Source organism: Lissotriton helveticus, chromosome 1_1, assembly GCF_964261635.1.
Source record: "Lissotriton helveticus chromosome 1_1, aLisHel1.1, whole genome shotgun sequence".
In the NCBI taxonomy this organism is placed as follows: Eukaryota; Metazoa; Chordata; class Amphibia; order Caudata; family Salamandridae; genus Lissotriton; species Lissotriton helveticus.
This window is the reverse complement of record NC_136057.1, coordinates 1,566,319,737-1,566,391,825: the sequence shown is the minus strand read 5'-3', so window position 1 is coordinate 1,566,391,825 and position 72,089 is coordinate 1,566,319,737.

The window sequence follows — 72,089 nt, the reverse complement described above, 5'->3', positions numbered from 1 at the left end:
TTATCTTCCGTCCAGGAAGCCAGTCTATTCAGTATAACCCCTCCCACAACCTTTACTACGGAATTAATAAGGGAAATCGCCCTGTAGTTCAATGTACTATTACGATCACCTTTTTTGAGCACTGGTACAATAGTGGAGGTGCCCCAGGACTTTGGACACCCGACCTTAGCCGCCGCATTTAGCACACCCAGCAAGACCGGGGCCCAAAGTGAAGGATTTGATTTAAATCGGTCCATAGGAATACCGTCCGGACCTGGCGCCTTGTTACACGACAAGCCAGCAATGCCTTTCTCCATTTCACTCTGAGAAAATACAACCAAGGCATTATTTTGAACACTAGCTTGCAGTTGGACTAGGGATATATCACTCTTAAAAATACAACTAAAATAAGACACCCATTCTTCTTCCGTTATGTTAGTGCAAAGACCTTCATCCATAACCCTTTCAAAAAGAGGTCTACTGATAATGGCCCATAATCTTGCGCTACTGCCTAGCGTGCTAGGGTCTACTAATTCCCGCCTGGTTGCTTCCTTCAGTTCCGCCTTGCAGCTTGCCAGTATCTTTTTCTAGTTAAGTCGAAGTACACGAACCTGAGGAAGATCCGGCGGGTTAACTTTCAGAGCATCCTTTAATTCTCTGGCTGCTTTAGAGCATGCAGAATTAAACCATTTAGGATCACTAGAAGGTATTTTGCATGTGGGGCAGAAATTAAGGCACCCACCTTAACAACAATCGCTGAAAAAGAGCTAACGACGCCTGCTGCTGAGGTGTCAGGGACACACAAGATGCAAGTTCTGCAACACAAGACTCATGGACCTTTTCATAGAAAAGATGTGGGGTTACCTGGGACCATTTAAGGCGATGCCTACCGTCCTTCAGTTTAAGCACGCCTGGCACTGTCTCCCTGGCCCTCCTATTCAATATACCACCCACCAACTGCACACACACTGGATTGTGGTCACTAAATGAGCTCTCCGTGATTTTAAAACCCTAAAGCATAGTCTGTAAGCTAACAGAAATCAGAATATGATCTATAAAGAACCCTCCACTGTGTCCTTTAAAAGACGGCACAGGCTGTTTACTGGATGGTGCAGCGAAAGACATGGATTAAAACAGATCATATTCATTAGGCAGATCATTAAGTACATTTCCCTACACTGAGTGCTCAAAGTGGAGACCCCTTACCTTAGCACATCCCATATTACCCATCCTAGTTGATTCAGGATCACCACACGGATGGACATTAAAATCCCCCACTATCATAAGGCTATGAGAAACATGAGCACAGTGCTGCCTGACAAGACCATTCAGCAGTGTTATCTGACAAACCCCCTGACTATTCAATGCAGTCTAGAAATTAATTAGACACAAACTAACATTTCCATACTTTAATAGAATAGCTTGGCAGTTACATTGAGCATCCTACACTTCAGAGCAAGAGATGTAAAAATAACTAAACCACCCCTAGCTCTTCCACTAGCTGAAGGGGCGGCGGGGACATAAAAAGCTTTCTACCCCTCCAGATGTAGGTTGCAGTTCACCAGCCAAGTCTCCTGTAAACATATCAGGGAGAATTGCCTGATAAACTGCACCCACATCGGATCTGCGATCTTCTCTGCCAACCCGGCAATGTTCCAGGACAGAACATTATAGTCCACTGCCCTGGGCGAATTACTCGATGGTACAATGGGCAAAACCTCCGGTGGCTCGGGAGTAGGGAGCTCAGACGATGACTGTACTAAAGACCCAGCACCTATAGGAAGTGAATGAGCTGGCTCTAAGGCCTAAACGATCGATGCTAGGGGCTCTAAACCACCAGACAGTCAATCACAGTCATCCAGCCTTGAAAGTGCTGCAAATCTGTTTGGACCCTGCGGAATGGAAGAAAAATGACAGCACCCCGGCAATTTAAACCCATCACAGCCAAATCTATCACTAAAATTTCCAGGTAGAGATCTCTCTTCGCGGCTCAATCCCTGTTGATCAGGGTTCTCCCTACTCGTTGCGGTAGTATAATAGGAATTAAGATCAAAACGTTGGATATCAGATCTCACATTCTGATTAACCCCACCGCAAATATGATGCACTGGCCTGCTGTCCCTAAAATTAATAATGATACAGTTCCCCTCTATATCCTTTGTTCTGTGTCCTATCCAGCTTACCCTACGGACAATCAGAATTTTACTGTGTACATTCAAAGGGAGGTTATTAGTATTCAACCAATACACGGTTTTGTTCTTTAACTCACTATAAGCCTCCACCCTACCCATAGCTAAATCTGGTACTCCTGTCAACACAACAACATAGGGTACAGACTCCGGGGGTAAATCAATGTGTGGCAACAAGTTCTTTTGATGATCAATAGAGTGTTGTAGTCCCATCAGACCTCCCTGCTGTTTATTGTCATTCCCCCTCCTAATAGATGTTGATTAATGCTCTTTCCTTGGGGACAGCCTTTAATTCCCTGGGTATTGTCTCCAGCCATAATGCCGGCCCCAGCTACAATGTTCCTGGCCGAGTTACCTGGTATTAGGTCAGAAGCGAGTATATGAGATAAAGGGAAAGAGCTCGAACTGTGCCTCACACCATTCCTCTGAAGATCTTTGACCTCGGGACACTTTGCCGAAATATTCTTAATAAGAGAGGAATTTGTTGTAGAAAGCTCAGTCTATCCTCAATTGTCAGCAGCTTATCATATAAGGGCTTTATAGAGTCTGATATGAGCTCATCTAGTTTCCTCCAAAATCCACCATCAATCGAAGGCAAAGGACCATATTGTAAAACCAGAGGAAGGCTGTTTAGAGACGGATCAGTCTTGCCCATTTTCCCTGGGCTTGCGGGATCCACATCCACATTTACCAAGTTAACCATATTGTTTGATTCCGGCTTCTTAGAATTTTTCCCTTCTCTGCTCCCCCCCTTGCCTCTTCTTAGAGGCTTCTCCCAAAGAAGTTTTTGCTGAAATAGGGAGGCCTTTTGGGATTGCCCCTAAGGAAGGACGGGGGGCTACCCTACAGTCCCCAGTATTCAAGTCAGACGGCAGAACCTGAGGGGACTGGACACAAATTTCACTGGTAGCCGCGGAGTGGACAGCTGCAGGGTTATGCGGCCCCGGGCTACGAGCCAGCGGCAAGTCCCCCAGAGAAGAACGTTTGGCAAATATCGGGTCCCGAGAGAGTCGGTGCTCAGTAATTGCTATTTCCTTAGCTAGAACAGAGGTAGTCTTGGTAATAAACTGATCTAATGTCCCGGCTACATATCCATCCGTAGCTGCTTTCCTTGTCTCCCCTTCACGGCCAGCCATTTCAACCACAGATAGTTCTCAATGGTAACAGAAGGATGGTATCAAGAATTTACACTTGTGACCAGGTCATAAACTGGGAGAATTACCTTTGCAGGATAACGATGTTAGAGGCGGGACCCGGCCCGACCTCTTCCGTCCTCTAACGGGCTCAAACGGGCCCGCCCTTGGCCCAGGCTTCGCCCAGCGCACGCCCGCGCGCGTGCTGCGCAGCGATGGCAATAGGTCGCTTTAATAGCCCACGGGTGATGCAGGGCAGGTGCGGCGTCTCCCAAGGCCTCCTGGGACCTGGACTCCCTTTGATGTGTAGTCTTTGGTGGCACACAAACAGCGCCGCAGCTCCCTTGTAGCGGGAGCGGCAAGCTCCTTTTACTGCTGCTGCGGGTGATGCAGGGCAGGTGCGGCGTCTCCCAAGGCCCCCTGGAATCTGGAGTCCCTTTAATGTGCAGTCTCTGGTGGCAAACAAACAGTGCCACGGGAGCCGCGAAGCTGGAGCAGCAGGCACCTTTTACCGCTGGTGCAGGGCAGGTGCGGCATCTCCCAAGGGCCCCTGGGACCTGGAGTTCCTTTGATGTGCAGTCTCTGGTGGCAAACAAACAGCGCCGCGGCTCCCGCGAAGCGGGAGCAGCAAGCTCCTTTTTCCGCTGGTGCGGGTAATGCAGGGCAGATGCGGCATCTCCCAAGGCCCCCTGGGACCTGGAGTCCCTTTGATGTGTAGTCTCTGGTGGCAAACAAACAGCGCCGCGGCTCCCGCGAAGCGGGAGCGCCAAGCTCCTTTTACGGCTGGTGCGGGTTATGCAGGGCAGGTGCCGCATCTCCCAAGGCCCCCTGGGACCTGGAGTCCCTTTGATGTGCAATCTCTGGTGGCAAACAAACAGCGCTGCAACATTGATACTTTTTGGGGAAAGGTTTCACCTCATTATTAGAAAGTCTGACACCCAAGTATAGCAACAAGCAACAGAAAGGTGACCAAACATCTTTTGTGTAGGGGCTTACACTGGGCAACAACATCTGAAGATTATGCAGTTGAGAATGGATTATGTGGGAACTGCAGCAAGTCCATAATAATGTGGAAAATGCGGCTGCATAAAATTGGATAATTGCAGGGGCCCTGAATATAGCATATACTGTCAATACAATAACTTTAACTTTTAAATACATTTAAAAACATGGTAGTTGTTTCTATGCATGTCAGGAATACATTATTCATTCAGTCCCCAAGAAAATATACCATCTAAAACACTGCATTCACTTCATCCAGATCTGGATGTCCAACATGCACCTGAAGCTCAACTCCACCACAACAGAAGTCCCACTATTTCAATCAATCAATCAATCAATCACCGCATTTGTATAGCGCACTACTCACCCGGAGGGTCTCAAGGCGCTGGGGGGAGGGGGGTCCGCTACTGCTCGATCAGCCAGGTCTTGAGCTGTTTCCTGAAGGCGAGGTGGTCCTGGGTCAGGCGGAGGTGGATCGGAAGGGAGTTCCAAGTCTTGGCGGCCAGGTAGGAGAAGGACCTTCCTCCAGTGGTGGCTCTTCGGATGCGGGGGACGGTGGCGAGGGCGTGGCTGGTCGATCGAAGCTGGCGTTTGGGGGCGTAGAAGTTGAGGCGGCTGTTGAGGTATCCTGGTCCTTGGTTGTGTAGGGCTTTGTGTGCGTGGGTGAGGAGCCGGAAGGTGATTCTCTTGTTGACCGGGAGCCAGTGCAGGTCTCTCAGGTGTCCGGAGATGTGGCTGCGGCGGGGGATGTCCAGGATGAGTCGTGCTGATGTGTTCTGGATCCGCTGGAGTCTTTTCTGGAGTTTGGCGGTGGTTCCGGCGTAGAGGGAGTTGCCGTAGTCCAGTCGGCTGGTGACGAGGGCCTGGGTGACCGTCTTCCTGGTCTCGGTGGGGATCCATCGGAATATCTTGCGTAGCATGCGCAGGATGTTGAAGCACGACGAGGAGACGGCGTTGACTTGTCTGGTCATGGAGAGGGAGGAGTCCAGGATGAAGCCCAGGTTGCGTGCGTGGTCAGTTGGTTTGGGTGCGCTGCCCAGGGCGGGGGGCCACCAGGAGTCATCCCAGGCGGAGGGTGAGGATCCCAGGATGAGGACTTCCGTCTTGTCTGAGTTCAGTTTCAGGCGGCTGTTCGACATCCATTTGGCTACGTCTGTCATCCCTTCGTGCAGGTTGGCTCTGGCGGTGGCGGGGTTGTTAGTGAGGGAGAGGATCAGCTGGGTGTCGTCGGCGTAGGAGATGATGTTCAGGTTGTGCTGGCGTGCGATGGCTGCGAGGGGGCTCATGTAGACGTTGAAGAGTGTTGGGCTGAGCGAGGAGCCTTGAGGGATGCCGCAGATGACTTCGGTGGCTTCCGATCTGAACGGAGGGAGGCGGACTCTCTGTGTCCTTCCGGCGAGGAAGGAGGTGATCCACTCCAGTGCCTTCTCCTGGATTCCGACGTTGCTGAGGCGCTGTACTAGGGTACGGTGGCAGACAGTGTCGAAGCCCGCGGAGAGGTCCAGGAGGATGAGGGCCGCTGTTTCTCCGTTGTCAAGCAGGGCTCGGATGTCATCTGTAGCTGCGATCAAGGCGGTCTCGGTGCTGTGGTTGGCCCGGAAGCCAGATTGCGAGAGGTCGAGGGAGCCGTTCGTCTCGAGGAAGGCGGCCAGTTGCTTGTTGACGGTCTTCTCGATGACTTTAGCCGGGAACGGGAGCAGCGAGATGGGGCGGTAGTTCTTGAGGTCGGTGGGGTCGGCGATGGTTTCTTGAGTAGAGCGCTGAGTTCGGCATGCTTCCAGCTCTCCGGGAAGGTAGCGGTGTCGAAGGAGGTGTTGATGATGTCCCGCAGGTGGGGTGCGATGACAGCGTCGGCCTTGTTGAAGACGTGGTGGGGGCAGGGGTCGGTCGGAGATCCAGAGTGGATGGAGTTCATCATGCGGATGGTGTCTTCGGTGCTGATCGGGGTCCAGGCGCGGAGGGTGGTGGTGGGGGGCGGTGGTTCCGTCGTGGCGTGCGTCGGGTGAGTGCTGAAGCTGTTGTGTATGTCCACGATCTTGTTGTGGAAGTAGGAGGCGAGGGAGTTGCAGAGGTCTTGCGAAGGGGTGATGTCGTTGTTTCCGGCGTTGGGGTTGGAGAGCTCTTTCACGATGTTGAAGAGTTCCTTGCTGTTGTGTGCGTTGTTGTCCAGTCGTTCCTTGAATGCGGTTTTCTTGGTGGCGTGGATCATCTGGTGGTGTTTGCGGGTGGCGAGCTTGAGGGCAGTCATGTTGTCCGGTGTTGGGTCTCTGCGCCAGGTTTTCTCGAGTGCTCTGCAGTTCTTCTTGGAGCTCTTGAGTTCGTCGTTGAACCATGGGGCTTTTTTGCTTCCGGGTCTACTCGGCGGGGTCTTCAGCGGGGCGAGGTCGTCTGCGCAGTCGCTGATCCATTTCGTGAGGTTGGTGGCCGCTTGGCTGGGGTTCGTTGTGCTGGTGGGAGGGTTTTTGTTCAGGGAAGTGGCGAGCTGGTCTGCAGTGATCTTGTTCCAGCTTCTGCGGGGAGCCTGTTGCTGGTGATGGTGGAGCGTGTTTTTTCTGTAGCTGAAGTGGACGCAGCTGTGGTCCATCCAGTTGAGTTCCGTGGCGTGGCTGAAGGCGATGTCTTTGCTGGAAGAGAAGATCGGGTCGAGTGTGTGTCCGGCGTAGTGGGTGGGGGTGGTCATTTGGCCAAAACAAAGCATTCCACAAGTAGTGCCAACCTGGCACAGTGACATGAACATGTTTGAAACCCATCATTCACCATGACAAGTCATTCAGATTCACTCTGGACACTGACCTTACCCTGAAGAGACTCATCCTTAACCCCTTCGCTGCTAGGCCTTTTCCCCTCCTGTGCTAAGCCTTTTTTGGGCGATTTGGGGTAGTGCGTGCTTAGGCCCCTGTAACTTTTTGACCACATAAGGTATACACGCCAAATTTGCGTCCTTTTCTTCCAACATCATGTGGATTCTAAAGGTGCCCAGGGTTTGGGATTCCCTTGGAGGGGTCCCAGAAATTAACCAAAATATAGTGACATTTTAGTTTTTTTCAGAAAAATTGGAAAAACGGGCTGCAAATGAAAGCCTCTGAGTTTTTCCCTGAAAATGTTATCAAAAAAGGGTTTGTGGGGCTGAAATTTCCATTTTCTCAGCTTTTAGGGAATGACAGTCTTTTGTCAGAGAACCAACATTTTTCACACAGTTTTGGCATTTTTCTGGTACATAGCCTATTTTTGCTATTTTTAGAGCTTTCCGACTCCTTCCAGTTAATGGTAGAAATGAGTTTGAAAGCAATAATGGATCCTGGAAAGCTATACATTTTGATAAAGTAGACAAAATTTTGAATTCAGAAAGGGGTCATTTTTCTAAATCCATGAAGGTTTCTTTATATAAACTAACAGTTAAATATTGGAATAATTGAAAATTTGTTGAAAAAAACAGCCTTTTGTCTTAGAAAGCAATATACCGTTACATCCGTTAGACCTTCCTGGTTGTGGGGATATATAGGACTTGTAGTTTCACCAAGAACCCGATGAACCCAGATCCAAAAACTGAGCAGCAACTTGCAATGTTATTTTTTTATTTACTGGGTATAGAGCACTTTTTCTTGGAAAATGTATACATGGAAAAATCTGTATGAAAGACACATATGTATTTCTGAATTGGGTACAAATTATAGAGTTTAGAAACAGTATATAATTGCACATTTTCAAAATTGGGAATACTCATACTAGCATGAGAATTATTGGTCATTTTTTAAAAAGATTTTTTTTTTACACAATGTCTTTCATTGGGAAGGGAGAAATGCATGAAAACTCAATTGGTAATAACAGTTGATTTACAAATCTGAATTACCCTAAGTCTCCCGATAAAAACGGTACCTCACTTGTGCCTGCGACAGGAAACGGTGCAAAATGCAACGTGGTCACACCTCAATTTTGCAGTTACAAATTAACCCTTTTATGGCAAAGTGCCTAGCTGTAGTTTTTGCACCCTAGCTCTGCCGGCACCTAGGAAACCTAGCAAACCTATACATTTTTGAAAACTAGACACCCAGGGGAATTCAGGATGGGGTGACTCGACTGCCTACCACCAGGTTCTGTTACCCAGAATTCCTTGCAAAGCTAAGAAATTGACAAAAAAAATGCATTTTCCTCACATTTCTGTGGTGGAAAGTTCTGGAATCTGCGTGGATCAACAAATTTCCATGCACCCAGCGTTCCCCCGGGTCTCCCAAAAAAAATGGTACCTCACTTGCCTGGGTCTGCCTAGTGCCTGTGACAGGAAACAGCGCAAAACGCAACGTGGTCGCACCTCAATTTCCCAGTGAAATGGTGCCCTTGTTGGGCAAAGAGACTACCTTTTGTTTTTTAACCCTAGCTCTGTCGGCACCTAGGGAAACCTAGCAAACCTATACATTTTTAAAAACTAGACACCCAGGGGAATTTAGGATGGGGTGACTCGACTGCCGACCACCAGGTTCTCTTACCCAGAATCCCTTGCAAAGCTAAGAAATTCACAAAAAACCCACATTTTCCTCATATTTCTGTGGTGGAAAGTTCTGGAATCTGCGTGGATCAACAAATTTCCACCCACCCAGCGTTCCCCCCGGGTCTCCCGAAAAAAATGGTACCTCACTTGCCTGGGTCTGCCTAGTGCCTGCGACAGGAAACAGCGCAAAACGCAACATGGTCGCACCTCAATTTCCCAGTGAAATCGTGCCCTTTTGGACAAAAAGACCACCTTTTGTTTTTTAACCCTAGCTCTGCCGGCAACTAGGGAAACCTAGCAAACCTATACATTTTTGAAAAGTAGACACTCAGGGAAATTCATGATGGGGTGACTCGACTGCCTACCACCAGGTTCTGTTACCCAGAATCCCTTGCAAAGCTAAGAAATTGACAAAAAAATGCATTTTCCTCACATTTCTGTGGTGGAAAGTTCTGGAATCTGCGTGGATCAACAAATTTCCACCCACCCAGCGTTCCCCCGGGTCTCCCAAAAAAATGGTACCTCACTTGCCTGGGTCTGCCTAGTGCCTGCGACAGGAAACAGCGCAAAACGCAACGTGGTCGCACCTCAATTTCCCAGTGAAATCGTGCCCTTGGTGGGCAAAGAGACTACCTTTTGTTTTTGAACCCTAGCTCTGCCGGCACCTAGGTAAACCTAGCAAACCTATACATTTTTTAAAACTAGACATCCAGGGGAATTCAGGATGGGGTGACTTGACTGCCTACCCCTAGGTTCTGTTACCCAGAATCCCTTGCAAAGCTGAGAAATTCACAAAAAAACGCATTTTCCTCACATTTCTGTGGTGGAAAGTTCTGGAATCTGCGTGGATCAACAAATTTCCACCCACCCAGCGTTTTCCCGAGTCTCCTAAAAAAATGGTACCTCACTTGCCTGGGTCTGCCTAGTGCCTGCGACAGGAAACAGCGCAAAACGCAACGTGGTCGCACCTCAATTTCGCAGTGAAATCGTGCCCTTTTTGGGCAAAGAGACTACCTTTAGTTCTTGAACCTTAGCTCTGCCGGCACCTAGGGAAACCTAGCAAACCTATACATTTTTGAAAAGTAAACACCCAGGGGAATTCAGGATGGGGTGACTCGTCTGCCTACCACCAGGTTCTGTTACCCAGAATCCCTTGCAAATCTAAGAAATTGACAAAAAAACGCATTTTCCTCACATTTCTGTGGTGGAAAAATCTGGAATCTGCGTGGATCAACAAATTTCCACCCACCCAGCGTTCCCCCGGGTCTCCCGAAAAAAATGGTACCTCACTTGCCTGGGTCTGCCTAGTGCCTGCGACAGGAAACAGCGCAAAACGCAACGTGGTCGCACCTCAATTTCCCAGTGAAATCCTGCCCTTTTTGGACAAAGAGACTAACTTTTGTTTTTGAACCCTAGCTCTGCCGGCACCTAGGGAAACCTAGCAAACCTATACATTTTTGAAAACTAGACACCCAGGGGAATTCAGGATGGGGTGACTCGACTGCCTACCACCAGGTTCTGTGACCCAGAATACCTTGCAAAGCTAAAAAAATTGTGAAAAAAATGAATTTTCGTCACGTTTCTGTGGTGGAAAGTTCTGGAATCTGCGTGGATCAACAAATTTGTTCTCCCAGGTCTCCCGAAAAAAATGGTACCTCACTTGCATGGGTAGGTATAGTGGCTACAACAGGAAAAGGTCCAAATCGTACGGTGGAGAATTTAAAATAACCTATCGCAAAACTACCTTGATTTTTGGGGGGTGCATCTGAGTTTTTGGCCCAGGGCTCGGCCGACATCTTTGGAAACTACCAAACCCAAACAGTTCTGAAAACTAGACACCCGGGGGAGTCCAGGGAGGTATGGCATGCGTGGGTCCCCCAATGTTTTCCTACCCAGAATTCCTTGCAAACCTTAACATTAGGTAAAAAAATCACTTTTCCAAACTTTTTTGCGTGGGATCCACACAATCACAATAAGGGACAAGGTACACCCTACTTCAGAAAGAGAAAAAAGACAAATATTACTGCACAGCCATCTAATCCGCAAGCACACACACATACTGGTTGGATTTGGCATGAGGGTGAGTGATGATTCAGTACATACAATTGTATTCGCAAGTAATTTCACAAAAATGAAATACACTGCGTATAATTGAAAGTATGATAAACTGAACCACTGACTCACAGCTCGTGAGCTGTAAAGCCACGTCAAGGCACCAACCTCTTTACAGGACATTCATACACCTTTTGTACGCGTGACACATACAAAACATTCACACCGCCAGCCGCGGACCCATCACATTTCAACACTCACACCAGCAGACAGCGCCATTCAAGGGCCCATCACTTTCACACGCCCACATTTCTGACACTGCAACTACACAAAATGATGGACTGCGTGGAGTGTCACTCAACTAGCAGTGTGTGTAGTGAGCAACAGAAAGTAACTACTCACACACCGCCAGCCGAGCACCAGTCCACCCACACCACCATCCAAGCACCAGACCATGCACATCGCCAGCCAAACACCACTCAGCGCGCACCGACAGCCAAGTACCACTCCACACACACCACCAGCCAAGCACCACTCCACACACACCGCAAGCCAAGCGCCACTCCACACACACCGCCAGCCAAGCACCACTCCGTGCACAGACAGCCAAGTACCACTCCATGCACACCATCCAGCCAAGCGCCACTCCACACACACCACCAGCCAAGCGCCACTCCACACACACCACCATCCAAGCACCAGACCATGCACACCGCCAGCCAAACAGCACTCAGCGCACACCGACAGCCATGTACCATTCCACACACACCACCAGCCAAGCATCACTCCACGCACACCGCAAGCCAAGCGCCACTCCACAAACACAACACCAGCCAAGCACCACTCCATGCACAGACAGCCAAGTACCACTCCACGCACACCATCCAGCCAAGCGCCACTCCACACACACCGCCAGCCAAGCACCACTCAGTGCACAGCAGCCAAGTACCACTTCACGCACACCATCCAGCCAAGCACCACTCCACACACACCGCCAGCCCAGCACCACTCCGTGCACAGACAGCCAAGTATCACTCCACGCACACCACCAGCCAAGCGCCACTCCACACACACCGGCAGGCAAGCGCCACTCCACGCACACCACCAGCCAAGGACAAATCCAAACACAACACCAGGCAAGTGCAAGAGCACGCACACCGCCAACCAAAGACCAGACCACGCACACTGCCAGCCAAGCACCAGTCCACAGACACCGCCAGACAAGCACCAGTCCACAGACACCGGCAGCCAAGTGCCAAACCATGCACACCGTCAGACAATGGACACTGCACGCAAACCAACATCATACTTTAGATGTTTTTGAAAATAAAAGAGAAACAAAAACAAATTGCAAATTGATACAAATCTACAAACTCAACAACTAAATCTAAAAAGACTACACAAATGCCAACTTTGAAACTGAACAATAAGTTTTAAAGAATAAAGACCAACCAGTTCACTTTACCACTCATGGATGCTCCCAAAAATTCTTTTGTGTGTGGTACAATCTAAAACAAGCAGGTACACACAGCCCGGGGTTTGAAGGGCAGTCGGGGCAGAACATACGAACCTCCTTCCGCAAACCTCTTCGCCAACAGACTCTACATCTCCGACTGGGAAAGTCTTTTGAGGTTGTAGGAGGAATTTGATCAGCAAAGTGGCGATCTTTCAATCTGGCAACATCCGCCACCACTCCAACTCTAGGAACACTTGGCTATTCCACTAAAACAAGGCTGCCTATTACAGACTCCTGAAACTTTAGAAAAGTCATCTTTGACTGGGGACAAGATTTCTGGAACACAACAAAAGCATTAAAGATTGCCAAGTGGAAAAGAGGGATAACCAACTTCTTGTACCAAATGTAAGCCTTACGAAAAGCAGCATACGGTTCCAACCTGTGATCTACTCTGTCAACACCACCCATGTACTTATTGTAGTGCATTATGCACACAGGTTTGCGTACTTCTGCAACCTGACCCCAAACAGTCACCGGTTCAGTGCTTTCATCATGTATTGTAGTCAACATGTAGGCATCTCTCCTGTCTGAAAACTTCACAGCTAGAAGCTCCTCACAACGCAATGCACTGCACTATCCCCGAGCAAGCTTTCGACAAACAAGTTCTTTTGGGAAACCTTTACGGTTGGAGCGGATTGTGCCACAAGCAACAGTGTCCACTTTGGCCAATTCCCTGAACAACCGCACACCAGTGTAGAAGTTATCGACATACAAATGATGGCCTTTGTTAAAAAATCCACGACCAAGTTCCCACACAATTTTCTCAGTCACTCCAAAAGTCGACGGACAACCAGGGGGGTTAATCCTGGATTCCTTACCAGTGTACACCCTGAAATTAGAGACATATCCAGTCTCACTGTCACACAGCATATACAGTTTGATTCCATAGTGTGCCCTCTTACTAGGAATGTATTGCCGAAATACCAAGCGGCCCTTGAACAACAGCAAAGACTCATCCACTGCAATTCCTTTCCCAGGATAAAAGATCTCAGGAAATCGATCAACAAAATGATCAATGACAGGCCGAATCTTGAAAAGACGGTCACAATCAGGGTGATCACGTGGCAAAGCAAGACTATTGTCAACAAAATGCATCATCCGAAGCAGAAGCAAATACCTATCACGACTCATGACTGCCGGAAATATAGCTGTTGCCATCAAGGGACTAGTAGACCAATAAGAAGCCATTGATGGTTTGCCCATCAAAAAAGTTAAACCCAAAAACTTTTTCATCTCTTCCAAATTTGTGGGAGTCCACCGGGTAGCTCTAGCGTGGGGCTTAAGGCTGGCACTGTTCACCCTCAAAAAATTTTCAGCATACAAATTAGTCTGCTCTACAGTATCTGCCAAAAACACATCATCCATAAACAACTTGAAAAAATCAATAGGCAAAAAGTTCAGTGTTCACCCTACACCCTGGAACACCAGTAAATTCAGGCAATGCCGGCTGCACCATGCCTGGTGCAACCCAGAGGTCAGAACTTTCAACGTCAAGTCTTGCAGCCGCAGGCTGCCACCCAGCTGCCTCTTGTCTCACTACACCAACTGGAAGTCTAGCAGCCCCAGGCTGCAGCCCAGATGTCTCTTGCCGCTCTATTGGCACAGCAATGTCCTCCGCAACCACAGGCACTTCATCCACACCAAAAGTAGCTTCATCAGCACTCAGAGTGTCTTCATCATCAGATGAAGCCATGTGTAGAGAAAACTCACTACCTGAATCTTCACCTCCCACCTCTGGCTCAGAATCAGAGTCAGTCCCTGGACCATGGTCAGAGGAAGAATCAAAAAGCATTCCAACAACTTGCTGAGCAGTAATCCGGCGGCTAGCCATTATCCTTACAAATAAAGGAGTCTGCACAAACAACTCAACAACCCCAACACTGTGCAAAGTAAGATAAAAAATGTAAGCCTTTTTCACAAAAATCTATATTTAGAAAAAATATACAATTCACTTACAAGACACAACTACACTCACCAGCACCTACTCTGCAAAGACACAGCAAATAGGCAACGATATCCCACTAGAAAGAAGAAAAAAAAACTTACATCTACAGAAGGACACATCAAAAACAAATGCAAAACATGTTTTACAATCACAAAAAACACAAACCAAACATACTCGTATTACTACACACTTTGCAAATTACAATTAATTACATTACAATTGAACAAAAAAGAGGTCTCTTACCAAACACATGCAACTACAGAAACAGCAGAACAACAGAACCACCAGTAACGGAACCACACCCTGCAACAATCTAAAGAGAAAAAAAAACAATACACAGAAGAAGAAACAAAAACAACACACATTACAACAGGCTATGTCACAGGGTATGTCACAAATGGGGTGTCTGTCCCCAAGGGGGGAAGATTATAAATCATTATAAACGTGGGCCCCCTGGAAGCAACCCTACGGAGGGCAGAGAGGCCAAATAAAGACAAGGCAGAACATACTTTTGAAAACAAATGGGCCCAAGGAAGCAACCCTTGGCCAAGGGGTCGCTCCCTATAAAAAACAACAACCCTGGAGTCTAGTGGGCTTTTCTATCCCCCCCTGGGTCCAGAAACGTTAAAAAAAAACACCCGATCTGCCCCCAGGGGGGGGGCAGAACAGTCTACAATATTTATAATGCCCCCTGGAAGCGACCCTTGCCCAAGGGGTTCCTTTCTTTATAAATATAATAAAATCCCTGGTGTCTAGTGGGCTTTTCTGCCCCCCCTGGGTCCAGATGCGGCCCACAAAACGGCTGATCTGCCCCCAGGGGGGGCAGACAAGTCTAAAAAAATTATGGGCCACTAGGAAGCGACCCTTCCCCAAGGGGTCGCTTCCTTTATAATTATAAACAAATCCCTGGTGTCTAGTGGGCTTTTCTGCCCCCCCTGGGTGCAGATCGGCCAACAAAACGGCCGATCTGCCCCAGGGGGAGCAGAAAAGTCTGAAAAATAATTTATCCCCCTAAGGAAACGACCCTTGCCCAAGGGGTCGCTTTCTTTACAATTATAATAAAATCCCTGGTGTCTAGCGGGCTTTTCTGCCCCCCCTGGGTGCAGATCGGCCAAAAAAACTGCCTATCTGCCCCAGGGGGGGCAGAAAAGTCTGAAAATTTATTTGGCCCCCAAAGAAAGAGACCCTTGCCCAAGGAGTCGCTTCCTACACACAAACAAACACACACATGCAATCCCTGGTGTCTAGTGGGGCATTCCTGGTGCACGACCGCGACGCTGTGCGCGATCGTGCACCAGGAATGCCCTGCATTGGGACATCAGGGGAGAGGAAACACAGTTTCCTCCCCCCGATGCCTCAAGGCACCGAAAAACGCCCTCCCCCGCCCCACCGGAGCAACAAACACTCACCTAGCTGCTGGACGCGCTGGAAACAAATGGCTTCCAGCGCTTCCTGTGACGTCGGCGCGCGCTGTGCGTGCTGACGTCACCAGGAAGCATGGGGAGGCCAGGGGGTGGCAGCGGAAAGTCTTCCGCTGCCACCCCTCCTAAAATGACCAGGATCGATGCCCCAGGGGGGAAGCACCAGCGCTCCCCCCCAGGGCTGTACTGATGACGGAACGGTTCCGTCATCAACACAGCCCAACCGATGCTGATGACAGAACCGTTCCGTCATCAGCATCGAAGGGGTTAAGAAAACCAAGATAGTTGGGTACCGTCTCTCTGTACTGAAGAAAGGGAAACCATTCTTCAGGGGAATTGACTTCAGAACTGCCGTCCCAGTCCATGTACTCTCACATCCAAATGGCTGTAAAGCCCTACTCATTGGCCTTCCAGTCTCCGCACTGTCCACAACAGCACCCCTCCCCCACCAGGGATCTTCTATGTTTCATATGCATCAAGAAATATTACCACATCACCTCTTTCCTTAACAGAACTCAATTAGTTCTCCTTACTAGCATGGACCATCTTCAAAGTCAGCTGATCCATATACTAGGTAATCACCCACTATATGACTGACATGCTCACTATCTACAAATATTCTCTGCACACATGCACTCAAGATACCATAAGACTGGACATAAAATTGTGTAAAATAAACAAAATACCTCATGCCTTCAACATTTAACCACCCAGTACCTAGAATGACATCCCAGAGCCACCAGACGTACTCCAACCATGATTTAATTTAGAAGGTGATGAAGACAAGACACTACATCATAACAATAACAGTCCACCTTTACTGCAAGAAGCCAGGTTACCTTCCAATACAACCTTCTGACTGTATTTTTGCATTTCATCTGTTTGCGCTATACAAACACTATATATATATATATATATATATATATATATATATATATATATATATATATATATATATATATATTACCTACTGGCGGTCGCCAGTAGGTATATATAGTTAGGATTTTTTCCCTATGGGATTTTTGAAAATTCTATGTCTAATAACTTTGGCGTTTGTGGACGGAATTGGCTGAAATTTTCAGGAAAATGGCACATTTTGTTTCTGAGCAGCCCCTGAAAATTTTGGGGGGGTTCGTCAAGGGGGGGCCGAGAAAAAAGGGGGGTCCCAAAACGCGTTTTCCCATGTTAATTTCCATAGGGCGGTTGGCCTCACTTTTAGCCCGAACGGCTGAATGGATTTGCACGAAACTTGGCAAAATTGTAGGGACTGGTAGCCCGATGTGCCTTTTGTAGGTCTCAATATATGTGCTCCAGTGGATTTTGAGAAATTAACGTTTAAAAAAAGATATATATCTGTAACAGCGGACCGGGCAGCGACCCAGGACGCGTACTTTTCGCGCAACGGAGGTTTGTGAAGCGAAGCTGATTGGTTCTCCGGCGTCTGTCAACATTCCAAACAGTTCGTAGCGGCCGCCATCTTGTCTCTCGGTAGGATCGAGAGACAAGAGGAGGCCAAAGCGAAGGGGCAAATGACCATAAGGGGGCATAGTACATTGTCGCTCACCCCCTAGGTTTGATGTGGAGGTTTTAAAAGGGCCCCGCGGGGCAAAAAAAAATAAAAATAATAATAATCGAACAGCTGAATGGATTTGCACGAAACTTGGCAAAATTGTAGGGACTGGTAGCCCGATGTGCCTTTGCTAGATCTCAATATATGTGCTCCAGTGGATTTTGAGAAATTAACGTTCAAAAAAAGATATATATCTGTAACAGCGCACCGCTTCGCGTACTTTTCGCGTTACGGAGCTTTGCGAAGCGAAGCTGATTGGCTCTCCGGTGTCTGTAAACATTCCAAACAGTCCGTAGCGGCCGCCATCTTGTCTCTCGGTAGGATCGAACAGCTGAATGGATTTGCACGAAACTTGGCAAAATTGTAGGGACTGGTAGCCCGATGTGCCTTTGCTAGGTCTCAATATATGTGCTTCAGTGCATTTTGAGAAATTAACGTTCAGAAAGAAGATATATATCTGTAACAGCGCTCCGCTTCGCGGAGATAAAATTATATGTGGATTACCTAGCTGTTGCTAACACCAGTTAGCGACGGCTAGTAGAAGATAGCGACCATCTTGGGCCCCACTTTGCATGTGAGTGATATTTATCACTAATGACATGCAAAGTGGGCATGCCAAGATGTTAGCGACTGGAAACAGTCGCTAACATCGCTATCTCCTATTATCAACTTTTGGAAATATTCGAGATAAGCGCGAATATCTCCAAAAGCTACCACCTGCCCTGAGCAGTTCTTAGCCATGTTATCCAATGGGAGGTGGATAACATGGCTAAGAGCATTAGCTCGGTAATGCATGAATATCGCTGAGTTTTCAGCGATATTAATGCATTGCGGTCGTTTTTTATCGTATTTCCGATAAACCTTGATAATAGCAAGGTTTATCTGCGATAATTTCTGACAGTAAAAAAATCGTTGCTAAGGATCGTTAGGGATAAATATCGCTTAACTTTGGTAATATGCCCCAACGTCTGTTAACGTTCGATTCGAAGGAAATCAGGAAGTGTTGAAAAACATTGTCTGCGCCATCTTGTCTTTTTTCAAATGCCACACTTTTGTCGTGCACGGCAGCCATTTTAGATGCCTTGACCAGACCCACTCTGTGCACGCTGTCGATCCTTAGCATGGCTCCCCACCCTCGCAAGCATCTCCCCCAGGCAGTGGTCACCCCCGCTCTCTGTCTTATGCATGGGTAATAAACCTCCCCCCCATCTGCGCTGCTCTTCCCTGAGAATCACACCCTGTGCCCGCCCGACACCTCCCTTTCGCCCTATTCACTACCGCACCCTCTGACACTCCTTTTCCTCTGTGTCCGATTGTCCAGGCTGGTCCTAGGGTATCAGCTAGCCCTGCAGATGTAGTTTATGGCCACAGCTGTAAAGAATCACCCCTCTTCAAAGGAGTTATAGTAGATCAAGGCCCACACTCGATGAGATCCGTCACAGCAGAAGCGTTGCTATTATCTGAAAACCATCCTGTATTGTGATTGGGGAGGGGACCGAGCCTGAAGCGGAAGATTCCAGGGATGACTCTTTGTACATCAAAGTTTTTACAATTATGTGTCACATTAAAAATATATAGCACTCCGACAAAGTAGTAAGATTATAAAACTTTAATAATTTATAAATATATACAAGAAAACAAAAATAGTAATAACATATAAACATTTTTAGGGAAAAACAACGAAGTAGCGGTCGGCTGTGCGAATAGTCCCAACGCAGCACAACGTCCAGATTTCCGGCGTGGGGCGTCGCGGGGGGTGGGTCATCAGTAGCAAACTGTTGTGCGAATAGTTCCAAGGCAGCAGAACGCGCTGAAATCTAGATGACACGAAAGTGATGTCTAGTAAGTTGCCACCCAGCAAATAACGGCATGGGGTGTCGCGGGGGGTGGGTCATCAGTAGCAAACTGTTGCGCGAATAGTTCCAAGGCAGCAGAACGATGGCACCAAGGTGATGTCCAGTAAGTTGCCGCACTGGTTTTGGTATCCTACAATGCTGCTCCGAATAACGGCGTGGGGCGCCCCGGGGGACGCGGCGTGAACGGGCCTCTCCAGGTGGAGTGTCATCTGTTGTAGTGGGGCGCCCCTTTACCGTTTCAGTTGCCATTCCGTCCGTTTTTGGTCCACTGTGTCAAAAGCCGCAATTCAGCTGAGTTGCGCCCACTCTTGCGGTGCAGCGATAGGCGGCTGTCACAGGACTCTCAAAATGGCGGCAGGCTGTTTCCTTTTTGGGCCTGGTCCACTGAAATGGCCCTGGGACACCTTGGAAATCGGACGCTTGTCTGCTAGGTCTTGGACCCCATTCTCGAAAGCGTCCCCTCCGCCTTGAGAATTCATCAAAAGTTTTGGGGGCTCCGACTCCTGCAGGCTTCTGGTGGGGAGCGGCTGCCATGATTGCTCGCGGAATGACCACGACTGAGCTACGAGATGGTGGTGCTCTCATGGTGACGCCAGCTTCAGTCTGAAACATCCAGAAACAAGGTGGGGCTTTCATCGTTTGGGAAAAAAAAAAAGTTTTCATCCAATGAAAAGTGTTGTTTTTAGGTCACATGATCAAGCCTTCCATCATTAGGAAACCAAAAGTAAAATGAACCAATGAAAAGTTTTATAAACAAGTCACATGACCTGTTATGCGGCATAGGGTGTAAAATGCGGAGAAAATACGTTGGCACGTGAGGCGGCGTCAGTAGCGGACCGATGTGCGAATAGGCCGAAGGCAACACAACGCGCCAAGATCCGGATGGCACCGAGGTGGTGTCCAGCAAGTTGCAGCACTGGTGTGGCCATCCTACAATGCTGAAAGTCGGCGTGGGGCGCCCCGTTGGACTGTGAGATGGCGTCAGTAGCGGACCGATGTGTGAATGGGGCCGAAGGCAGCGCAACAATATTTTCGGAATAGAAGACACCACTAGGCGCTGAGATTCCAAGATCCGGATGGCACCGAGGTGGTGTGTAGCAAGTTGCCGCACTGGTGTGGCCATCCTACAATGCTGAAAGTCGGCGTGGGGCGCCCCGTTGGCCTGTGAGTTTGCGTCAGTAGCGGACCGATGTGCGAATAGGCCGAAGGCAGCACAACGCGCCAAGATTCGGATGGCACCGAGGTGGTGTCTAGTAAGTTGCCGCACTGGTGTGGCCATCCTACAATGTTGAAAGTCGGCGTGGGGCGCCCCGTTGGACTGTGAGATGGCGTCAGTAGCGGACCGATGTGTGAATGGGGCCGAAGGCAGCGCAACAATATTTTCGGAATAGAAGACACCACTAGGCGCTGAGATGCCAAGATCCGGATGGCACCGAGGTGGTGTGTAGCAAGTTGCCGCACTGGTGTGGCCATCCTACAATGCTGAAAGTCGGCGTGAGGCGCCCCGTTGGCCTGTGAGTTTGCGTCAGTAGCGGACCGATGTGCGAATAGGCCGAAGGCAGCACAACGCGCCAAGATCCGGATGGCACCGAGGTGGTGTCTAGTAAGTTGTCGCACTTCTGTGGCCATCCTACAATGTTGAAAGTCGGCGTGGGGCGCCCCGTTGGCCTGTGAGATGGCGTCAGTAGCGGACCGATGTGCGAATGGGGCCAAAGGCAGCGCAACAATATTTTCTGATTTGAAGACACCACAAGGCACTGAGATGCCAAGATCCGGATGGCACCGAGGTGGTGTCTAGCAAGTTGTGGCACTGGTGTGGCCATCGTACAATGGTAAAAGTCGGCGTGGGACGCCCTGTTGGCCTGTGAGATGGTGTCAGTAGCGGACTGATGTGTGAATGGGGCCAAAGGCAGCGCAACAATATTTTCTACAATATTTTCGGAGTAGAAGACACCACAAGGCGCTGAGATGCCAAGATCCGGATGGCACCGAGGTGATGTCTAAGTTGCGGACCGATGTGCGAATGGGGCCAAAGGCAGCTCAACAATATTTTCTGAAGAGAATACACCACAAGGCGCTGAGATGCCAAGATCCGGATGGCACCGAGGTGATGTCTAAGTTGCGGACCGATGTGCGAATGGGGCCAAAGGTAGCGTAACAAGATTTTCTGTATGGAAGATACCACTAGGCGTTGAGATGCCAAGATTCGGATGGCACCGAGGTGATGTCTAGCAAGTTGTGCCACTGGTGTGGCCATCGTACAATGGTAAAAGTCGGCGTGGGGCGCCCTATTGGCCTGTGAGATGGTGTCAGTAGCGGACTGATGTGCGAATGGGGCCAAAGGCAGCGCAACAATATTTTCTGATTGACACCACAAGGCGCTGAGATGCCAAGATCCGGATGGCACCGAGGTGATGTCTAAGTTGCGGACTGATGTGCGAATGGGGCCAAAGGCAGCGTAACAATATTTTCTGTATGGAAGATACCACTAGGCGTTGAGATGCCAAGATTCGGATGGCACCGAGGTGATGTCTAGCAAGTTGGTGTGGTCATCCTACAATGCTGAAACTCGGCGTGGGTCACCCCATTAGCCTGTGAGATGGCGTCAGTAGCGGACCGATGTGCGAATAGGCCGAAGGCAGCACAACGCGCCAAGATCCGGATGGCACCGTGGTGGTTTCATAGTTGAGAGGCACTTCATCTGCAGTGGGGCGCCGAGATCGGGATGGCACCGAGGTGATGTCTAGCAAGTTGCTGTACTGGTGTGGTCATCCTACAATGCTGAAATGTAGTGGGGCGCCCATTTACCGTTTCAGTTGCCATTCAGCTGAGTTTCGGCTGCTCTTGATGCTACAGCGACAGGCGGCTGCAAGAGGACTCTCAAAATGGCGGCCTGTTCTTTGGATTTGGGCCTGGTCCACTAAAATGGCCCTGGGACACCTTAGAACTCGGACGCTCGATTTTTTTTTCCTTTCCTGTACATGCAAAAAAAGGTAAATGCCCGGTACGTTACACGCTTCATCTGCCACGATGAACTCTCCAGAGGAACCGAAAAAAAATATAGTTGTGGTAACTATACCATGCATCGTCATATGGAGAGGTGGCACCAATTAATTATAGTGCTGCATAAAAGAGAGATTTGGAGGAGAACCCCTGACCTGCTAGTACATTCATCAAAGAAGTGGCACTGAGAGCTTCAGAGGCAAGGGAAACGGAAAGATTAAAATGACATGTTTAGATTGTGGTAAATTAATTTCATGTGGACAGATGAGTGTTACTCTAATAAATACAGCATATGAACATCATCATAGTCGATGGTTGGTAGAGACATTTTGACTATATCCTGGACCTGCCCGTCCTCGCCCAAAATGGCGCCGGAATAAATGGGACTCGTAACTCCTTGTTGTGTACTGGTTGCAGAACCTTGAAATCACGAGATACGTATGCAGTTTTGAAGCACATGGCGGGCGGGGACGAGAATTGATTGAATATTTCGACATCCCTATTGATATTAAGTTCTGATGTGTTATTGATTACTGTACTGTTGAAAATTCGAATTAACGTCACCCATGGTACTTGCCCGCAAATGTATATCTAGATAATTTTATTGTAACTGGCCCTGTCGTATTTTAATTATAAAATGTACGTCCACCGATTCCGTAACTGTTAGACACCTTAGTTCTTGCAACCTAATGGCCCGCCCGTTACGTTCCTCTACAGTGTAAATGTCTATTCATCATATACGATTACAGTTTGCTCCGTGGCAGGCCCACGTGGTTATAGGCTCGTATTTGTATAATGAAATTTTCACAATAAAGGTTTTTAAAAGAAAACATGGTAGTAGTATATACATTGGTAAAGTTTTTAATAATAGTCACTGTTTTAGAATCATTAAAAGGCAAGTGAAATAAAGCAGACCAATTACATGAAGGGTAAAAGGTATAATACGAAGGAACGCAGTAAAGATAAATGGTCAAGGGCTGTTGTGTTTTCTATTCCTGCAATATAAAGTGATCGATAAGAATCTCATATTTAGGCGTATCGGCGACTAAGACAGCAGGTCGACCCTCTTTTGCTCAACGGCTCCGTCATGGGACGAAGAAACGCTCTTTTTCTCGAAAAAAGAATATATTTTACTTGCAGGACAGTTGTAAAATTTCCGGGAAAGTACATTAGCCTGGAACATTATAACATATATTTAAGAAAAAATAATGTTCGGAAGTAATTAAAAGCGTAATTTTTAGGTGATATGACCAAGGCTTTCATCATTAGAATAAGAAAAGTAAAATGAACCAATGAAAAGTTTTATTAACAAGTCACATGACTTGTTATGCTTACGTTACGCGCTGCGCGCCCCGGATGACTTCCGGATGCGCTAACGCGGCGCGTCATATGACGCATTACGCGACAACGCAGGTCCAGAATATAGTCAAAATGTCTCCACCAACCAGCGGTCGAAACACAACCCCTTTCAGCAGGCTAAATAGTTCTGTTAAATGACAACAGAAGGGACAGGCAACAAGAACCATCAGTCAAAGAGGGGAGGGCTAGTTCTTCTCTACCGGGTTACATTGGGGCGCTACCGGAACTGATCGAATTGGTAGTCTACAGTGTTTCTGGATGTTTCAGACTGAAGCTGGGGTTAGCATGAGAGCACCACCATTTCGTAGCTCCGTTGTGGCCATTCCGCAACCAATCATGGCAGCCGCTCTTTATCGTTATTTTGGGCGGGGTGGGTGGCGGAGCCGAGCTGTTTTGCAGCCATCATTGTGTGGAGTTCAGTTCATCTCACTAGTTTTGTATTTGTCATGAGGGGTTGTTCCTAATGTTTCTATTTTAGCGAGGTCAAAAAGAGATCCCATTAGTGGCCTACTGATTTTGCTCGATTCCTTTTCTTTTTTTTTTACACGATTTTTCGTTATCTGCAAAGACTAAACAGAGTATTGCGACTCTGTGTTTGTTTGTAAATAGAGAATGAACCAAAGAGAACTAATTCTAAAACAGTAAATACTTGGATAACAATCAATCAAATGGAGAGAGAAGCAGGCACGACGGATTACAACGGGGGCAAAGGCCTGCGTTAACTACCTTTCACTATCTGCAAAGAGAGAGTACTCCTAATAGAAATGAGGGGGGGCACCATTCAAAGCAGATCAGTGTGCATAAACACGAAAATGTTTTCACTTACCACGTACTTGACATTCGACAGCTTATGATATTTGCTATTAAAAAACCATTGAAATTCACTGAAAAAACCATAGGTTATAGACCATATATAGTTAGGAATTAGCATTTACAAAACCTTGAAAATTCACTGAAAAAACCATAGGTTATAGACCATATATAGTTAGGAATTAGCATTTAAAAAACCTTATTTTACTCACACAAAACCATTGAAATTCCATATATAATTAGTTGCACTAACTATATATCGCGCACCCGCAATCCACTGCTGATCATGTCACATATTACATCATTCATGACATGGTCAGTGACATCACTGATGACATCACTGATGACATCTCAAATGACATCACTGATGACATCACTAATGACATCTCATTTGACATCATTCTTGTGCTAATACGATAAACCTCTTCAGACTCTAATATAACCTTAGATACACTCAGTGTATACAGACACTCACACACTGCCACTCATCCATGGAGTTACTCACACACCCAGTCAGTCATGCAAAGAAACAATCTCACCTCCATTTCTTCAACTATACAGTTAAACACACCTTACTTATTGAAACATATACTAACACATATTTACTCTCTTATACAATCCCTGATACAAGTTCACAATGATCGATACAACCACTCACTCATTCAGTGGCTCTCATGCACAGTTATTTATATATGCCAACTCTCACATGTACTGTGTTTTACATATGTACTTACTATGACATGTAGCATTGAGATATCCATTCACTCATCAATACACTCATGCACACAGTCAACTGCCCATGTAGCTGTTTCCACATGCACTCTTGAACTCATACACCTAGTGAATAAACTGCTCACACATCTATGCATAGAGTCACACACCTTCCAGCCACCCCCACACAAACTCAATCTCCCATAGAAATACTTGGGCAACCAATTAATAACACATATAGCCTCTCGTATAGCTAATGATCAACACATGCAGCAGTTTACAGAACAACAGACATAATGATGCACAAATTAAGACAGTTTAGTCACTAACCCATGCATTCAGTGAGACACATTTAATCACTCACTCATACAGTCAGTCACGCACCTACTAAATCCTTCATCCAGACACTTATACATCCACTCATTCTTTAATTTGTAAGACATATTTTAACTTTACAGAAACATACAGTCACTGGATGTTGTCATCAGTGATGTCATCAGTGATGTCATTTGAGATGTCATCAGTGATGTCATCAGTGATGTCACTGACCATGTCATGAATGATGTAATATGTGACATGATCAGCAGTGGATTGCGGGTGCGCGATATATAGTTAGTGCAACTAACTATATATGGAATTTCAATGGTTTTGTGTGAGTAAAATAAGGTTTTTTAAATGCTAATTCCTAACTATATATGGTCTATAACCTATGGTTTTTTCAGTGAATATATATATATATATATATATATATATATATATATATATATATATATATATATATATATATATATATATATATATATATATATATATATATATATATATTACCTACTGGCGGTCGCCAGTAGGTATATATAGTTAGGATTTTTTCTCTATGGGTTTTTTGAAAATTCTATGTCTAATAACTTTGGCGTTTGTGGACGGAATTGGCTGAAATTTTCAGGAAAATGGCACATTTTGTTTCTGAGCAGCCCTTGAAAATATGGGGGGGGTTCGTCAAGGGGGGGCTGAGAAAAAAGGGGGGGCCCAAAACGTGTTTTTAACATTGAGTTTTCCATAGGGCGGTTGGCCTCACTTTTAGCCCGAACGGCTGAATGGATTTGCACGAAACTTGGCAAAATTGTAGGGACTGGTAGCCCGATGTGCCTTTTGTAGGTCTCAATATATGTGCTCCAGTGGATTTTGAGAAATTAACGTTTAAAAAAAGATATATATCTGTAACAGCGGACCAGGCAGCGCTCCGGTTCGCGTACTTTACGCGCAACGGAGCTTTGTGAAGCGAAGCTGATTGGTTCTCCGGCGTCTGTCAACATTCCAAAAAGTCCGTAGCGGCCGCCATCTTGTCTCTCGGTAGGATCGAGAGACAAGAGGAGGTCAAAACAAAGGGGGAAATAACTATAAGGGGGCATAGTAGATCCTCGCTGACCCCCTAGTTTTGATGTGGAGGTTTTAAAAGGGCCCCGCGGGGCAAAAAAAAATAATAATAATAATAATCGAACGGCTGAATGGATTTGCACGAAACTTGGCAAAATATTAGGGACTGGTAGCCCGATGTGCCTTTGCTAGGTCTCAATATATGTGCTCCAGTGGATTTTGAGAAATTAACGTTCAAAAAAAGATATATATCTGTAACAGCGCTCCGCTTCGCGTAACGGAGGTTTGCGAAGCTGATTGGTCATTCTGTCACTGGGCTATAGTTGGGCTACATCTGGCTGATATTTGGGCTACATTTGTTTTTTTGTGTGTCTGGCGGCCATCTTTGGGCTACATTGGGCTACATTGGGCTTCATTGGGCTACATTGGGCTACATTTGGGCTCCAACATATATATAGGCCAATGTAGCCCAATATATATTTTTCAAAGTTAATTTTCGTAAAAATCACTGGAGCATATATCTTGAGACATAGCAAAGGCACATCGGGCTACCAGTCCCTACAATTTTGCCAAGTTTCGTGGAAATCCATTCAGCCGTTCGAGCTAAAAGTGAGTCCAACCGCCCTATGGAAATGAAGGAAATGAATGGGTAATTTGTAATTAGCAAATAGCTAATCGCAAACTAGGAATGGTAAAGAATCACTATTTATTCCTTAAAGTTCGCTATTTAGGAAATGCAAAAAACTTTGATGATACATATGGCGGTTCATCTCTAACAAGATAAGAAGCATAGGGATACATTTATGATGACTGGCGCATCACCAGGGATGTGTTAGTCATTCTGTGCCGCTGTTCCGTCACCTATGGTGTGCTGCATTTACAATGCGGCGCATCATGGGGCAAAAACAGCACAGATGCGTGATGTATCTGTGCCGTAAAGGTGGCGCATTGCTGGAGTTGTATCGCAAGTGTGATGAAGCTCCAGCAAGGGTCGGGGGTGCCCCTGTCGCAGGGTTTCTGTTCTCACACAGAACTGTGGACAGAGGATTGGAACCTCGGCGAATTAGGGTGTCCCAAAACTCACGTTAGTAATCAAAAACTCCTTAGCAAGCTAGGTACAGTGTCACATTGGATATAACAAACTCTCAATGTTTAGACAATCCAGAATATGAACTTATAGTACCTCAGGATACGTGGAACTCATGAACAGTCGGTCGTTATATATTTCTTAGAAACCAGAACATGGAGTTAAGAAGAACACATGTGTATTTGAAATGTTTATTTACTAATGCCGTCTTCTCAGGCGTAGTATCTTAGATAATAGAAGTACACATATTATCAGTAGCAAAATTACCAGCATAGTTACTAGTACATAAAAAGCGAATGGTGACAGTATGTTAACATGCTGTAAATGAATAAGAGTTAGCAACACTTATAAGCAGCCGCGGGCCGTGGAGGGAGTTACGGTGGGGCAGGGAGGCGGGGAGGGGGAGGGGCAAGGTAGAGAGGGCTCCACCCTGCTTCTCCCCCTCCCCGCCTCCCTGCCTCACCGTAACTCCCTCCACGGCCCGCGGCTGCTTATATCTCACCCTCCCTAATACACATATTATATTATTTGCTAAGAAGGTCTCTTTGTGTTGGTTTAGGGCGTGCCCATACTTTAGTGTCTTAGATTTGAAGGAATCACATCAGCATACACCAGCTCTCTCTTCATGTGAACCGCATCAACTGTTGTGTATGTGTGTTCGGCAAAGCAATATAAAACTCGCCTCATGCCCAGAATTGGCAGAAGTTGCACTTATGTTATGAGTATGAAGTCGTGGAGATCAGACCTCATAACAATTCTGTATCGTGTTGTTCTTGAAACTTTAGCACTCGCTGTACAGATATAGTTTAACAAGCAAAGCAGATAGTAGAGCAATAACATATTATTCTCATGTAAATCACGATGAACTACTAGGTGGAAAGCTAAAGCAACAACTAAGTGTCGTGTGCAGAAGTTGCAAAAAAGGAAAAATGGCGTTTAAACCGGTAATGAGCCCATGCTAACTTAACACGGTGTAAAGATATCCAGGACCTAGATGACACCTCCCCATGATCCGGAAACGAACTGAATAAGATAATAGAAGTGCCATCTCATGAGAGCAGATTGCAAGTTTATATGTGGACGGTCCGCAAGGTAAAGCATTAAAAACTAGGAAAATGTAATGCTAAAGAAAAATAAAACAGCCAAGTACTTTATCGAGTCTTAAGCCAATAGGCAAGGTAAATAATAAAAACTTGACAAATAAGTCAATGAATTGTCAATGAAATGCTAGTACTCAGCATATCAAACATGAAAAAGGTCTATGACATAACTGTGTATGCAAAATAAGCTGCAACAGCCTCCAATAGGAAGTCACCGTCTTCATCCGAAAACAGTTCAGCCATCCAATTTAAAAGCGGAAAAGAACATACGTGCTCTCCCAGCACTGGATCCTCTATCACCATCAGAGGACAGCTCGGTGGGTTTTAAAGAAAGCTCTGTTCCAAGAAAGACTGTGCTGCCGCCAGTAAATTCCAGGGACCAAGTAGTCCATGCATCAATGCCACAGCCATAATCCTTTCGCCAGGACAAACCAACTCGTGAGTAATGATAGGAGTCATCAGCTGATTAAAGTCGACGTCAGGAGAAACCGGTCCGCAGAGACACAAATCAATGGCCCAATCGAAATCACAGGTCAGGCAGTGAAATACAGGCTGGACACAGGTGAAGTAGGAGAATCGAAAAGATAATCCATATGCCGTGCTTAATATCGCCAACGGCATTGTGCCATAATATTCTAGCATGCGATTGCGGAACAGTGTCAGCAGCTGCAGGGTGGGAGGTTGCATAGGAGGGACATCCATATTTAAAAATGTAAAAAAGCACAAGAGCGTCCGCTGGTAATGCAAGTAAAAATGCCAATCCACGAACCGGAGTGGAGAAAATGGAATGAAAGGAAGCAGGGATGACTCCAAAGATTTTCTCAAATGAAGTCACGAGACCACTGGTAACAACTTTAAAAAAGTGCGCCAGGGTCTTTGTGGAGGATGCGTTAAAGATAGTCGGAACCATCTTGCTGAAATTGAAAGGCAAATCTGAATTAAAAGTATTCCTTTTATCGTAACAGTAAGTGAACGGGTTATTTGCTGCAGAAATGTTCTATTTCCTCCCACACATGAACATAGGGAGTTTTCAATCTGGCCACAAATACCAACCTTGGGACAGATTTCAACGGCATGGCAAGAATAAGAGCTCTTTTGTCTCAGAGAGAGGTGGCCTTGAGTTCGGCCCGTGAAACTTTCGTGCTTCACATAGCGAACACCCGTACAGAGGTGCAGACCCTTTTCAATTAACTCAGAACAATCTTCATTATTGAGCATCAAATAACTACCATTTTCCAACAACTTGAACGTGGGGATGATAGCAGGAACTGGCGTGCCTTGCAACACGCAAGCCATATTTGGTCGGTGTTTGTTGCATGAACCGTGTAACTGTATGTGCCTACACATTAGTGAATGATCTGGCGTCTCAGTGCATTCCTCTCCATTCAGATAAACTTCTTGATCATCTTTGAAACATCTGTATGTGTATGGAAGCGACCAGACCTCATAAAGAAAAGCACTACCTAAAGGTTCATAACGACCTATTGGTATATATTTCATACAATTTGAAAACTTATATAAAGCAAAAGGCAGCGTTATTAAACCGTGGATAAGGCACGTTGCCAAAAAACCCGCAATCCTCTGCTGATGATGTCACTGAGCATGTCATGAATGATGTAATATGTGACATCATCAGCAGTGGATTACGGGTAATAGTATCTCTAGTTTACTCCCCTATAGCTGTCTTTCTTTTAACATAAGTGTCTGTTTCCTTCCCTTATACTTACTGTTTTTGGTTCGCTTCTAGTTCGCGTACCGGCGAGCGAACTGGGAAGCGAACTAAGAGAAATAGAGGTTGGCACAGTTCCAAATATTGTACCAATTTTTTAATAACGGGGAGGTAGTTCTGAAAAGAACTTTTTTTATTGTATTTGTTGTTTTATATTTTTTTTATTATTTTTCGGAACATTTTTTTACTTTTTTTGAATTTTTCTGAAGTTTTATATTTTTTTCCGTTTTTCTTGGAGGGGGCAATGAAAACGATTCATTGTAAAGGGCTCAACAGGAGCAACAAAACAAAAAAAGAAGTATTTATTATTTGGGGCGTTTCGTACAAACTTGCATATGATAGTCAATAGCTCTGTTGATCAGAGTGATGCTTTTTTCTCCGTAGGAAATGAATCCATCGCAAAATACGCAGGTGTGTTTTACTTCACCAAATTTCATTTGTATATTTGGCACCATCTCCCTGCCCTCTGGTCCCGTTACTTCCGGTACAACAGATCTTCTGGCCATAATAGGGAGATTATCTAGGTCGTTCCGAAACTGTGCAGCACTGTAGTTGTTAGGATGCCACCTAGTCATATGGCGATGCATTGTGTAGTTTCCGAAACTGTATTTTTTCTCGGTTCCTCTGGACAGTCTATCTTGACATATAAGGCAAGTTACGTATCTTGCATTTACTTTTTTCTGACCTTTGGGAATTTAAAAAAATTGCCAAATGAAGTTTTCTTTCCGGTGAGACGTCCTGGGCTGCTCAGGCAAAAACTGCCTCTCTTCGTGCTCGTCGTCCTGTTCCTCTTCTTCTTCTTCTTGTTGAATTATAACTTGAGCAGTTGGTCCACTCTTCCTTGGATGTGGTGGAGGTGGTGGGGAAGCACCAGCTGAAGCTACTAAAGAAGCCATTGCTCAGTGATCACAAAGGGTCTTTCTCTCACAATGATGAAAGTCAGAGTGAGGAAAGAAGGAGGGATTTTCATCATTTGGGAAAAACAAGAGTTCTCAACCAATCAAAAGTGTTCATTTTAGATTATATGACCTAGTCTTACATCATTAGGAAACCAAAAGTGAAATGAACCAATGAAAAGTGTTATTACCAAGTCACATGACTTGCTGTGTTTACGTTAAGCGCCTTGCAGGGCCTCCCGGTTTGCTTCCAGAAACCTGCGCTTTGCGACTCGCTTCGCGTACCAGTTCGCTAACGTAGCACGTCATATGACGTATCACGCGACAACGTGAAACGTCATGCGGACGGGAGGCGTCACGATGTTGTTTTCTAACGCGGCACTTGCGGTAAAGAAACGTTTACCGGCTCGCGGTCTATTTCGCGGCATCAAGGTCAGCTAACGGGAAGCTTCCCGATTTGCGAAGCGGGAACGAAGAAAAAAAAATATTAAAAAAAAAATTATTCATAAACATATAAAATATATTTTTGGATTTAAAGAAGAATACATTTTACAGCTACAGATATTAGCTGTTAAAAAACCAATGAAATTCACAGAAAAAACCATAGGTTATAGACCATATATAGTTAGGAATTAGCATTTACAAAACCTTGAAAATTCACTGAAAAAACCACAGGTTATAGACCATATATAGTTAGGAATTAGCATTTAGAAAACCTTATTTTACTCACACAAAACCATTGAAATTCCATATATAGTTAGTTGCACTAACTATATATCGTGCACCCGCAATCCACTGCTGATGATGTCACATATTACATCATTCATGACATGGTCAGTGACATCACTGATGACATCACTGATGACATCTCAAATGACATCACTGATGACATCACTGATGACATCTCATTTGACATCAATGACCACATCACTGATGATATCATTCATGTGACAATACAATGCATCTCCTCACATTTTAATATAACCTCTGTTTCACCCAGTGTTAAAAAGAGAGTATAATTTTTGAAACCATTGACACACCAATACTAGTTACTACATACGCACTCACTGATTGCTACGTCTACACACACCTTCACTCATTCACCCATACAATCATTCATACATACAATCACTCATCTTTACAACACTATCATATGCACTCATACACCTATACAGACACTCACAGTCTGCCACTCATCCATGGAGTTACTCACACACCTAGTCAGTCCTGTAAAGAATCAATGACACTTCCATTTTCTTGTCTATACAGTTAAACATAGAGCACCTTACATTTTCAAACATATACTAACACATACTTACCTTCTTATACAATCATTGATACAAGTACAGATTGATCTGCACAGAGTCACACACCTCCCAGCTAGCCACACACACACTCAGTCTCCCATACAAATACTTGGGCAATCAATCAATAACCCATATAGTTACTCATATAGCTACTGATCAACACATGCAGCAGTTTACAGAACAACAGACATAATGATGCACAAATTAAGACAGTTTAGTCACTAACCCATGCAGTCAGTGAGACACATTTAATCACTCACTCATACAGTCAGTCATGCACCTACTAAATCCTTCGTCCAGACACTTACACATCCACTCATTCTTCAATATGTAAGACATATTTAAACTTTATAGAAACAAAAAATCACTGGATGTTGTTATCAGTGATGTCATCAGTGATGTCATTTGAGATGTCATCAGTGATGTCATCAGTGATGTCACTGACCATGTCATGAATGATGTAATATGTGACATCATCAGCAGTGGATTGCGGGTGCGCGATATATAGTTAGTGCAACTAACTATATATGGAATTTCAATGGTTTTGTGTGAGTAAAATAAGGTTTTCTAAATGCTAATTCCTAACTATATATGGTCTATAACCTATGGTTTTTTCAGTGAATTTTCAATGTTTTGTAAATGCTTATTCCTAACTATATATGGTCTATAACCTATGGTTTTTTCTGTGAATTTCATTGGTTTTTTAACAGCTAATATCTGTAGCTGTAAAATGTATTCTTCTTTAAATCCAAAAATATATTTTATATGTTTATGAATAATTTTTTTTTTAAATATTTTTTTTTCTTCGTTCCCGCTTCGCGAATCGGGAAGCTTCCCGTTAGCTGACCTTGATGCCGCGAAATAGACCGCGAGCCGGTAAACGTTTCTTTACCGCAAGTGCCGCGTTAGAAAACAACATCGTGACGCCTCCCGTCCGCATGACGTTTCACGTTGTCGCGTGATACGTCATATGACGTGCTACGTTAGCGAACTGGTACGCGAAGCGAGTCGCAAAGCGCAGGTTTCTGGAAGCAAACCGGGAGGCCCTGCAAGGCGCTTAACGTAAACACAGCAAGTCATGTGACTTGGTAATAACACTTTTCATTGGTTCATTTCACTTTTGGTTTCCTAATGATGTAAGACTAGGTCATATAATCTAAAATGAACACTTTTGATTGGTTGAGAACTCTTGTTTTTCCCAAATGATGAAAATCCCTCCTTCTTTCCTCACTCTGACTTTCATCATTGTGAGAGAAAGACCCTTTGTGATCACTGAGCAATGGCTTCTTTAGTAGCTTCAGCTGGTGCTTCCCCACCACCTCCACCACATCCAAGGAAGAGTGGACCACCTGCTCAAGTTATAATTCAACAAGAAGAAGAAGAAGAGGAACAGGACGACGAGCACGAAGAGAGGCAGTTTTTGCCTGAGCAGCCCAGGACGTCTCACCGGAAAGAAAACTTCATTTGGCAATTTTTTAAAATTCCCAAAGGTCAGAAAAAAGTAAATGCAAGATACGTAACTTGCCTTATATGTCAAGATAGACTGTCCAGAGGAACCGAGAAAAAATACAGTTTCGGAAACTACACAATGCATCGCCATATGACTAGGTGGCATCCTAACAACTACAGTGCTGCACAGTTTCGGAACGACCTAGATAATCTCCCTATTATGGCCAGAAGATCTGTTGTACCGGAAGTAACGGGACCAGAGGGCAGGGAGATGGTGCCAAATATACAAATGAAATTTGGTGAAGTAAAACACATCTGCGTATTTTGCGATGGATTCATTTCCTACGGAGAAAAAAGCATCACTCTGATCAACAGAGCTATTGACTATCATATGCAAGTTTGTACGAAACGCCCAAAATAATAAATACTTCTTTTTTTGTTTTGTTGCTCCTGTTGAGCCCTTTACAATGAATCGTTTTCATTGCCCCCTCCAAGAAAAACCCAAAAAAATATAAAGCTGTTCAGAAAAATTCAAAAAAAGTAAAAAAATGTTCCGAAAAATAATAAAAAAAATATAAAACAACAAAAACAATTAAAAAAAAAGTTCTTTTCAGAACTACCTCCCCGTTATTAAAAAATTGGTACAATATTTGGAACTGTGCCAACCTCTATTTCTCTTAGTTCGCTTCCCAGTTCGCTCGCCGGTACGCGAACTAGAAGCGAACCAAAAACAGTAAGTATAAGGGAAGGAAACAGACACTTATGTTAAAAGAAAGACAGCTATAGGGGAGTAAACTAGAGATACTATTACCCGTAATCCACTGCTGATGATGTCACATATTACATCATTCATGACATGCTCACTAACATCATCAGCAGAGGATTGCGGGTTTTTTGGCAACGTGCCCTATCCACGGTTTAATAACGCTGCCTTTTGCTTTATATAAGTTTTCAAATTGTATGAAATATATACCAATAGGTCGTTATGAACCTTTAGGTAGTGCTTTTCTTCATGAGGTCTGGTCGCTTCCATACACATACAGATGTTTCAAAGATGATCAAGAAGTTTATCTGAATGGAGAGGAATGCACTGAGACGCCAGATCATTCACTAATGTGTAGGCACATACAGTTACACGGTTCATGCAACAAACACCGACCAAATATGGCTTGCGTGTTGCAAGGCACGCCAGTTCCTGCTATCATCCCCACGTTCAAGTTGTTGGAAAATGGTAGTTATTTGATGCTCAATAATGAAGATTGTTCTGAGTTAATTGAAAAGGGTCTGCACCTCTGTACGGGTGTTCGCTATGTGAAGCACGAAAGTTTCACGGGCCGAACTCAAGGCCACCTCTCTCTGAGACAAAAGAGCTCTTATTCTTGCCATGCCGTTGAAATCTGTCCCAAGGTTGGTATTTGTGGCCAGATTGAAAACTCCCTATGTTCATGTGTGGGAGGAAATAGAACATTTCTGCAGCAAATAACCCGTTCACTTACTGTTACGATAAAAGGAATACTTTTAATTCAGATTTGCCTTTCAATTTCAGCAAGATGGTTCCGACTATCTTTAACGCATCCTCCACAAAGACCCTGGCGCACTTTTTTAAAGTTGTTACCAGTGGTCTCGTGACTTCATTTGAGAAAATCTTTGGAGTCATCCCTGCTTCCTTTCATTCTATTTTCTCCACTCTGGTTCGTGGATTGGCATTTTTACTTGCATTACCAGCGGACGCTCTTGTGCTTTTTTACATTTTTAAATATGGATGTCCCTCCTATGCAACCTCCCACCCTGCAGCTGCTGACACTGTTCCGCAATCGCATGCTAGAATATTATGGCACAATGCCGTTGGCGATATTAAGCACGGCATATGGATTATCTTTTCGATTCTCCTACTTCACCTGTGTCCAGCCTGTATTTCACTGCCTGACCTGTGATTTCGATTGGGCCATTGATTTGTGTCTCTGCGGACCGGTTTCTCCTGACGTCGACTTTAATCAGCTGATGACTCCTATCATTACTCACGAGTTGGTTTGTCCTGGCGAAAGGATTATGGCTGTGGCATTGATGCATGGACTACTTGGTCCCTGGAATTTACTGGCGGCAGCACAGTCTTTCTTGGAACAGAGCTTTCTTGAAAACCCACCGAGCTGTCCTCTGATGGTGATAGAGGATCCGGTGCTGGGAGAGCACGTATGTTCTTTTCCGCTTTTAAATTGGATGGCTGAACTGTTTTCGGATGATGACGGTGACTTCCTATTGGAGGCTGTTGCAGCTTATTTTGCATACACAGTTATGTCATAGACCTTTTTCATGTTTGATATGCTGAGTACTAGCATTTCATTGACAATTCATTGACTTATTTGTCAAGTTTTTATTATTTACCTTGCCTATTGGCTTAAGACTCGATAAAGTACTTGGCTGTTTTATTTTTCTTTAGCATTAAATTTTCCTAGTTTTTAATGCTTTACCTTGCGGACCGTCCACATATAAACTTGCAATCTGCTCTCATGAGATGGCACTTCTATTATCTTATTCAGTTCGTTTCCGGATCATGGGGAGGTGTCATCTAGGTCCTGGATATCTTTACACCGTGTTAAGTTAGCATGGGCTCATTACCGGTTTAAACGCCATTTTTCCTTTTTTGCAACTTCTGCACACGACACTTAGTTGTTGCTTTAGCTTTCCACCTAGTAGTTCATCGTGGTTTACATGAGAATAATATGTTATTGCTCTACTATCTGCTTTGCTTGTTAAACTATATCTGTACAGCGAGTGCTAAAGTTTCAAGAACAACACGATACAGAATTGTTATGAGGTCTGATCTCCACGACTTCATACTCATAACATAAGTGCAACTTCTGCCAATTCTGGGCATGAGGCGGGTTTTATATTGCTTTGCCGAACACACATACACAACAGTTGATGCGGTTCACATGAAGAGAGAGCTGGTGTATGCTGATGTGATTCCTTCAAATCTAAGACACTAAAGTATGGGCACGCCCTAAACCAACACAAAGAGACCTTCTTAGCAAATAATATAATATGTGTATTAGGGAGGGTGAGATATAAGCAGCCGCGGGCCGTGGAGGGAGTTACGGTGAGGCAGGGAGGCGGGGAGGGGGAGAAGCAGGGTGGAGCCCTCTCTACCTTGCCCCTCCCCCTCCCCGCCTCCCTGCCCCACCGTAACTCCCTCCACGGCCCGCGGCTGCTTATAAGTGTTGCTAACTCTTATTCATTTACAGCATGTTAACATACTGTCACCATTCGCTTTTTATGTACTAGTAACTATGCTGGTAATTTTGCTACTGATAATATGTGTACTTGTATTCTCCACCCTGCTTCTCCCCCTCCCCGCCTCCCTGCCTCACCGTAACTCCCTCCACGGCCCGCGGCTGCTTATAAGTGTTGCTAACTCTTATTCATTTACAGCATGTTAACATACTATCACCATTCGCTTTTTATGTACTAGTAACTATGCTGGTAATTTTGCTACTGATAATATGTGTACTTGTATTATCTAAGATACTACGCCTGAGAAGACGGCATTAGTAAATAAACATTTCAAATACACATCTGTTCTTCTTAACTCCATGTTCTGGTTTCTAAGAAATCTATAACGACCGACTGTTCATGAGTTCCACGTATCCTGAGGTACTATAAGTTCATATTCTGGATTGTCTAAACATTGAGAGTTTGTTATATCCAATGTGACACTGTACCTAGCTTGCTAAGGAGTTTTTGATTACTAACGTGAGTTTTGGGACACCCTAATTCGCCGAGGTTCCAATCCTCTGTCCACAGTTCTGTGTGAGAACAGAAACCCTGCGACAGGGGCACCCCCGACCCTTGCTGGAGCTTCATCACACTTGCGATACAACTCCAGCAATGCGCCACCTTTACGGCACAGATACATCACGCATCTGTGCTGTTTTTGCCCCATGATGCGCCGCATTGTAAATGCAGCACACCATAGGTGACGGAACAGCGGCACAGAATGACTAACAAATCCCTGGTGATGCGCCAGTCATCATAAATGTATCCCTATGCTTCTTATCTTGTTAGAGATGAACCGCCATATGTATCATCAACGTTTTTTGCATTTCCTAAATAGCGAACTTTAAGGAATAAATAGCGATTCTTTACCATTCCTAGTTTGCGATTAGCTATTTGCTAATTACAAATTACCCATTCATTTCCTTCATTTCCATAGGGCGGTTGGACTCACTTTTAGCTCGAACGGCTGAATGGATTTCCACGAAACTTGGCAAAATTGTAGGGACTGGTAGCCCGATGTGCCTTTGCTATGTCTCAAGATATATGCTCCAGTGGTTTTTACGAAAATTAACTTTGAAAAATATATATTGGGCTACATTGGCCTATATATATGTTGGAGCCCAAATGTAGCCCAATGTAGCCCAATGAAGCCCAATGTAGCCCAATGTAGCCCAAAGATGGCCGCCAGACACACAAAAAAACAAATGTAGCCCAAATATCAGCCAGATGTAGCCCAACTATAGCCCAGTGACAGAATGACCAATCAGCTTCGCAAACCTCCGTTACGCGAAGCGGAGCGCTGTTACAGATATATATCTTTTTTTGAACGTTAATTTCTCAAAATCCACTGGAGCACATATATTGAGACCTAGCAAAGGCACATCGGGCTACCAGTCCCTAATATTTTGCCAAGTTTCGTGCAAATCCATTCAGCCGTTCGATTATTATTATTATTATTTTTTTTGCCCCGCGGGGCCCTTTTAAAACCTCCACATCAAACCTAGGGGGTCAGCGAGGATCTACTATGCCCCCTTATAGTTATTTCCCCCTTTGTTTTGACCTCCTCTTGTCTCTCGATCCTACCGAGAGACAAGATGGCGGCCGCTACGGACTGTTTAGAATGTTGACAGACACCGGAGTCGCGAAGTTCCGTTACGCGTCAAGTACGCGAACCGGGGCGCTGCCCGGAGCGCGCTTACAGATATATATATTTTTTTGAACGTTAATTTCTCAATATAAAATAAATATTTTTTTTGTTTTTTTTGCGTGGGTAGCGCCCGGTACGCGCACCGGGAAGCGGTCCGGGGAGCGTACTATAAGGAAAAAAAGAATGATAGACTATGATATTTTGAAATATTGTACGTTTATTGATTGTTCTTTTTGTTTTTTTTTTATTTTTTTATTTAAGTAGCAGTATTAATGATTATTAAATATAAATGTATTTTTGAAATTGTGCACAGTATACTATAAGTCTGACTTTACATTATAATCAATTTGGTACTAGTTTATGAATTACATATAAAAAAGATTAAAGACTCAAACAATTTTTAAATATTAAATATAATTTTATTTTTCTGATTCTTTTTCTGATTCTTTTTCAAAATTTAATAGAACGTCTAACATTTGACTGTCCGATATGTCCTCTTGTTGAGTGAACATAACTTCCCACATTTGACCGTCATCATAATGAAGTAAATGATCCACAGATTCTACACATTGTAGAAGTTCATGGTCTCGTGATTCATCCATGAATTCCAAGTCAATGGGTTCAATTATTTCCTCATTATTCATGTCTAGGACAATTTCAAAGGAAACGTTCTGTCCTCCTTGCATTTTTGTGCTGAAATTTGAATAAAAAATAAATATATCAGTAGAGATAGGGCACTGTTGGGTTTAAGTTCAGACAGGTACTTTTGAGGCATGAAGTAGTACTATTAAAAAGTGCCTGTGAGAAAGCCTATGTAAATTCATAATAATACCACAGAAACCTAAATCAATCCATAATTATAATAAACAAGCCTTTCTCAATGTCTAACTCTTACAGAGGGATAGTATATAACTATCTGAAAATGTTTTCAAATTTATAAAATAATATCTTACCTTTTAAAAACAAGTTTAAGTTGTGAGTGAAAATGATCTTGCAATGTAGTTCAGGAAGTAGTAGTCAAAATGGCTGTGTTTCTCTCACTTTTTTTTATATATATTCAGGTACATAACCAATCAAATGTCAGGTAAAAAAAGTAGAAAATGAAAGTAACATTTTAATTGGTTGTCGATTCTAACACTTCAGATGTGTTTTGTGAAGTAATTTACCTCAGGGTATTTAGAGAGGTCTACAGGCTAAATGGCTAAATGGAATTCCAACCAAATTTGTGAAAATGGTAGGGATTGGTATGTAGTATGAGCTAATCTATATTTGGTGAAAGTGTCTCCAGGGTTTCTTCTGTAAATTACTTTCCCACCTTTTTTAATGGAGCGCTTCCCGGTGAGCGCCCGGGTACGCGAACCGGCAGCGTTACGGGAGTCCACCATTTTGTGTTTCGGTCGAATAAAGATACAAGATGGAGGGCAAATAATGTTCAGAATGGGTAGAAGGGGGAACGGTAGACGTATCCTGACCCCCTAGGTTTTCTGAGGGTGGCTGAGGAGGTCCATATGTGTGAAAAAAAAAATAATCCAATTTTCCCGGGTTAGCGTCCGGTGCGCGTACCGGGTAGCGCTCCGGGGAGCGTACTTTGTTGAAAATTAGTGAAAAAAGTTAGAGTAAAATAATAATTGTGAGTGATCAGATGTAGGGTAGCTCTGAAAAGAGCTTTTGGGTTTATGGTACATTTAGGTACTTATAAGTAGGTACCAATGCACAGTTTTAAATTCAGAATGAAAACTCTGTTCCCTTCATCTGAGAAGTGAACTCCATCTCCTCTGTAGATATCTTGCATGTAGTAACGTAAGTTATTGTTGTAGATGGAGCCCATTCCATGGTCTCTCATGTAAGCTGAAACAGATTTGTTTACATGCTTCCTCGATTTCTCAATTTGTGGACAAAATTGGTTTGACCACCTCCATTTCTGTCTTTGGCATATATTTGAATATACCAAGGCAGTTTGAGGAAAAAGTGCCATCAATTGCTCAAAGGTGTCCTTTAAAAGCATTTCCAGACCTACCCCAGTCAAAGTGCCCAAGTCATTTCCTCCACAGTGCACAATTAACAGGTCAGGTTTAGGCAAATGCATAAAGGTTTTCACCAATGGTATCAATTGGTGACATTTTAATCCTCTGTGGCCAAACCACTTAATTTCCACATCTTGTAAGTTGAGGTTAGGTAAATTTCTGTTATCAGCATACCTCTGAGCCCAGTAGATGTAACTATGTCCAACAATCCAGACAGAAAACATGGTGAGAGAAGGTTCTGCTGCAGTCAGATGAAGTGTGGCAATGAAATGGCAGTTGAAAAAATAAGAGTTTAAAATTAAAAAAAACTGTGGAGTTTCTGTGTTAATGAAGCAGTAGCAGTGATTGGTGGATTTTGATTGCTGAAAACAGAAAGTTAGGGTGCATGGATGAGTTCTTTGAAAGATGTAATTTGAATGGTCAAGAAAAAATCATTTTATGAAAGATTGCACTGGATACGCAGGTGTACTGAGAGTTCAGAGTTCAATTGAAACATTGTTGTGTGAACTTGCAAACATGAGAGGTCTTTCAGGAGGTGGTTGCTATGCAAAAGAGTCAGAAAGGGCAGAGGGGGGAAGGGTGTTGATTTGAAAAAAGTGAGGGAAGAGTTTTGATTGGGTGACATGAGAGATATGTGTGATGAATTACAGCTTTTCTGTGCTTTTTATGGCTGCAGACTCTGGAGTGCATACCTTTTGCTCTGCTAAAGACAATTTGGTGTGTTTCTGAGACTGTTTTGAAACTCATAAAGTATTTGCTAAGGTGAGAAAAGATTAATTTAATTTAGATGGAGAATAGTATGGTTTAGGGAGAACATTATGAAGAAAGTTGTGTATTTAAAATGTTGCTTTGTGTCAAGTGTTTTACAAATAGATTTTGTTTCTTTGTGTTACATAGCCATGTTAAAAGTGATGCAAAAAAAGTGCAAGGGTCTTACAAAAATGCTTTCATGTGTCTTAGGGTATTTTAACTCACTTCCCCATGAATGTATGAATATAATTGCTTTACAAGTTGTGTTTAAAAACGTTTTTTGAAATCAATTAGGTTTCTTGATATGTACTGCTAGAGCTTCATAGGTTGCTTGGGGCATATTTATAAGGCCTTTGTGTCTCTCTGATGTTATTTTTCCCATTTTAATTTAAGACCTTTCCCTGTGGTGCAAGGTCCTTGTAAATACGCCCCCATCTGTGCTTGGCAAATTTAGATCTTGATTATTTGACTTACATAGCCATGTTAAAAGTGATCTAAAAATGGAGCAAGGGCTTAAAAAAAACGCTTTCATGTGTCTTAGGGTATTTTAACTAACTTCCCCATGAATGTATGAATATAATTGCTTTACAAGTTGTGTTTAAAAACGTTTTTTGAAATCAATTAGGTTTCTTGATATGTAATGCTAGAGCTTCATAGGTTGTTTGGGGCATATTTATAAGGCCTTTGAGTCTCTCTGATGTTATTTTTCCCATTTTAATTTAAGACCTTTCCCTGTGGTGCAAGGTCCTTGTAAATACGCCCCCATCTGTGCTTGGCAAATTTAGATCTTGATTATTTGACTTACATAGCCATGTTAAAAGTGATCTAAAAATGGAGCAAGGGCTTTAAACAAACGCTTTCATGTGTCTTAGGGCATTTTAAGTCACTTCCCGATGAATGTAGGTATATAATTTATTTAGATGATGTGTTTAAAAACGATTTTTGAAATCAATTAGGTTTCTTGATATGTAATGCTAGAGCTTCATAGGTTGCTTGGGGCATATTTATAAGGCCTTTGAGTCTCTCTGATATTATTTTTCCCATTTTAATTTAAGACCTTTCCCTGTGGTGCAAGGTCCTTGTAAATACGCCCCCATGTGTGCTTGGCAAATTTTGATTTTGATTATTTGACTTACATAGCCATGTTCCATACAGTTCTAACCTTCTGCGTAGTCTTTGATATGCTAGACTCCATCTGCACTATGAGATACCTAAGCAAAGGAAACACAGGTGATGTGATTGTGAAATGAGGAAAAGAAACTACACATTTTTCAATTACATCACATGTGTTTCCTAAGTTTACGAATGACATTGTGCAGATGAGGTTTAGGTCTGTCCACTGACACAGAAAAGGTCTGGCCTTTGTTCAAGAGTGAAGTGGACATGACTTACTTCATTGGTAGGCCTTCACATGTATTATCTCCTCTGTACTCTTCAAAAAGCGTAAATTTCATCTGCAACCCTGAGTAGGCCTCACCTCAAACAAACCTCTGGATAGGCCACACTTTATCGTCATCCTGAATCAATCATTTAAAATGTTAGGGACAGATTTATGATAGGTGTAAGCTTATTTTGCGTCACTGTGCGTGACTTTTGTGACGCAGCGGCGGTGCAAAAGATTTGCTATGTGGCGACATATTTACAACTTGATGCATCTAGGCAGATGTGTCATGCTGTAAAGTCCTGTACCACATGAAACCGATGCAGCAGTGATGCAAAACATGCACCATGTTGCAAGACAGGCCTCATTTCATCTCCAACAAGATAAGAAGCTGAATCTTCTGTAAATGTGAAAATTGTTGTATACACTGCTCAACTTATGTGTACTCTTTGATATGCTAGAGTCCATCTGCACTATGAGATACCTAAGCAAAGGAAACATAGGTGATGTGATTGTGAAATGAGGAAAAGAAACTCCACATTTTTCAATTACATCACCTGTGTTTCCTAAGTTTACGAATGACATTGTGCAGATGAGGTTTAGATCTGTCCACGGACACAGAAGAGGTTTGGCCTTTGTTCAAGAGTGAAGTGGACATGACTTACTTCATTGGTAGGCTTTCACATGTATTATCTCCTCTGTACTCTTCAACAAGCGTAAATTTCATCTGCAACCCTGAGTAGGCCTCACCTCAAACAAACCTCTGGATAGGCCACACTTTATCGTCATCCTGAATCAATCATTTAAAATGTTAGGGACAGATTAATGATAGGTGTAAGCTTATTTTGCGTCACTGTGCGTGACTTTTGTGACGCAGCGGCGGTGCAAAAGATTTGCTATGTGGCGACATATTTACAACTTGATGCATCTAGGCAGATGTGTCATGCTGTAAAGTCCTGTGCCACATGAAACCGATGCAGCAGTGATGCAAAACATGCACCATGTTGCAAGACAGGCCTCATTTCATCTCCAACAAGATAAGAAGCTGAATCTTCTGTAAATGTGAAAATTGTTGTATACACTGCTCAACTTATATGTACTCTTTGATATGCTAGAGTCCATCTGCACTATGAGATACCTAAGCGAAGGAAACATAGGTGATGTGATTGTGAAATGAGGAAAAGAAATTCCAAATTTTTCAATTACATCACCTGTGTTTCCTAAGTTTACGAATGACATTGTGCAGATGAGGTTTAGATCTGTCCACGGACACAGAAGAGGTTTGGCCTTTGTTCAAGAGTGAAGTGGACATGACTTACTTCATTGGTAGGCTTTCACATGTATTATCTCCTCTGTACTCTTCAACAAGCGTAAATTTCATCTGCAACCCTGAGTAGGCCTCACCTTAAACAAACCTCTGGACAGGCCACACCTTATCGTCATCCTGAATCAATCATTTAAAATGTTAGGGACAGATTTATGATAGGTGTATGCCTCTTTTGCGTCACTGTGCGTCACTTTTGTGACGCAGCGGCGGTGCAAAAGATTTGCTATGTGGCGACATATTTACAACTTGATGCATCTAGGCAGATGTGTCATGCTGTAAAGTCCCGTGCCACATGAAACCGATGCAGCAGTGATGCAAAACATGCACCATGTTGCAAGACAGGTCTCATTTCATCTCCAACAAGATAAGAAGCTGAATCTTCTGTAAATGTCAAAATTGTTGTATACACTGCTCAACTTATGTGTACTCTTTGATATGCTAGAGTCCAGCTGCACTATGAGATACCTAAGCAAAGGAAACACAGGTGATGTGATTGTGAAATGAGGAAAAGAAACTCCACATTTTTCAATTACATCACCTGTGTTTCCTAAGTTTACGAATGACATTGTGCAGATGAGGTTTAGGTCTGTCCACGGACACAGAAAAGGTCTGGCCTTTGTTCAAGAGTGAAGTGGACATGACTTACTTCATTGGTAGGCCTTCACATGTATTATCTCCTCTGTACTCTTCAACAAGCGTAAATTTCATCTGCAACCCTGAGTAGACCTCACCTCAAACAAACCTCTGGATAGGCCACACTTTATCGTCATCTTGAATCAATCATTTAAAATGTTAGGGACAGATTTATGATAGGTGTATGCCTGTTTTGCGTCACTGTGCGTCACTTTTGTGACACAGCGGCGGTGCAAAAGATTTGCTATGTGGCGACATATTTACAACTTGATGCATCTAGGCAGATGTGTTATGCTGTAAAGTCCTGTGCCACATGAAACCTGCGTCAGGTTTCATATAGGTGTTTTGTTGCAGGGTGGGTATTCATTTGCATGAAAGCCCTGTAAAACTAACACAGTGAAATTTAGAAGATTTCACTGAGTCAGCTTTATAGCATTGCTGAATCAAATCCTTATGCCTGTTTGAAATAGGCATAAGGAGTGAAGCACCATGCAATGTGTGGCTTCCTCCTGTGCATTGCAGTAGACATGTCCTGTTTACGACGTGATTCGTGCAATGTGCTGCTTTTGCGGCACAGATGCATGACGCATCTGTGCTGTTTTTACTCAATGGTGCTCCACATTGTAAATGCGGCACACCATGGGTGGCAGAGCAGCGGTGCACGTTAACTGGTGCATCCCTGGGGATGTGCCAGTTAACATAAATTTGCCCCTTTACATTTAAGTATGTGCAGGGGACACAGAGTCGGTGAGGCTTATCCAAGGTTAAGAAGAGATGAGTCCTGTTTACTGAAAACTTGGACATAGGTCTCACCTCTTCAGCATCGCTGGACATGGCTAAATAATAGCTGCAAAATGTTACTCTTGTTAAACAATTTTACTATTATAGTCTCTGAGATTTGTGCCTTACTCTGCAACATCTCATTGTTGTTCTCTTTTTTTAAAGATAACGACAACATCAAGCATGAGTGATAATGAGCAATCAGTTGATCTTGATCTTATCGTTGAACTTGTGATTGAAACGTCAGTGGAAGTGGATCCCTTAGATGATTTAAATCCTGAGGATGATGAAGACTATAATGAGGATGCCGATATGTCAGAATTATATGACATAGGTTGGGAAGCTGACCTGCTTGAGCCTATGGAACTATAAACATTTATTTTTAAAATTTAGAAGAAATGAAAAGTAAAAATGTAAACCGTTTCATTTAAAATTAAACACACCTTCAAAAACAGGTTATGTGTAGTGTCTTCAATAAAATATTAAAATATGCTCATAAAATTAGATCAGATTCACATATAAAACAGCACAGGTAAAATGTAGAAGCATTCAATTTCTTTGCTACTATTTGTGAATACTAAATTTGCCAATGCACTAAAAATTATTCTAAGTAAAAATGACAAGTAGTGTGTTAAGTTTTTGATGACTGTTATTGATTTACTGTTTGGTAATAGTGGTTAATAAAAATTTTTATTATATTTTACCACAGATTGAACTGCAGATCACTTCAAAATTTGAGAATGCCGTCTAAGGATAGAATCAGAAAGGCTACAAAACGTCAAAGACAGCAGGTTCTACAATTACTGCAGCAGTCCTCTACAATAAAAAATCGTCAAGTCACCAAGAAAGCACCGGGTAAGAGAACGAAAGCATTCATAAGAAACATTTGTAACAAGAAAAGTAGTACTACAGAAAATGTTTTAGTCCAGAAAAAGAGAAGCAATTTAAACGGAAAGGAAAGGCCAATCCAAAATGTTACTGCTAGAGCAAGAGATAACTCTGTGCATGATAGTAGAAGGAAACAACAGTTTAGGGACATTCGTAAACGAATGTTCCGCAACAGGATAATTGGCAATTTGTTAAAAAATATTAAGAAAGGTCAACAGAAAGTGGTTTTTTATAAGAGAAAAAAAAAGTTGAGAAAATTATTGATCAGGCATTCAAAATTAAGCGAAAGTTATTTATTTTGATAATCAATAGAATTAGGAAGCTAAACAAGGCAATTTATGATTTCAAAACAAATAGTAGATGGAAGAGAACAGTTAATCGTAGTAATTTTTGTGAAGTTTTTTCAGGAGAATGGATGCATAGTTCAAGTTGTGAGGCATTTTTTAATGAGGAGAGTTATTTCCAGGATAATGATTTGGTGCATGCAGTTGACACCAGTGGTCAAGCTTATGAGGTGAAAGATGGTTGTCCAGTTGAAAAAGAAAAACTTGTGACAACAGAGGCAGAAGAGATGTTAGGAAATGAGGTTTTAGGAAGACGTCCTAAGGAACCTGTGTACACCTGGAAGTGTAGTAGTATTTGCAGTGTGCGACAGGATTCCATCAATTTGCTTTGTGATTTTGTACGGACATTTAATAAGAAAAGTTTGAAGCAGAAAATGAAGTTGTTGCAAGAATTAGATCCTTGCAGAGTGAGAGAAGTGACAGGTTTGCATGGTCATTCACTGGCTTGTCTTTCCAGGAGAGTATGCCAGAGTGTTTTCCTTCATTTCAGGATGCTAGCAGTGCATCATAATAAAGTGAGGAAATTAGTTAGAATGTTGTATTATGCTAAGAGTCCAGCAGTTATGCTTAAACAATTATGCGCTGCTCTTTTGCATGGTTCTGAAATAGATGTGAAGAATATGTGTGAAGAAATTGAGTTTTGTTACTTTGGAAGTAAAGAGGAGAATGTTGAAATTGACCCACAAGAAAAGGGTAATGTGGAAGATAGTGTACAGGTTTCCAGTACAGATAATTTTCAGAAGGAAATTGCCACATTTCAGGTGAAATCAAGTGAGAGGCCTAATTTCACTTGTGTGTGTTGTCGACGCACTTATTATAAGAATCAGACTAAGTTAGTGGATTTATATGCAAAAAGTGAAAGGGAAAATAATAGTGAATGGAAGGATTTTGCAACATAATTGATGGTAGAAAATTGTTTTGATTTGGGATTGGATCAACGTGTGTGTACTTATTGTTGTAATAAATTAAATCAAAACCAGATGCCTGCTAGAGCGGTTCATAATAATCTGGAATTGGTTGAGATTCCTTCTGAATTGAAGGATTTAAATACTTATGAATCTATTTTGATTCAAAGTATCCATCCCTTTCAGGCTATTGTAAGAATGGAGCCAAAGACAGGGAAATTGCCTCCATCAGATTTACAGAGAGGATTAAAGGGAAGAGTTGTTTATTTGCCTCTAGATTTGAAGAAAAACATTAACACAATTGGAGTAGAAAAAGTGGAAGAGGAACCTCTGGTTATCTTAGTTAATGGGGTTCCGACAAAGAATAAGAAAATATGGCAAGATTTAGTGGATGTTAGGAAAGTCAAAAAGGCAACATTGTATTTGAAAAAAAATAATAAGTACTATAAGAATGTATATGTTCCAGAAGAGGAAGTAAGTGAGGAAGAGGATAGCGATTTGTGTGCTGGTCAAATTGAGAAAGTAGAACCCTCTAAAAGTGAAGAAATATATGAACATTATAGTGTTTATCCTTTGCATTCCAAGGAAGTCATGGGGAATGCTATTGAGTTGTTTCAAATGAAACAAGCCAAAGGGAGTCCCATTAGTGTTTGGGAGGAAAGTTTGGAAGCTCGGTGTTTCCCACAGCTATTTCCAACAGGTCAAGGAGGAAGATATGATGAGCGACCTCATCAAATTCCTGCTTCTGAACACCGGACTTTACGATTGTATGCAGAAGATGCTAGGTTTCGACAATGCATTCCCTATTTGTTTCATCTCCTGTTTGAAAGCGATCTGTCTGGACTGTCATATGCAGTGAACCACATCTTGAAAAGTGGTATACAGATGCAAAACATCACGGCAAGTGACTTTATGGATAAAGTCAATGTCCAAGACAGTATTTTGGATTGTCACCTGATTAATCTCATGGCGTGTCAGCGTGGTACTAATGAGTACTGGTACCGTCGTCATGGTGATTTAAAATGTATGCTGAGGAACTTAGGAACTCCCACATGGTTCCTCACTCTGAGCTGTGCCGAGTATGGCTGGGAAGACTTACTTGAATTTCTACGAGAGGCAAATGGAAACATTGAAAACATCGAATTCAAGACACCCGGAGAACTGTGCTCTTTGGATCCAGTGAATGTATGCAGGTACTTCAATCATAGATTTGAATCTATGATGTCTTTCATCATGAATAAGAAGAATCCACCTCTTGGAGAGGTGTTGGATTTCTTCTGGCGAAAGGAGTACCAAGCAAGAGGTGCTCCTCATATACATATGCTGCTGTGGATCAAGGATGCACCTAAATTTGGAACAGATCCAGAAGACTTAGTGATGAGTTTCATACAACAGTATTCTACGTGTGATGTTCCAAACACAAAGGAGAAGAAAAGCCTAAGAGAACAAGTTCTACGTTTCCAAAGCCATCGTTGTGGAAAGTACTGTCTTCGTAAATTCAGAAACAAGGACAAGTTCTACACCAAATGTCGTTTCGGCTTTCCACGACCGGTGATTTCTAAAGGAAGAGTAAACAGTTTGATGTCTTCGCTGCGACATAATGTGATGAAGAAATCACCTAAAAACACATACAATTTGAAAAGGAACGAAGACTCCAAGTACATCAACGACTACAACCCAGTGATTTTGTCCATGTGGAATGCTAACATGGATATACAGTTTGTGGCTGATAACTGTATGGCTGTGGCTCGGTATGTGACATCTTACATCACCAAAAAAGAAAAGACAGAATTGAAGGATATGTGGGAGGACATTTCCCATGAAAAGAGCCTCAGTAAGAAGTTGTACAGTTTCAGTCTGAAGATGTTGTCGCATCGAGAAATCGGAGCTTACAAATGTTCTGACCGGTTGTCTTCAGCAAGTCTCTATGCCAAATCTAGGAGTATCGTTTGGGCGAGTCTTGGTCTTGCTGCAACGCGTAATCGAGTTCTGAAACCTGTGCGGGAAATTGAGTATTTGGCGGAAAAGGAGCCAAACAGTACCGATATTTTGAAGACCAACATGTTGGATACATATTATCCAAATCGAAGCAGTCACCTCGAGAATGTTTGTCTGTATGAGGTTCTACAAAATTACATATTCAAGAGGAACATCAACGAAGATATTGATAAAGGAGTGTATGCTGTAATTGGAAGTGAGGGATGTCTGGTCAAGCAAAGAAAATGCCACTTGGTAAACCATCGAAAATTGAGTGGCGAATCTCCTGAAAAAAAGGAGTTTTTCTATTTAGCACTTTTGCAACTTTTTAAGCCTTGGCGTGCAGAAGAGGAACTGCTTGGAGATTTCCTCTGTTACGAAGACTCTTTCACTGCCGCCAAGGAGACCATAGAATGTCCTGCTTTTCCCAAATATCTTGTAATGTTGAATGCGGAAATCGAGCAGGAAGCAACGATTGCAGCCGAGATTGCCAGAGACAGTTCTCAGGACAGTCAGAGTTCTGTTTCATTGAGTCAGGATCCACTAGGAGGACCTGTTATCGAAAATGAAGCTGCCACTGCCATGAATGAAGTGGAAAGAGGCATGGCACATGCTCAGGAGGATGTGGTTAACTTAGAAGACTTGGAAAGACAACTCAACGTTGAGCAGAGGAAAATATACGACGAAGTTACCAAGCAAATTGATCATGGATTAAGTCATGAGAAGAAAGAGTGCTCATGTACGTCGTTGAAGCCTGTCCGACTGTACGTGAGTGGAGAAGCGGGAACTGGAAAAAGTTTCCTCATTAAAGCAATTTCATGTTATTTGCAGGAAAGGACTGAGTCATCGCTGTCTTGTGTTGTCACCGCTCCAACTGGACTGGCAGCACATAACATTAAAGGTATTACTTTGCATCGTCTATTGATGCTGCCAGTGGAGCATGATAACAAATTACAATACCACAAGTTATCTGGAGATGCTTGTTGTGAAGTTTCAAGAGTCTTGAGGAAAATGAAACTTCTTATCATTGACGAAGTAAGCATGGTTTCTAATGTCATGCTTGCCTTTGTGCATTTGAGAATGCAAGAAGTTCTCAAAACAGAGTATGATGTGTTATTTGGTGGCAAACACATCATTGTTTTCGGAGATCTTCTGCAGCTGACACCAGTGAAAGGACAACCTGTGTTTAAAATGCTCATGCATGAAGATACCAGGAAGTGCCTAGGGAGCATTGGCAACGTCAATATATGGTTAAACTTCAAATATGCTGAACTGCATGAAAATATGCGTCAGGCAAAGGATGAAGATTACAAGAATATTCTACAAGATGTTAGAATTGGAAAAGTGACCGAGCATGGGAAAGAAGCTTTACATGCACGATTACTGTCAAATTTATATCCAGAACAAGACGTTGTGCCTGAGAATATTTTTCAGAAAATTACTGAGAAGAAATCTGGAATATGTTTGATGCCAACTCTTGCAGAATGTGCCATCTTCAATAACAAAATGCTGCATTTAGAAAACCAAGAGATTGTGAAACTGGAAGCTATTGACAGAGTAGAGCATATGGGATCAACAATTATTTTGTCTGAGAATTTGAAAACAAAATTGGATTCATTAGAGAAGACTATATCTAAAACTGCAGGTTTTGAAAAGACTCTGAATGTGTGCTTAAACTGCCGTATAATTTTAAGAAGGAATTTACATGTTGAAAGAGGTCTGGTAAATGGATCAATGGGTAATGTTGTTGATTTTGTGAAATACAGAAATAGAGATGGAATTGAATTTTTTAAAATTAAATTTGATGGCATTGAGGAAGTACAGCTAATTGGTCGTTGCTCTGCTAGGTTTTTGCTTGTAAAAGACTTATATGTTCGCCGTAAGCAGTTTCCTGTTTGCTTGGCATATGCGGTGACAATCCATAAATCGCAAGGTTTAAGTGTAGACAGTGCATTGGTGAATATTGGCAGTTCTGTGTTCAAGGAGGGTATGGCATATGTGGCATTGTCACGAGTTAGAACTTTATCAGGATTGTACTTGATTGAGTGTGATGTCACAAACATTTGTGCGGATCTAGATTGTGTTAAGGAATACAATAGGTTAAGAAGAGAGTATGCGTCACATTTGCCTCAATATCCTTTGTTTGAGAAACGTGTGGTAGGCCGGAAACGAAGAAATGTGACCAATAGTAGGGAGGTTGTAGCAAAAAGACGAAAAGTCGATGAACCTGAAATTATAAGCAGAAAGAAAAAGGATTCTGTTGAAGATGTTGTTGGTTTTCAATTTGAAAACAGTTCTGGTGTCAACTGCTATGCTAATGTAGTGGTTAATGTTTTGTTTTCTCTAGAAAATGTAAAAGAAGAGATTGTGGTCAATTCTGATCAAAGATTTAGCAGTTTGTTAAATTCTGTGTTAGAGAAATGTAGCACTGATAGAACAAAAATAGAAAGTGTGTCTGAAATTAGAAATCTGTTAGACAGATGTTCAGGTCAAACACAATTCTCTCAAAATATTCAGCAAGATTGTCAGGAGTTTTTAATGTATATGCTTGATGTATTGCATGCTGAAGGTGTAGATGTAGATCACCTGTTTGGGCTTTCTTATCAATGGCAGCATGACTGCGAGAACTGTAGGGTATCAAGTACTACTAGTGTAGACTCAGAAAGATTTATATATTTAACTTTGCCAGACAGTAAATCAGTGTCCTTTAATAAGCTAGTAAAAGCAGCTGATCACAACATGGAGTGTAGCCAATGTAAGTCTGAAATGTTGTCAACATTATTTATACGAACATATGGCCAGTATGTCATTTTAATGTTCCAACGATGTAGGCCTGATGGAACAAAATTGACAACTTTAATAAAAAATGTTGTGGCTTCACAGTTGTCAATATCAGGAAGGACTTTTGTAACTGCAGCAATTATATATCATGACGGTCCTTCAATAACATCAGGACATTACACAGCTTATTTAAAGTCTAGAAATGGCTGGTCATTCTGCAATGATTCTGTTTTAACTTTAAAAAAAAAATTGCCTTTTGACCTTAAAAATTCTTACCTGGTGTTTTTAAAACCAAAATTTTAGGGAAGGAATCTCAGGATTTGCTCTGAGGAATTTCAAGAGGTTCTAATGGCTCCTACACGATTTGGCCTTGAGGATAAGTGTAGTACAGAGTTAAAAGTTATTTTTGAGTTTTAAATAGTTCCTGGAAAAAAAGAAGATTTTCTTACAGAAAGTGGTGGGCAGAGATTAGTTGAAGGACAACAGAGTATTTCCCAAAGCAAACGGTGTTCTTACCATAACACTTGACGTCATGGAAAAATAACTGCACTTTGTATGAGTTCAGAAAAACTGTTTCTTTTTATAAGCTAATTCAAGCAGCCAATCAAAACATGGAGTAGAGGGAATGTAAGTCTGCAATGCTGTCTAGATTATTGGTCCAAACTTTTGATTATAATGTCATTTAAAAAATCCAACTATATAAACCGGATGAAAGTAAGTCTTCAACTTTAATTACAAATGTTGTGGCTACACAGTCGTTGATTTTAGGAAGAACATTTGTAACTGCAGCTATTATATGGCATGATGGTCATTTGACAAGATCCGCTTATTACACAGCTTATTGAAAATGTAAAAACAATTGCTGTTTCGGAAATTATTCCCATTTGACTACGATACAATGTTGCCTTTTTATTTAAAAATATTCTTACTTTCTGTTTTCAGAAAAGAGAATTTAGGGTAGGTAACTGGCGTATAATGATTCTAGGGGTTGATATAATTTTATCTACTGTTTTATATTGCTTTGTGATTAAAAGTGATGTAGAGAATTAAATAATTGTAGTAGTCATAGAGGTAGTGTAAGTCTGCTTCATAGTAAGCAGTATCAGTGTCATAGGAAATGTGGAACATGAGTGAGCAAGAAGGGTAAGATATTACTAGTCCAGGATTGTGAAAGTGATCTTGAACGTTTTCTTTCTGAAAGTTGCGGAAATACAAAATGACGGGATTTGCTTACAAGAATTCCAAGAGTTATAAATGGCTCTTACATGATTTGGCCTTGTGGAAACATGTGGTAGAGAGCGAGAACTCATTTATTGTATGTAACATATTTTTCAAAACGATGGAGGTTTTCTTTCAGAAAGTGGCGGGCTGAAAATAAAAACAGCACAACCGAGTGTAAGCTGTTCATAGGACATCCTTCGACGTCATGGAAAGTAAGTTACTTTTGAGGAGTTCTGATTTCTGATTGGTTATGTTATATGGGTTTTTTAAACACAATCATTTTGATTGTGTTTTTTTTTCCCCGCTGTTATATGATGAATACCTTCAAGTCACTGTTTTTAGTGAAATTTGATAAATTCTGAGAACAGCAAAAATAAACCATTTAACATGTATAATTAATTCTGTACTTTTTGTACTTATGATCTACATTTAGAAATGTGTAGTAGACATGGAGAAGCTGAGGCTTCTGTAAGTGTCAAAGTTGTTGCATACAGTGCTCACATTCTACATAGTCTTTCATATGATAGACTACATTTCCACAATGAGATACCTAAGCTAAGGAAACACAGGTGATGTGATTGTGGAATGAGCAAAAAAAATTGCATGTTTTTCAATTATATTACCTGTGTTTCCTAACATTACACATCACATTGTGTAGATGAGGTTTAGGCCTGTTCCAGGAGACAGAGGAGGTCTGACATTTGTTCAAGAGTGCAGTGGACATGACTCCCTTCGTTATTAGGCCTGCACATGTATTATCTCCTCTATACTCTTCAACAAGCCTAAATTTCATCTGCAACCCTGAGTAGGCCTCACCTGAAACCAACGTCTGGATAGGACACACCTTATTGGCATCCTGAAACAATCATTTAAAATGTTAGGAACAGTTTTATGATGATTGTGCACCTCTTTTGCGCTGCCATTGCGTCACTTTTGTGAGACAACAGCAGTGCAAAAGATGCACCATGTTCCAAGATAGGCCTCACTTCATCTGCATCAAGATACTGTTAGTTTAAAATGTATATCTTTAGGACTGTGTAGGGGGCCTGGAGAAGCAGAAGCTTCTGTAAGTGTCAAAGTTGTTGAAAAACTGTTTGTCCTTCAATCTTTTCCCTTGTCTTTTCTAATTTTTAAATACATGTTTAATATTTTTCAAATGTTTGTTCTCTCTTTCACAGATTGAAAGTATAAAAATAACAAGTGACTAAGTTAACGACAATTATAAGGTAAATGTTTTGTACTCTTTTCGTTACATTTCTATCACATTTAACTACTATTTGTTCCACTGCTTCATTTCTTTAACCATCACTTTCCTGCCTTTGCTACTTCCCTCATTCCTTTCTCTATTACTTACTTACTCTACTACTTCCACTCCTTTTCTCAGTCCCTCTCTTCTCATAGTTCCTCACTCTTGTTCACTCACTCCGTCTCTATTACTCTTAGTGTCTCTGACTGATCACTCTTTCACTACTTGTTCATTATGCTTTCTCTGTGTAGTTGAAGAACAATAAGGGGCATATTATGAACACAGCCAATAAAATTATTGCTGTTTTTATCGGCAGAAAACTGCTGCAAAAGCGGTTTTAGCGGCAGTTTTCTGCCGCAAAAGCGGCTTTAGCGACACATTTCTGCCGATAAAAGCTTCAAAACTTTTATTGCCTATGTTGATAATATGCCCCTATGTTATTTAGATTTCTTTGCTGTTTCAATTATTCTTTTTCTGTTACTTCTTCTTTTCTGCTTTCTGTTTTTTCTCTCTGTTATTCCACATGTTTTAATCTTATTTTGAACATTCACTCACATTCTCTAAGAAACTCTTCTTTGTTATTCTTCTACTCTCCTTTTTTTCTTTCACTTCCTTATCTATTTTGTTTTTCACAATTATATCCTCTTCCATCTTTTCTTCGGTAAATAAATCTATTAAACAGTATTTCTGGTTTAGTCCCTATAGCTGTCTTTCTTTTAACATTACTCTCTGTTTACTTCCCTTATACTTACTCTTCTTTTTTAAAAAAAAATTTTTTTTTGGTTCGCTCCCGGTTCGCGTACCGGGGAGCGAACCGGGAAGCGAACCAAAAGAAATAGATGTTGGCAGATTGCTAAATATTCTACCAATTTTTTTATAAAGGGGAGGTAGTTCTGATAAGAACTTTTTTTTAAATTGTTTTTGTTGTTTTATATTTTTTTAATTATTTTTCTGAACATTTTTTTACTTTTTTTGTATTTTTTTTTTTTCAAAACCGTAACCTTTTTTGTATTTTTTTGAACGGTTTTATATTTTTTTTGTTTTTTTGGGGGGGGAAACGAAAACGATTCATTGTAAAGGGCTCAACAGGAGCAACAAAAAAAAAAGAATTTATTCTCTGGGGCGTTTTGGACAATCATTATTGTCGATAGCTCTGTTGATCAGAGTGATGCTACTTTCTCTGTAGCAAATTAATTGGTTACAACGCACGCACACTTGTTTCACTTCCCCGAACCTCATCTGTATATTTGGGACCGTCTCCCTCGCCTCTGGTCCCGTCACTTCCTGTACAACTGATCTTCTGGCCATAGAAGGAGGATTATCTTGCTGGTCACGTAACTGTGCAGCACTGTAGTTGATAGGATGCCACCTCTCCATATGGCGATGCATAGTATAATTCCCGTAACTGTACTTCTTATCTGTCCCTCTGGACAAATCCTTCTTACAGATCAGGCAAGTTACGTACCGTGCATTGACTTTTTTTTGGCCCCGAGGATATTTAAAAAATTGCCAAATAAAGTTTTCTTTCAGATGAGACCTCCTGGGCTCCTCAGGCAAAAAATGCCTCTCTTCCTGCTGTTCCTCTTCTTCTTCTTCTTCCTCCTCTTGCTGAATGATAACTTCAGCAGGTGGTCCTCTCTTCCTTGAAGGTGGTGGAGGTGGTGGGGGTGCACCAGCTGAAGCTACTAATGAAGCCATTGCTCAGTGATCGCAAAGGGTCTTCCTCTCACAAAGATGAAAGTCAGAGTGAGGAAAGAAGGAGGGGTTTTCATCATTTGGGAAAAACAATACTTCTAAACCAATGAAAAGTGTTACTTTTAGGTCACATGACCTAGTCTTACATCATTAGGAAACCAAAAGTGAAATGAACCAATGAAAAGTGTTATTAACAAGTCACATGACCTATTGTGTTTACGTTACGCGCTTTGCGCCGCGTCCTGGATCGCTTCCGGGAAGCTGCGCTTCGCGCCTCGTTCGCGTAGCGGTTCACTTCCGGGTACGCTAACGCGGCGCGTCATATGACGTTTCACGCGACAACGCAATACGTCACGCTGACGCGACGCGTCACGATGTTGTTTTCTAACGCGGCAGTTGCGCAAACGGAACGTTTACCGGTTCGCGGACCGGGTCGTGGCACCATTTTGAGCTAACGAGAAGCGACCCGGTTCGCGGACCGGGAGCGAAACAAAAAAAAATAATAAAAACAATTATTAATAAACATATAAAATATATTTTTTGATTTAAAGAAGAATACATTTTACAGCTATAGATATTAGCTTTTAAAAAACCAATGAAATTCACTGAAAAAACCATAGGTTATAGACCATATATAGTTAGGAATTAGCATTTACAAAACCTTGAAAATTCACTGAAAAAACCATAGGTTATAGACCATATATAGTTAGAAATTAGCATTTACAAAACCTTATTTTACTCACACAAAACCATTGAAATTCCATATATAGTTAGTTGTACTAACTATATATCGCGCACCCGCAATCCACTGCTGATCATGTCACATATTACATCATTCATGACATGGTCAGTGACATCACTGATGACATCACTGATGACATCACTGATGACATCTCAAATGACATCACTGATGACATCACTGATGACAACATCCAGTGACTGTATGTTTCTGTAAAGTTAAAATATGTCTTACATATTGAAGAATGAGTGGATGTATAAGTGTCTGGATGAAGGATTTAGTAGGTGCATGACTGACTGTATGAGTGAGTGAATAAATGTGTGTCACTGAGTGCATGGGTTAGTGACTAAACTGTCTTAATTTGTGCATCATTATGTCTGTTGTTCTGTAAACTGCTGCATGTGTTGATCAGTAGCTATATGAGTAAGTATATGGGTTATTGTTTGGTTGCCCAAGTATTTGTATGGGAGACTGAGTGTGTGTGTGTGGGTGGCTGGGAGGTGTATGACTCTGTGCATAGATGTGTGAGCAGTTGATTCACTAGATGTATGGGTTCAAAAGTGCATGTAGAAACACCTGTATGGGCGGTTGACTGAGTGCATTGGTGAGTGAATGGATATCTCAGTGCTACATGTCAAAGTAAGTACATATGTAAAACACAGTACATGTGACAGTTGACATATATAAATAACTGTGCATAAGAGCCAGTGAATGTGTGAGTGGCTGTATGGATCATTGTGAACTTGTATCAGGCATTGTAAAAGAGAGTAAATATGTGTTAGTATATGTTTGAATAAGTAAGGTGTGTATAACTGTATAGTTGAGGAAATGGAGGTGTGATTGATTCTTTGCATGACTGACTAGGTGTGTGAGTAACTCCATGGATGAGTGACAGTCTGTGAGTGTCTGTTTACACTGAATATATCTAAAGTTATATTAGAGTCTGAAGAGGTTCATCGTATTATCACATGAATGATGTCATCAGTGATGTGATCAGTAATGTCAAATGAGATGTCATCAGTGATGTCATCAGTGATGTCATTTGAGATGTCATCAGTGATGTCATCAGTGATGTCATCAGTGATGTCATTTGAGATGTCATCAGTGATGTCATCAGTGATATCATTTGAGATGTCATCAGTGATGTCATTTGAGATGTCATCAGTGATGTCATTTGAGATGTCATCAGTGATGTCATCAGTGATGTCACTGACCATGTCATGAATGATGTAATATGTGAAATGATCAGCAGTGGATTGCGGGTGCGTGATATATAGTTAGTACAACTAACTATATATGGAATTTCAATGGTTTTGTGTGAGTAAAATAAGGTTTTGTAAATGCTAATTCCTAACTATATATGGTCTATAACCTATGGTTTTTTCAGTGAATTTTAAAGGTTTTGTAAATGCTAATTCCTAACTATATATGGTCTATAACCTATGGTTTTTTCAGTGAATATATATATATATACACACACACTCAGACACACTAGGCCTGGGCAAAGTTATTATTACGTTTGGCATACTTCACGTAATTTTTTCAATTTTGCATTTCACTTGCTTTGCAAAATTATGCACCATTGAACGTACAATTTGCGGTAATATTTTACTGCTATTTAGTGGAGTTTAGCTGTAATTTTGTCGAATTGGTAAAAAAGAAAATATGCACATTTCACACACACTTATATATACTTGATTTAGACTGACTATTTTCTTGTGAAAGACAGAAAATGTAGTAATAATTGGAAGCAGTGGGAAAGTCAATAGGTCTGACTTTTGATTAGTAAAGTGCTTGATAGTTGGTGGGTGAGTAGGTGTATAGTGATGTGTATCCGTACCTCTATGTGTTGAAAATAGAGGCAGGTGAAGATTCACTCTTCATTCACAAGGTCGGGAAAATTCAACCTCTCTGAACGTGCTGATGCTTCCCAGCTTCACCTGGGTAAGGTTTTAGCTACTTGACCTTAAGTTTGTGCATTGGCTTTTTTCCAGTCCCAAGGTATACCAGCCTTTGGCTTTCCAATGTTGGACAGTTGACAGAGAAAGGGTGGGGACTGGGGTGACACTCAAGCTCTGGTAACAATGTCTATGGGGGAATAAGACCAAGTGATTTAGCTCTGTGGCAAGAAATGGTGCATAATGGTACACTCAGAATCTGATCAGGAAACTTGTTTCACGGCCAAGTGGCAACAGTCTACCCACTGAAAGTCGCCATAGTAGGAACGGTTTCTCATTGCTGCAGAATACCGCTAAAGCTGACTTTATTTTTTATTTTTCAGCATTGCAATTTGCACACGTAAAATAAGGCATGCAAAGTTTAATGTTGCTCAAGTCTGCAACCGCTTTTTAAAATGTCAAGTAGCTAAATTTCACAATTTCATAGCACTGTGGTGTAATTTGCATTCTTTGAAATCATAACTTGTTTTTCCCAGGTGCGTGGTTTAGACAATACTGCCACATAATTTAATTGCTGCTTTATTCCATTGCCCTACCTACAGTTGATCAATTGGAATCATTTTATTGCAATATACTTGTTAATACTTATTATTGTAAATAAAATTATGAAAATTAAAAAACTCAAAAAACATTTACCTGCAACTTTTCTTACATAGTTTTATGATGCACACTGCATGCTAATTTGCATTTAAAGAAAACTAATGCAATACCAAAATAGTGTTCACTGAGTAGTAATCAGCAAATAATTCTAAAATCACACAGCATGTTGGACATTTCTGACAAAAATAAAACCCAAAGAAGTGGGTGTATTCTTGGGTTAATCAGCAAATCATTCTTGAAGACGTCAGGAGTAATTTCATCATGTTAAAAAGAAATGATGCTTGTGGAGTTTTGGATGTTTATTTTCAAGTCATCCAGAGCAATTGCACCTTATGAAGTAATCAGATGATCATTCTATAAATCCTCCTGAAGTCACCAGGAATAGAAATCCACACATTGTGAAGTCATCAGATACTCATTTTGAAATCCTCCTGAAGTAATCAGGAATAGTGAAACCTTGTGAAGTGATCAGATGCTCATTCTTAAATCCTCTTGAAGTCATCAGGAATAGTCATATCTTGTGAAGTCATCAGATACTCCTTTTCAAATCATCCTTGAATCATCAAGCTCATGTTTCTAAACTTTGCTGATGACTTCAAGAGCTTGATGATGTCTGATAATGCAAAAATGACTTCTACAGTAGTTGGATGATCATCCAATGACTCTGGGATGACTTTTAAAGTAATTCGGTTTGACTTGGGAGCATATGTAATGTTTTGGGAAACAGTAGGTCACAAACAGACAGCTCCACTTAGGCTTAAAAACAACTCCAGTGTTGAGGGCTTAATTAGTGTTATGATATCTCTCTCTCTTTCTCTTTCTCTCCCTCTCTCTCTCCCTCCCTCCCTCCTTCCCTCTCTCTCACTCTCTTCCTCACTGTGTCTCAAATGAGAGGAATGTAATAGTTGATAAAACTGTCTCCCTCCACCAAGGGTATGCAATCAGTGCTAAAATTGTAACTCCTTGCTAAGTGACATGTAATCAGTGGTAAAATTATACCTCTTCCCCGAGGGCATGTTAAATCCGTACCTCTTCAGTGAGGAAAGTGTGATCAATTTAAAACAACATACCTCTCAATTGAGGCTGCACCTAAATTTAGGACTAAAAATGAATCTACACTAAGAGAAGTTCAATCACTCTTCAGCCATTGAGGCAAAATTCATTTATTGGCTCTGAGGTTGTGAAAGGTTTACATTCAATGATTTTGATGGATTGGTGGCAACCATTCATTGAATCGATTGAGAGCGTCAATGGGCACAGTTCACATAGTGGAATTATGTTAACATTAGACTGGGGATACTCAGTAAATGCAAGATGTCAGTGTACAGAGTTCAGGCAAATGTGGCAAATTATATTCGTTGACTGTAGAGTGGCAGTGAGCTCTTTTCGCTGAAAGAAAATTAAGGGTGGAATTTGGTTGTTTGTTCATCAGTGCACAGCTTAATCAATCAATGCAAGGCTTTAACTGGAAGCTTTCTTGTCTTCTTGGCTCAAGAGCTCTGCAATCCTCCTCCTCTGGATCTTCACCTTACAAAGTCCAAATTTTCCATAAGAAAAATAAGGAAAACCTGGCTATTTAATCAGAAGGTCCCTACTCTTTTAGGATACCGGTTTCACTTTCAGCCTAGATCTAAGCACCAAGACCCTCTGCAGATTAGCATTTAACCTATATATATTCTTTCATTCTAGTGCTTCCTGGGTAGGAGTGGCCATGTGTCACTCAGTTAGTGTAGTTTTCTCAATGACCCTGTGGTAATGGTGTGCACAGTTCGCTCCTCGACACAGGTTTGCAGGTGTAGATGTTCAGCTATGTGTTCAGAAACCAGGGGCACAGCAGAAAAAAGTTTTCTTGATCAGGACTGGGCAGGATTCTACTTTTTACTGCTGTGGCCCCGGGGACTGCCGCTGGCAGGACCTCACTGAAGCTTAGCATGACGGACTGGCTTCTTCCTCTTAAAATGGCTGCAGCATTGTTGACAAGGGATGTAACCTGATTCCGCAGTGTTAGCATCTACAGGCCCTGTGTAGGAGCCTGAATGGTTTCTGGAGTACCTTTCTTTCCCTGTCTCATTTCTTAATTCAGCAGTGGAGAAGCTAGGCAGAGGAACCAATGAGCTGACATCCTATGCCCAGTGCAGCTCTGCAGTGTGCTGGTGCTCAGGTGCAGAATATGGTGAAAAATAACCAATCATATAAAAGTATGTTTTCACATGTGCAGATAAAATTAAAAAAATAATTTGTTGACAAAGTGCAACAATTAATTCACAATGCAGACAATTGTCCATTAGGTAAGTATAGATGTACTATTCTTAACTCCACATTTACAAACCTTGAAGATACATATATTGTCAAGGTACGTATAAGTGGAGTTAAGTATATTTGAAATTTACCTTCACAATATTTTTGTCCTTGAGATTCTTGACACAATATTTTGTCCACAATATATTTTTTCTACTATATGTTGTCCTAACTCCATATTGGATATTATACAGTGCAGAGACCCTGGATGTATACTGCTATAGTAAAAATGCATTTAGGAGGTCAGGGTTGGGCAGAACTTGTCCGATACAAAATGGAAGAATATTTAAAACAACTGAATGTACAACAGAAGTATGGATTTTGTGCAATACATTTAAAGACCATCAGGGGTTTGAATGCCATTTTGGTAGAACAGTGGTTGAATTTAGAAGTGGAAGTGGCACTAGCTTTTGAAGAGGCAAAAAGATGTGCTTGCTGAAAGTGAGAAGGATTTTTTTATGTGAAGAAGCAGACATTGTAGATATTTTTTGGATTTTGAAGCCTCTTTGAGGCTCCATATAGAGAACAGATCAGAAAATATTGGGGTATTGACGAGGGCATGCCAATAGCTCCCACATCCCATGCAGTGCAGGTGGGCCCGAGCTCCAGGGGGACCCCTCCTGCATGGTGCATAGGTGGCACTGAGAGCTCGTTACTGGGTCCGGAGCTTGGTGGACCCATCCAAGTTTCCTTTTGCCACAGGGTATTGATCAGAATGACTTTGAGAATGAGCCAGCCTAAGAAGGTGAAATTAATCCTAGCTTTTATTGGAAGCCGATGACAGTCACCGAGTATTGATGTGATGTGGTCACACTTTTTATTTCACTAAAGCAGATTTTAGGGACCATTCTGTTTATTCAGCCTGCAAAGATATTACAATGCTGATCACTTACAACCAGTGACTGGCAGCTTAGTGAAGTATAGCACATTAGACACAGCCATTTGCCTACAACCGTGGGGCCAGCAGCAAAAGTCAGGCTAATGCAGATTTTAAACTGTAATTTGACCTGTCAAATTAAACAACCCTATATGTAATATGATTTTGACCATACAGGGGCCAAAAATAGTTCGTAAAGAGTTTACCTGTTGTGGATCTTTTTATGTGTTGTGGTGTCTGTTTGTTAAGGGTGGTGCATAATGACTGCAAGGAGCGTGGCTTGCCGGTCTTCCTCTACCTTATATCAAGGCCTTTTGTGGACTGCGGGGTGTTCAACATTTTGGGATATGCATTATGTATGTGCCTGAGGGGAAAGACATATTTATTGCTCGTTGCTTCCCACTTTCCATGAAGCATAGAGATCCACAATGCCACATTCCCTCTGTACCTCAGTCTTAGCCTTCAGGACCCTAATGGCAGCACAAATCCGCCTACTCCCACGTGCATTATTAGCGCACTGGAATGTTGAGAGTTCCATGGAAGAAAATAGTTTAAAAATAATGTCAGATTTGACCTTCTGCTACCCCATTCTAACTGTGTATTTCTGTCTCTCACTGCAGTTGGAATATTCTGGTAGCCTTTTGCTATGCTAGTATAGGCGTTTCCCTCGTTATAGGCTGCCACCTGCGGCTGGGACTATAAATCCAGTTTAGGGCCCTTAACAACCATTACAACCCTGAGTAGCAGGCTATACGATTATAAGAAAGATTGATGTGCCCCAGTGATAGTCCTACTGCTTGCCACTATCAATGCATGAAATTGTTCATGTCAGCACCCACTGTATAAACACAGGGACCTGGGCACAGGTCCATTGATGCACCTCGCTGTTGGTTAGTCTCATCAAGGCTACTGGAGGAAAATGAAACTTCCACATCCATGAACTATTCTTCTCCAAAATGGAGTTTACATACACACTCTTAAACTCTGGAACACAACAATTATTTGGAATAAGTGAGGATGAACAAGGAGTGCAGGGCCATTACATAAAATCATTTATAGAGCCTGATGACAGAATATAACTATTATACATAAAGATTCTGTTTAAATAGTGTCTTGAGAATGGTTTAAGAATGGTTTCAAGGGATTGAGAAAATAAAAAAAAATACATAACATTTATATTTTGTCATAAATATTTATGTTTCAGCTCCTTGGGGCTTACAAAAGTTAGGAAAGTGCTATAGAAATGCAGACATAATAATACAATGTAACCGTCTTGCTCATTTATATTTTTAACGACACTTACATAACCCCTCATTTGTGGTACTTAAGAAAGTTACAAGGTACTACTGAAGTGTGTTTGTCAATGGGGAGAGATATGCTAATGGAGCTATTCATCCCTGTTTATCTGCCCCGACCAAGCCTTTGGCATCTTACAAGTGGGTTGAAGAGAGCACAAGACTGCAGAGGGGACAAGAAGCAATAACAAACAAGCATTGGTAAATACATTAGGTGTCGCCTGCATGATTAATAACAAGCTGTTTTTGTAGTAAGTTGTAAGTTGCTGAGTAGTTGTTCAATATAAGTTACTAAAAATCTGCTAAAGTGTTATGGCTTGTTTTTGTACGAAAAGTAAATGTATTGTGCTGTTACTAGTGAAATAGTGCGGGTAGGTAATACAATATTTTGAAAAATTAAATGGAAGAGGGAAATAGTAGAATTAATTGATGTTAAAACAGTATTATGTGTTTAGAGGAGTTCTGATATCTTTTGGGCTCGGTGCCGCTGCATCTGCTACACCATTTAAATCATGCCCCTAGTGCCTGCAAGATAACATTTGTGACTGCCTGTTTAGTAGTAAAATGTAGCAATAGTTGGTGCTTAGAGGAGTTATGACAACGTTTGGCCCATGTGCCACTGCACCTGCGGCACCATTCAAATAATAACCCTATTGCCTGTAAGGTAACTGTACTTGTGACTGTCTGTTTCGTAGGTAATTTTTGCAATACTTGTTGTTTAGAGTGGTTCCTAGAGCTTTGGGCCCGGGTGTCACTGCACCTGTTGGACCATTAAAATCCTGACTCTTGTACCTGCAAGTGAAGTGCACTTGTGACTGCCTGTTTAGTAGTGAAATTTAGCAATGTATGGTGTTTAGTGGTGTTATGACAACCTATTGCCCCGGTGCCTCTCACCTGCTGCATCATTTAAATCAAGTCCCTTTTAACTGCAATTGTGACTGCCTGTATAGTAGTAAAATTGATCCAATAATGCCTACAAAGTGCAAAGAAAGGTACTGATGCATGAATAAGAAATTTCACAAATGTTGCCTTTGCCTTTTCCTGGGAAGAGATTTTATCTTATATTTTAACAGTCCCTGAAGTCTGGACAGTGAATGGGGCTTAAACAGTGTGCATAGCTTTAGTAGGGGATAAGTATCATAAATGTGTGCAGCCAGAGGAAGATAGGCATCTGTAAACAGCACATACCGTGTAGCCTTAATGTAAGACAAAAAGTTCCACCCACTAAAGTAGATTTGGAACTGATAAGAGAAGTCCCTTTTAAGATATATTGAATACAATAGATTTGTGCTGTGCAGGCAAAACCTAAAAAAAAGCCTCCTTTACTTTACTTTTGAAAAGCTTTGAATGAATGGGAGGGAAAACATGGCGGCCGCATGCTAAACGGTTGTTGCCGCAGCTCCGCTCGGGCTACTAATGACTCAGTGATCTCTCTGTGTAGGGTTCGTTGATATGGGTCTCAGAACCCAAGCTAGCTGAAAGGTGTTTTCCCCTCTCCACCCCCCCTTTTTTTCTTTCACCTCGGGGTGTTTTTACTCTTCTTTCTCCCTCCGTGTCTCCCTCGTGTCTCCAGAGCACAGCCAGCACGGCGCGCGAAGATTCCTGTATGGCCCGGACCTCAGGGGCACTTCTGTGGCGGCGCTCCGATTTTCGCAGTGGGAGGAAGCATCCAGCGAATGGCAATGAAGTGGTGCTGCCTGTTTTTGGATCTGGGTTACGGGTGGCAGAGTCAGCACTGCCAGCGCTGGAGCCTACACAAGTGCCTGGATTGGGGGAGGCAATACAATCAAAGTGAATGAAGAAGCTGCTACCCAGGTAGGGGACATAATGCCAATATGCTTAACAGGGTTGCTATAGTCACCTGGAGAGGAGGGAAGGGTAAGTTGGGTGAGCTTGACAAACTGAAAGTGTGTGTTGGCGTTCACGTGCTTGGAAAATTCGAGATTTCTCACGTACTCAAGAAAAGAAAGGAAGAAGCAGGCTTGATTTATTTTCATTGCATGGAGGCAAGTAAGGCACAGACTGTAGCTATTGTACCCCCTACAGTATCTCCAATAGTCAATATATGTGGAGAAGTGTGGCTCACTGGTTAGAGGAGGCAGACCCGGACGCTGAGATCAGACCCGGGACCAGGGTTCAATTCCCGACGCGGCAGGATCTTGAGCCCAAAATGTCCACAGACTTGGTAATTCTCGCTTCGGTGCCTACTCGAATCACAGGTTCACACTCTGCAACTCTGGGCAATAGCTTGCTTAATCTCCACTACGGCCCCCCGCGGCGGGATGCCTGGCTTTCACCTTGGGGATACCCAGTAGGGGCTATCTCACAGGGAAAAACCAGGACAGGTTCCCAATGCAAAGCGCTTTGAGACCTGGCGGTGATATTGCGCTATATAAAAACCCATCCATCCATATACACACTACGAGCCAGAGCAGCCCACTCCTCCTCCAACACTGCTATTACCCACCCTATCCTGCCCCTCAGAGTTCCCCCCTCCCAGTTTCAGAAGTTAGAGTTACAACCAGACTTCCTAATCATAAGGGGGAAACATATATCCCAGTGCTATTGCAAAAAAGAAGTAGGGGCAGGAGCAAGAGAGCACCCGCTTCAAAGGTGAAGATAACTCCTTCATTGAAAACATTTTATAAGGTGATGTCCTCCTCGACCACTAGGGACCCCAAAAAGGGAGGTTCTCAAATGAGTGCCCTTGGGGGTGATACTAGCAGATCGCATGGAGAAGTTGACATGCCCGTTATGCCAAATATCACACAGAAGGATACAAAGTTAACTGACCCCCGAAAGTACAAATGGGCAGCTATGAGGGCGCCCCATCCATGATTCACCCTGCGGTGGTGCTAACTAATAGATACTCCCCTCTGGTTTCCCAAAACGAACAAGAAGAGCAACAAAAGATTCCAGAAGAGTCTGCTGAGACAGGCGCCATGTCTATATTCTTGGCAGATATACTATTGGCTTTTAAAGATGAAATGGCTAGTGGGTTCTCAGAGATGGCAAGTAGATTTACTGTTTCAGAGACCAACCAGGCTGCGATTCAATCATCCTGTGTGGAGTTAGCCCAAAAGCTTGAGGATGTATCTCTGAGAACTGAAGCATTAGAGTCAGAGGCACCAAAAATCAAAGAGGCCCTTCATAGCATCACGGCAGGTGTGGTAAAGTTAGTAGCCCAGAATAAAGAGCTGAAAGACGACATTGAGCGATTGGAGAATCACTTGAGGAATAATAACCTGAGGCTTATCAATATTCTTGAAGCGCTGGAGGGAAGGATATTAAGGGGTTCATAATATCTTTACTGAAAGAAACAGTGTTGAAGAACTCCCCAAATGTCAACCTCACGAATGCGACACAGCGTGTACACCATGATCCATTTAAGAGGAACTTGGCTAAGCAGAAGCCCAGGAAGATCTTTGTCAATTTCTTGACATATACTGTGAAGGAGGAAATGTTGTCTTTAGCTCTCAGGGAGGGAACATTAACATCTAAAGCTTCCCCCAGTCCCTTCTCCTTTTCCATCAGATCAGACATATCCCACATTACAGCAACAAGGCAGTGGGAACAGGGGAGGAGAATGGAAGAATTGAATAGTTTGGGGGCTAAGGCACAATTGAGATCTCCTGCGGCACTGCGGGTAATATGGAACAACCACATGTACCAATACCGTACAGTGGAGGAGGTATATGCCCTTATTGTTAAGATCAAGAATGGGGGTGGATGTAAGGAGGGTGGCTGTGGGAGAGATTCCTACCTGCTAGAGTATATTTTTGAATTTAGAGTCTTTTTCACTTGTTTCTGGGTTTTTTTCTAATGCCAGAGCGGGTTGAGGCCAAATAGGCTTTTGCCTAATAGCAGGGAGGGTAGGGTTTTCCATGGGTTTAGAGGGTCACTGGGTGGATGGTGGGAGGGAGGTGGGGAGCACAGTGTGGGGAGCAGTGGGTTAAAAATGAAGGAAAAAAAATCCTCATTCTCTTGTTAATACTAAACCGTTCTCTCCGGGAATTGGAATTGGATGGAAGGAATCGGTATGATGACAAGTGAGGTAAAATTTATCTCATGGAATTTCACGTGACGAAACCGGGGGCAGGCTGTACTACAAAGTCTGTCCAGTCTGACCATTCTGGGAGGTGGATAGTGGCCTTGTTGGATTTTGGAGGGTTAGAGTTTCCTTGTGCCTCATTTTACGGTCCCAATATAGACGACCCGGCCTATATTTGTAGACTGCAATCCAAATTATTGGAAGTCAACACCCCTCTAATAATCGGAGGAGACTTTAATGTACTTTTTGACCCGCAAAAAGATAGGTCTAATCAGAGTTACCACATAGGGGCACTACAAGTCCGTAGAGCCATGAAGAACATGCTGCAAGACTTAGGGCTCGTTGATACCTGGAGGGCAAAAAGGGGTGACATACAGGGGTTTACATTTCATAGCAAGAAACATGGTCATTCTTCAAGAATATGTTTTAATCGATAGGCCCAGTATAGATAATATGACAGCTATATCAGTCTCACCATCATTTTGGGGCGGCATTACGCCCCAACCCAAAGGCACAGTGTGCAGCTACTTTGTAACTTTGTCATCTCAAACCCAATTTGTCAGCGTTTATGCCAAGTAATCAGTCACTTGTTCCATCTTGTCATGTTCATCCAGTTCGATCCACATGCATGGATTCATGCCATTTTTCCAGGTTTCTCACGTTATTGTTGTGTCTATCCGACCTCTTTTAAAAAAATGCGTACAGACCCATTTATTCATCCAAAGGCAGCATTTATTAAAAACCCAATGCATTTCGGGCAATGGTACAAAGTAGCTGCACGCTGTGCCTTTCAGTTGGGGTGTAATGCTGCCCCTAAATGATGGTATTCTAATTTCAAGTGTCCCTTGGGCAAGGCACTTTTCTGAGGAGCACGCAACAGTACAGTATTTGGACTAACATTGGTTGATAATCAAAATAAAAGGAGTGCATTCTCTATCTCCAAACAAATTATCAGATATATCGGTCTTGCCTAGTCATCTATCCGACCATGCCCCTATGCTGTTTTTTGACTCTCGGAAAACCCACAACCTAAAAACTAGATGGATGCTAAAAAGATCCATGTTGGCTGATCCTGAGATAGGCAGGGATATTAAAGCTGCTACTCTGGAGTATTTCACCACGAATATTGGTTTGACCTCTTTTAATTTCGTGTGGGATGCCTTTAACCCCTTCAACGCCCATGACGAGCTCAGCTCGTCATGAGTTACGCCTGTCGTACGCTCATGACGAGCTGAGCTCGTCATGTAACGCGTTTTAAAAAAAAAAACAGCGCACAGCGGGAAAACCGCTAGCACGCATGAGGCTAAGGCTTACCTGAGGGGCATGCTACATAGTTGCATCTGTTCTAGGAATAGGGTGGATGCACGGGAATTGCAGAATATCGAGGAGAAAATCCGACAGTTAGAGCGGGAGAGTGTCATGGTTGCGGCATCTTGCCGTCCCAGGGTTGCCTCTAAACACGTACAGGAGACCGCGATTCTTACTTCCGTGCGGAAGTCGAGACCCAGTCTAGTCCTTTTTCGGACCGCCTTCTCCATTTCCTGCCGGCTCTGCGCTTCGGAGTCTCGCTGGAATCCTGGTTCGAGTTCTTGCCCGAAGGCGTCCCGAACCACCGGTGTACTGTGGACGCCTTGCTGTCACGGCGTCCGTCTCTTTGTTTCTGGTCCATTCGGATATGCCCTGTTTTCTCCCAGCGCTGGAGCGCTTCTCTCTGGTATGGTGTCACGCGCTGGAGCGCTCGTAGGGGGCATTTATTACCGCGCAGGAGCGCTTTGTGTTAGTTTGACAGTTCCGCGCTGGAGTGCTTGTAGGGGGCATTTGTTCACGCGCAGGAGCGCTTTGTGTTTGTTTCACAATTTCGCGCTGGAGCGCTTGTAGGGGGCATTTGTTCACGCGCAGGAGCGCTTTCTGTTTGTTTCACAATTCCGCGCTGGAGCGCTTGTAGGGGGCATTTATTCACGTGCAGGAGCGCTTTGTTTGCATGACAATCCCGCGCTGGAGCGCTTTTTGTTTAGTATCCTTTCTGCGCAGGATCGCTTGCCTTTGTTTTAGTTACCTGACTGGAGCACCTATGCTTTCCCTGGCTGAGAGGTCTACATGAGCCTTGGTGAGTCTGTTGACAGGTGGCTCTCTTCTGTGTGTGTTTAGAGGTGTACTTGGGAAGCGGGTGGTATGGGTTTCCTTCTAACCGGGTCTCTCATGTCTCCCCTCAGTTGAAGCCCACGATCCTACCTAAGATCTGCTACAACAAGACTCCTTCCCATCTTTATTTGGCTCCTTTCCCTGGTTCCATCTGATCCCTGCCGGGTACATCCTTCCGTACGGGGTCAGGTGGGTACAGGGGTTGTGGCTCTTGTCGTCTCTGCGGAATCGCTTCACAAGCAGAGTTAAGCCTTGTGGGGTACACGGCAGAGAGGGATCTGATCAATCAAGGGAGCCCTGGTAGGCCGGTACAAGGTTTGAGTGACCTCGAGAGTGCTTGGCAGGAGTATAGGGGAAGATTGGATCAAAAGTGCAGGGCTCAATGGATGAGTAAAAACATGCAGAATTTTGAGTATGGGGAAAAGGCAGGTGCGCTGTTAGCTTGGAAAGCAAGAGCCGACCGCTCACAAAATTGTATCAATGACTTAATCATAAACAAAGATGGGAAGAAGTCAAGCAACATAGAGGACGTGTAGGTCTGTCTTCTTTCCCTATTCGCTGAGCTTTATAAGGAGGAAACAGTCTCTAGCCCTGGGCGCCTGCAAGCCTGGCTGAAAAGTAAATTCCTGAAAACGTTAACAGATGATAGTAGTAATTCCTTAGATTCTCCAATTACAGAGGAAGAGATCAAAATTCAAATTAATAAAAGTAAGAATAATAAGGCTGCGGGTACAGAAGCGCTTCCATTTGAGGTTTATAAGTTGCTTTCAGACGAGTTGGTTCCAATACTGTGTGAGGTATTTAATTCAGTTTACAGCACAACAGGAAGGCTCCAAGGGACTTGGAAGGAAGCTACCATTGTACTTATTTTAAAACCGGGGAAGGATCCCCTAAAGGCAGATTCTTATCGACCGATCTTCCTGCTGAATGCCGATTAAAAAATCTTTTTGGGCATTCTGGCAGGGAGACTGGCCAAGTTAGTTCCTAGTCTGATCAATGATGATCAAAAGGGGTTTGTACCTTTAAGATATGTCCAGGAGCAGACACAACAGCTAATACGCAACATAGACATGGCAGTGGCAAGGTCGCCCCCCTTGGCCGTAGTCACTCTTGATGCGGCCAAGGCGTTCGACAGAGTGTTTTGGGTGTACCTGTGGGAAGTTCATAGGCAGATGGGCCTCGGACCAATCTTTGTACAGACCATGATAAATTGGTATTAGGGGGCCTCTGCAAAGATCTTGTTGAATGGCTTGCTAACAGCTAGCTTCAACATCTAAAGAGG